At 41.4% G+C, this 72,089-nt stretch overlaps 2 protein-coding genes and 1 pseudogene across 4 annotated transcripts; all 3 read left to right on the plus strand.

Moving 5' to 3' along the window:
* Positions 1 to 23,965: 23,965 nt before the first annotated feature.
* On the plus strand, positions 23,966 to 24,789 carry LOC112399201 (ribonuclease P protein subunit p30 pseudogene; annotated as a pseudogene).
* A 5,748-nt stretch (positions 24,790 to 30,537) lies between these two features.
* LOC112397950 (keratin, type I cytoskeletal 12-like) lies at positions 30,538 to 58,504 on the plus strand. Of its 3 annotated transcripts, XM_024742302.1 has the most exons (9): positions 30,901 to 31,089; positions 31,479 to 31,561; positions 32,511 to 32,667; positions 33,620 to 33,781; positions 33,883 to 34,008; positions 34,149 to 34,369; positions 35,118 to 35,144; positions 49,640 to 49,662; positions 58,362 to 58,504. In XM_024742302.1, exons 1-9 carry the CDS (start codon positions 30,916 to 30,918, stop codon positions 58,502 to 58,504), a joined length of 1,116 nt encoding a protein of 371 aa, XP_024598070.1. In that variant the 5' UTR covers positions 30,901 to 30,915. The 3 variants fall into 3 exon arrangements, with proteins under 3 accessions (XP_024598055.1, XP_024598070.1, XP_024598064.1); XM_024742287.1 differs by lacking the exons at positions 35,118 to 35,144; positions 49,640 to 49,662; positions 58,362 to 58,504 and adding exons at positions 35,026 to 35,096; positions 35,527 to 35,829 and having other exon boundaries at positions 30,538 to 31,089; XM_024742296.1 differs by lacking the exons at positions 35,118 to 35,144; positions 49,640 to 49,662 and adding an exon at positions 57,752 to 57,808 and having other exon boundaries at positions 58,360 to 58,504.
* Positions 58,505 to 62,598: 4,094 nt separating this feature from the next.
* Positions 62,599 to 69,321, plus strand: LOC112399209 (keratin, type I cytoskeletal 26-like). The gene is made up of 4 exons (XM_024744236.1): positions 62,599 to 63,063; positions 63,500 to 63,582; positions 63,991 to 64,177; positions 69,265 to 69,321. The coding sequence occupies exons 1-4, from the start codon at positions 62,623 to 62,625 to the stop codon at positions 69,319 to 69,321; spliced, it is 768 nt and encodes a 255-aa protein (XP_024600004.1). The 5' UTR covers positions 62,599 to 62,622.
* Positions 69,322 to 72,089: the final 2,768 nt, after the last annotated feature.

Raw genomic sequence — 72,089 nt, forward strand, 5'->3', positions numbered from 1 at the left:
TGGAGCTCTTTCTGCTGTTCAGTGTTGCCTGGAGGAAACACTATAAAGTGCTCACATCATTGCTAGATTAGTTGCACGATAAAGAAGACAGATATTTTGTGCAAACCTTCATTCCAGAACAACGTAAATGGTGATAGTTAACATTGAGTGCTTATTGTGTGCCAAACGCTGTGCTAAGTGCTTTAGAACTCCATCTTACAGATGAAGCACTTGAGGCTTCTAAAAGCTTCTAGAAGCTTTCTAGTAAGTGGTAGACAAGAGACCCAATTCAAATCTGTCTGACATCCACCTAAGCCCAAGGACTAAGCTATGTTGGGTGTGTGAAGAGATTAGCTGATAGTTACTTCCTTTATCAATAGCTAAACTAGTGAAATCAACAAATCACCAGTTAAGTCTATTCTATCCCAGGATGGCAGATTTTGAAGTAAACATTCTTTGTTTCCTCTTTAGCTGCGCTCTATCCTTCTTATTACGCATGGCTAAGAATCAAACCATAGTCTATATGGTATACTGACAAGAACACTGGATTGGGTGTTTGGGCTCCAGAGTTTAAATCACGGTCTATTGCATCTCGGCTCTGAGTCCAAATCCCCGCACCTCTTTAAGTGAGGAGTGGTATACTGAGTACAAAGGTGGAAGGAGGTCATGGACTTGAAAGCACTCTGTAAAGTGAAATGTACAGGTTAGTCATTGAATACAGAAGCCAGTTAATGAGAGGATCAGAGAGAATCGAACTTTTGAAAGCTTAAGCACAGGTTGCATTGCACTCTCTCAGAGGAGAGCACTAGGATCCTCTGTGATCCTTTGAATTGTCCCCTTCCTCCATCAGGAAGCCAACTCCCTGCAGAGACAGCTTGGAGACCGCCTCAACGAGGGGGGTTGACGTGAGAGGAGGAACCATAGGGACTGGAATGTGATGGAGAGTCTTGGGGTGAGTGATGAAAGGAATATTGTCTATGGGGAAATGTGGGGAGACATGAGGGGAAGGGACGTGGGCCCACCTAGGTGGTCTGCCCCCTTTCTCCTCCTGGATGCACGTTTGAACCTCTTGTCTCTTATAGGCACCTGCATGAGCTCCCTTTTGAGGTTAGTTTTATGTGGGTGGCTCTGAGAAGGAGGCACTCACAGGATGGATTATCAAGAGGCTCAAGGGAGGGCCTTGAGCAGAAGCAAAGCTGGAAACACCCAGGACCTATACTCGGGTAAGAAGATGCAGGACATCCGCCCTGTGGGAATTGCTGTTCACTCTGGGAAGTCCTATAGCTGCTAAAACCCAGAAGTCTGGCTCCCTTGTCCTGGAGGGGGTGTTACCAGAATTCCTCTCAGGAGACTTCTTTTTTCATCCAGGTCCTTCACTATTTCTAGAAGCCCATATTGTGTGGTTTTGTGTATCAAGGTGGGATCCACTCTGAGGTCCTTGAATGCAAAACACTCTTGATGTTGAAAGAGGCTCAACCCCGACCTCTTCCTCAGGCCCCCATTCATTCCTCATCTGTCCGTTTCGAGGGCTGACCCCATGGCCATGCCTGGTGGGTGAGAGGGCCTTGATTACCCGACTCATGGAAGAGGAGACTGCCCACAGACCGGGTGGTCTGGCTCCAGAGCGCCCATTGCCAGCTGCACCTCCAGCCCGTGGGTCTCGTGTCTCTGAGGGCCCAGCTGCTGATGTGGGTATTTGTACTTCCTTCTCAAATGTCCTCATCCGTGACCACATCTGGGCTTGTTCTATGTGCCAGACAGGGATACATAAGTATCACTATTTCCATTAAAATAAAGCTTCATTGATGGATAATCGACATAAGATAAACTGCACATATTTAAAGCATGCAGTTTGGGAAGTTTTGACAAATGTGTACCCTGGAGAACTATCACCACACATATCCACCATTCCCCCAGATTTCCTCGGGCTGCTTTATAATCCTCCCCCTGCCACACTGGCCCCTTCTCCATTTTACAGAAGGGCAAACTGAGTTTTCTGGGCGTCTGGAGCAAGAATACACACCGCCTGGCTCTTGCCTTTTTCCTACATATTGTGGCTCATAAGGCCAGCGAGGTGGCCAATGGCAGTAGTGTGGGGCTTCCAATGCTTGATAGGAGAGGAGTCGACATCTATTTACTACTTGTGGAAAGCAGTCAGCCTTGAGAGCAGGCTGTGGACATGGCAGGCATGCCGCCGCTGCTCGAAGGGACCGCCCCTACTTGTTCCCCTCCTTGTTCCGTTCCATGGGAGATAAACCACCAGAGCCCAGGGATCAGAAAGAATGTAAACTGAGACAAGCAAAGCTGTCTCCCCCCTGCACGCGCAGGTTACTTTTGATGATTCTGGGCTTATGGGTTTCCTCCCAGGGAAGTTAACCTTGAAGCCGAGACAGTCTCTAGATGATGTAAACCATCGTCTGGCAACCTTCCCTTTTCTAGTCTATATAATCTGCAACTGTAGCACAATAAAATTTGCCCTGCCAACCATCAGTTGTCTTGGTCCTTCTGACCCCATTCGTCGGTGCTACTTCTGACCCTGGGTGGTGAGATCCTCTTTCTCCGGCTGGTCCGTGGCAACTACTTACTGTGTTCTTTAAACCAAGGAGGGCAGTTTAAACTATGGCCATTCCGTAGATGGGGACCCGAGAGTAGATGCTTTAAGGAAACTTGGTCAAAACCTGCAGGTCAGTGGTGGAAGCAGGTTCTCCCCGTCCCCACCCCCCACCCCCAAATCTAGCTCTTCTCCCCTGTCCCAGCTTGGATTCGGTGTGGACGGCTTCACCTCCATCCATCCAACGGCGCTTTGACATTCTCTCTCCATTCATGCGGGAGCTGATACCATGGCTTTTCCTAGACGGACACTCACCTGTTCCACTGTACCAGGCCTCCCAGGTATGTGCATTTAAAGTCCCCCTGGAACCTGAGTCTTCCTTTCCTTGCAACAGAATGCCAGATAACACCTTGGAGGTGGTGGAGAGATTCTGGAGTTTGGAGATGGATAAAGTGGGGAAGAAGCTTCTTCCAGGCCAGGTATGTGCCTGTGGTCAGCCCAGAAGGTCATTTTCCTCTAGAATCCTTGGTGTAGCTGGAGGAGAGGCAGCAGGGTCGCTTCTTCTCCCTGTTCTGCCTTCTATTCCCTTTATCTTAAAACACACCAAAGGGGATGCTGTGGGACAGGCAACTTTTAAAAAAGCAACAGGATTCCTTTTCCAAATAAAAACGTAAAAGGAACAGAGTATATAAAAGGGCAATGGTTTACTAGTATATCTTTAATTTTAAGACATACTTACATTACTTAGAAATTCAACCAATGAGACCAATAAGATCGTTTGGATTCATTTGTTTGCTCAATGAATCTTTGTTAAGCACTTACTCTGGGCCTGTTCTTGTTCTCAGCACCAGGGGTGTCTCAATGGAGTAGACAGGCAAGATCGGGCTCACCCAGAGTTCACAGAGCAGTGGAAGAGACAGGCAGTAAATAAGAGGGACTGAGTAAATCAATACAGCAGGAAGAGGATTTTAAACAGTGGTAAGCACTGAGAAGAGAGGAAAGTATGGTGGTTGATAGGGGTCTGGGCAATAGTCTTTACCATGGTCAGGTCTGGTCTTTCCAGGAGGTGGCATTTGATCTGAGACTGGAAAATGAGGAGAAACAGACCAGAGGGAAGGAGCATTCCAGACAGAGGGAACAGCACATCAAGGGAGGGAGCGAGCTTGGTGTCTTTGAAGGAGGAAGGAAGGCCAGTGATGGAGTGACAAGCCAGGGTGGAGTCATAGCACCCGGGGCTGGCAGTGGTCTCCCTGCTCTGGGGAGCATCTGATTGTTTTTTTTTTCAGTACGCAGGCCTCTCACTGTTGTGGCCTCTCCCGTTGCGGAGCACAGGTTCCGGACGCGCAGGCTCAGCGGCCACGGCTCACGGGCCCAGCTGCTCCGCGGCATGTGGGATCCTCCCGGACTGGGGCATGAACCTGCGTCCCCTGCATCGGCAGGCGGACTCTCAACCACTGCGCCACCAGGGAAGCCCGAGAAGTTTTTATGATAGTTGCTAATACTAAAATGAGCCTTTATCACTTTTATAGGACAATGGAAGAATCCAAGTCGAGTGTGAAAGGTAAAAAAAATTCTTGCATTGTTTGAATCTACTTTTTTAAAAGAAATCAGCACATTTATCCATTCTGCAGTACTCATAACCCCTCGTGTACTCCTGAATGTTCTGTGTTCAACTTTCATTTTCTTCCCAAATTGCCAGGAATATTGAATTAACAAATTACATAAGACAGAACAAAGTGAGCTCTCAACATTGTCCTAAAGGATATATATAAAAGCTCTTTGCAAGCAGTAAAGTAGATAAAAATGATCATTAATATTACTATATCTCTATCAAGTTATGGGATCTGTTGACCAAACCCCTAGAAAATTAAGAGGAAATGATTTCACATAATTCCCCAAACTATATTCTCTTGAACACCAGTGTCCCATGAGATTTTAATTGTGTATTATAGAAGATGTGTCCTATGGCCCGATATGGCTGGGAATACTGTATACTGTTATCCTCTTTGTGAAAAATCAGGCTGTATTTCAGTATTAAAGATGGAACAAATACTGCTGCAGGGAAGAAAAGGAAAAAGAAAGAGAAAGAAACCACAGCAAAAATTTTACTTTGTTTAACCCAGTGTTCCCAAATACCTTTGATCTGGGAACCCTATTTTCTCAGATTACCTTGAACATCTCACAGAAAAGTTCTAAGAAACCACATTTTGGGACAGGTGGTTTATGATAAAAATGTTTATGATAAAAATGTTCTAAGGCATTAGAGGTTCAGGGACTCAGAGTCCAAGCAACTATCACAGAACAGCTGGTCTCATTGCCATCCCTCTGACTGCGCACAGCAGCAAAAACCCAACACAGCCAAAAATAAATAAATAAAATAAATTAAAAAAAAAAATGTTCTAAGGCATTAGAGGTTCAGGGACTCAGAGTCCAAGCAACTATCACAGAACAGCTGGTCTCATTGTCATCCCTCTGCAAGATCCCAACAGATGGTCCTTCAGCCTCTCTTTGGCCATGTCCAGGGATGGGGAACCCATTACTGGAGGGGGTGGTCCAATCTACTATTGGAGAGGTTTGACTTTAACAAAGTTCTCCCTGGATCTCTATTAATGGTTTCAAGTCTTCCCTTTGGTCTAGAATCGGTTTATTGATGTATCAACAAAGCACTTATTCAAATAAATCATATCTTTGAAAACTGAGACCATGATAAACATTCCTGGCTTCTCACCCATCCTTCATGAGGCATGCTTTCTAGATCTTAAAGTGAGGTCCCCAGAATGGCATTTAGTGCTCTATAAGCTCATAGGATCTGTGGTGCAAGTGTTCAAAGCCCACATAAGCAGAAAGGCCCCCTCCAGCACTTGTGGTCAGAGACTAGATTCTGTATCAGGAACACCTAGGATGAAGGTCTTGACTGCTAGAAGGTGACACTGTTCAGACACCGTCATTTCCTGGAGGGTAGGAGGAAAAATCTTCCTGGTAAGATCCCTTTTCACTCCAGCAGAGCCCACCATATGGCTTAGTGATCATTCTGGAAGGCACAGAGAGCCTTTGGGTACTGAGAACAGGGAACTGAAAAGGTGTACAGTTCAGATGGTGGGGAGAGCGTGGCAGTGACCTGTTTGTTCCTCTTTTCTTTTTTCATCTGCAGCTCCAAAGATCAAGGTCATCATACAGGAGAGCATCAATGGAAGAATAATTCTTTCTCAAGTGAATGAGATCTAAAAGTACGCGTGAGGCCAATAAAAGTTTCTGCCTATTGTAAAAACTATTTTCCCCCAATGGAAAGTCCTTGCCCAGACACAAATGGGTGAATTCTAAGAGGTACCCTTGGAGTTATCAAACTTAGAATCTTTTTTTTTCTCTGTAACAATCTCACCAGATGTTCCAAAATGATCTTAATATACGGCTGCACTTTTTCAATCAGAGCATGAGCTTAAAGCTCTACTTTCCTAATACAATCGTCAGATTCCCATTATTTTGCATCTGTTTTGTAGCCAATAAAACTCCACATCAGCTGAATCATGTCTTTTATTTTACATCGTAAGGCAAGACAAGACCTCAAGGTCTCATCTTGACGGATTCTCAGAGCATTCATGGTCCACAAAAGGGCCAGAGGGAAGTTAATGCTTTGAATGTGTTTGCAGCAACCAAACACTGGGTGGAATTGTCACCTGCAGCCATGCAACCTAGGGACAAGATGTGGCTCGTAAAGTTCTCCAGATCTCCAGACTTCTGCCTGCAGGAAAGGTGGGGTGGAGATAGAGAAAGGGACACCCAGAAAGGCCTCACTGAGAATACGAGATGCCCAAGAGCTATTCTATCTCACAGATAGAAAGATAAATAAATAAATAAACATAAATAACCTTCAGGGCCTAAAAGAAAGTTAAAGCTAGAAAAGGAAATTCAGGAAAAAAAAAAAAAAAGATCCTCCTTACAGATAGATACTAAGACCCTAAAAGGGGGAGCAACTCATCTAAGATCTGAATTGCAAGCATTAGGATCCATCGTATTATGTTGAGGTATAGTAGGGACTAAAACACAGAGACTATGCACCTCTGTCCTCTGAAGAAGATGCCTTTTTCTCAGATTGTAGCCATGTAAGCCGTTGTTCCAAGGCTGGTACAGAGGAGTAATGCTGGAGGAAAGGAAGACAGAAATCCGCATATTCACTAAGACATCATCAGAATGTTGTACATGGAATGATAGGATATTAACAATTTAATGGCCCATAGGCACAGGCTAGTCAAACTCTCCCACTTTACAAATAAACTGAGGCCCAGAACAATAAAGGCATTGACCCAAACAGTCACTGGATTATCACATCTGGGTCTAGATATGGGACTCTTGACTCCATTTCCAGTTGTTAACCTAAAAGTGGTGTCATTTAGTTCCATGGTCATCTAACACATTGGCAATGCCTCAGATATTTTTTGCCTCTATGTTTGAATACTCTCTTGGAAAGGATTGCTTCCAAGATATTTTTTGGCAATGCCCTGAATATTTTTTGTCTCTGTGTTTGAATACTCTCTTGGAAAGGATTGCTTTTGATATTTTCTGAACTGGCCATGTGTTAAAACTGGATTAGTCTTCCCTTTAAGGGAATAATCGGTGTTTCTGATTCTCAGTGCATAAAGAATACAAAACCAACCCCTAACAATCTGAAATTAGGCAAAAGGAACCCATGTTAATCACATCATTGCAAAAATGTATTACTGGTTTAAATGAAATACATTAATTCTATATTAACATATGCAAATAAGAGGCTCCTTAGAGAAAATATCTCTAAGCCAAGTGACTAAAATATCAGAAACACCTAAGTAAATTTTTCCTTAATGACATATCAGAGTGTTTTAGTATTTCCCAAATGCACATTTTATATTTCTCTAATAGTTGATTAGGCATCATGCATAAGTTCAAATCAAAAAATAGTAGCATTAGAAGAAAACATAGCAAGCAACTGATTGAATCCACTTGTTTAAGAGATGAGGGAGGTAAAGTCCAGAAAGGTTAGCCAAGCTCTCCTAGGACTCAGATCTCATTCCTGCCTACATATAGCACCTCTGACATATGGAAACATCAGAACTGAAGAAAGCATCACATAATTTTAAAAATTCATAGCAAATGCATGAATTATTGAAAAGCCAAAATAATTTAAGGTATTAGCTCTTATGCTGGAAACTATTTGTCAAAATGCCAATAACTGCAAGAAAAAAGTAAGCCCAAGATAGGTATTAGAGGTTGAATTTTTTTGATTTCTTTACAGATAGTCTTAAATAAATTATTTAACAGAGACTACTTGTAGCATGGAGTTTTTTTAAGCTTACATTGTGTTATATGATATACCATACCATTTCTCTGGGAAAAAAATAACATAATTCCAAAATTACCTTTTATGGACAATAAGCAACCTTGTACTATAGTTACATATACCCCTATCTAGTCTTTCACCCTAGAAAATGGATACTAAATAATGGTATTATTTTCTGAGTATTCAGTAGATATTGGTGGCCCCAATGAAACCATACCCTCTAGGACTCATGCCTTTCTGTAGTTTCTCCCATATTTACTTTGTCCTGGGCCATGTGACTTGATTTGGTCAATGGAACGTCAGCAAGCATGACAAAGCTTACCCTACTGGACTGCTCCCTCTAGGAAGCCAGCTACCACGGAAGAAGTCCATTTACCCTGAGACTACCAGGCTGTGAGTAAGTCTAAGCTAGCCTCCTGAGAGGACAAATGAAGGAAAACTGAGGAACCAAACGAACAGCCATAACTGAAGCTCCAGACGTATAACTCAGATCAAGCCTTTCCAGCTAGTTCCCAGCCATTCAGGCCAACCAAGCTGAAGGCCCAGATATCGTGGAGCGGAGATAAGCCATTCCATTACTCTAAGTCTGAAATTCTGGCCCACGGAATTATGAACAGATAAAATGGCTGTTGCCACTTACCCCAGTAAGTGTTGGGATACTTTGTCGTGCAGTGGTGGATAAGCAAAGCAAAGTATTGATATTTAAAATAGAAGAGTCTGTTATTTGCTCAGTGACGATAGCTGATTTAAAGCTAGTCCATTAGCATTCCACTCAACTTTCCACCAAGATTTTTAGTCATTTTAACATTGAAATGGATCTTTGCAAAAGTGCTGGTCCAATAACCATAGGTGAAGCACCAAAGCTTCCAAGAAAAAAAGCCAAGGTCTTCCCTCCTCAGAGATGGCAGAGAGTAAAGCCATTGCTCATGTATGTTCACAGCTCTCCTCTGTGTCTCTTCACAAATGGGGACCAAGTATAAGTCCAGCCCAGAGAAGAGGGTATCCCCTGCTCTTCACTACATGTTGGGATGCCCAAGTAAATTCTTCTCCTTCTTACCTTTAGGGTTTCTATTCTTTTTGACTCTCTGTTTACATTCCTCATTCCAGGGACATTAACAACTTCTCTATAAACACTTATGCTTACAATAAGTATCGAACAGATCAAGAGTTTCACTGAAAGGTGATCTGTTTTCAGTGTAGGTAAGCAACGTCCTCCTTCACCAAGAAACTATAAGGCCTGTACAGACTAAGATGATCATGATTTTCAGGCAGTTATAATGTTTAAGTCTTTAAGTCATCAAGACCCTTGAATATTGTCCATTCATTCTAGGCATGTTTTTTCACAACACTGTACATTGAATACTATACTCTCATACGGCCTTTAATCAATAAATACTTGTAAGATTTTTGGTAGATAGATAGATAGATAGACAGATAGATAGATATAGACAGACACATATATACCTTGAAGTGTTTTGTTGGTTATTTGTGTACCATAACAATATTGGTTCTCTGACTTACTAGACGCCTGAGATCATTCCCGTGTGTGACTCATTCCCCATCTCCTTTATTCTATTACAACAGCTACACGTCACCATATTTCTGAAGAGGATTAGAGGGTTTCTAAAATATATTTGCAGTGAGGTCAGGCATAAAGGAAAAGAAGAAAATGCCTCTGACATACTTCATGATCTGATGACCTAACCATACTTAGGAGTTTTCCTAAAGAATTTTGTGTGTTTGTATTTGCGTGTGTGTGTATGTATGTGTTAGTCATACCAGTACACGGATCGTCCTACTCACCAAAACTTCTCTTTGAAATTTAAATTAGGAGCCATCTAAAAAATTGAGTCATCTAATAAAAACTACTAACTGGTAAAGTACGTATACACAACACTCAGGTATGTAACATACATACACGCATATACTCAAAGAAATTTTAACGATAACAACTCTTCCTGACTGAGCTTTGCACCCATAATCTCATTTTACACTTATCACAACCCAGCAAGGTATTATTATCTTTATTTTAGAGTTGAGGAAACTGGGGCTCAAATGGAGTGAATTAATTGGTCATATAGCTAAAAATGATGGAACCATCATTCGTACCCAGTGTTCTTTCTACGGTGTCACACAAAGTCAAAAATGCTTGCTAAAGAGTTATGTAAAACCGAAACACAGGCAACATGTTTTGATGAACTCTTGCTGATGGTTTTTGTCTAAGGTGAGAGTCCAGGGATGAGAAATCTGAATGGGCACGGTAATAAAGTAATATACAGGAGTCAGAAATATATACCCAGGACTAGGGAGGGACAAAGTTTTATGACCATTACCCACACCTTGAAGCATCCAATCCTCTGTGCACAGAGGTGTTCTCTTAACTCGCCTAAAACTCTACCACTCAACACCAGAGAGGAGCTTAGCAAGTTCCAAAACCAGAGGACCTCACCCCTTAGTCTGACCTTATTGTCACCTCCTACTTTCGATCAAAAGTATCTCTCCCCGTACTTTCCAAAAACAAGAAAAGAAAGATGAAGAGAAGATGGGCCATAGTTACACAGAATGTGTTCAAGAGTCATCGGTTGGAAATATTTTATCCAGAATCTCATTGCAAGAACATATCGTGAAGATTTCCATTTATCGTTTCCAACACTTTAGGAAGCAGTAGTTTGGGGGTCAACATCTAATCCAAAGTTATGTATATACACACACACATATATAACATATATATATATATAAAACATACATATATAACAATGATGTATATAATATATATATATCAGTGCTTCTCAAACCTTAATGTTCATACATATAACATGGGGATCTTGTTACAAATGCAGATTCTGGGTTTCCAGTGGACCTGGGTTGAAAGCCCAAGATTCTGCATTTTTAACAAGCTCCCAGATGATGCTGAGTTTGCTGATTTATGGACCACACCTTAAGATGCAAGATTATAGACGTATACAATCCATTCGATATAGCCCCTAGACTGAAAGTCTTACCTATAAGCCGTCTCAATAGATTTAACTTAGATTGAACTGGGTGAAAAATACAGCAGGAAAAATGACACCATTAGAACCCCATTAGCACTGTCTTTCACAAAGCGGGTGAAGCTTGCGGGAGCACTGACTAAGTGAGGCCCTGAAAAAAGGTGTTTCTTGGTTCTGGTTAAGAGCGGAAAACAGAATAAAGTCTGGAAACTAAGGAGATCAATCACTTTGTCCCGAATTATTCCTGGCCTCCTTGCATTAGCACAAGACCTGAAAAGTTCACCACTAACCAGACTCATTGGAGAGGATGCAAAATGCCTCGTCCAACATTGACTACTGCATTAGCGAACACAGCACGAAAAGTATGCCACTACTTACGTATGAATATCCACTTAAACAATTCTTCCTAAATTATCTTCAAGGACCATTTCTTTATTCAGACAACTAAACAATGTCTGAAGTTTTAAGGAAAACAACAATAACTGTGAAATTATGCCCTGTTCCACACTAAACTAACCCAGCTTGGCCTGGTTGCTTTTATTGTTACTGATATTATCTCTGTTTTCAAGAAATTCACATATGAGTCGGAATTAAGGACCAATCAAGAAGTATTGATGATGCGCCTAGTATATGTCTACTATGGAGTCAGTCACTATGAGGAAGATAAAACAAGGAAGTTCATGAAGTCAGAACTTCAGAGAAGGAAATTAAAATATACAAAACAGGGCTTCCCTGGTGGCGCAGTGGTGGAGAGTCCGCCTGCCGATGCAGGGGACACGGGTTCATGCCCCGGTCCGGGAAGATCTCACATGCCGCGGAGCGGCTGGGGCCGTGAGCCATGGCCGCTGGGCCTGTGCGTCCGGAGCCTGTGCTCCGCAACGGGAGAGGCCGCAGCAGTGAGAGGCCCGCGTACCACAAACAAACAAACAAAATACGAAACAGTCTCTGCCCCACTGCAATTCCTGGCACCCATAATCATGGTAGGTAGTCATGATAATTATTACCTTTGCTGGTGTCATGATAAGGAAATTAATTTGAGCTGAGAGACAAAAAAGAAGGCATGTCTCTTCAGTAAAGGTCTTTCCACCCTCTTGAAATTTTCTCCTACACTCAACAAAAATTTCATAAAGCCATCCCTGACCCTTCTGCCCAGTTCCACCAAGTCAAGTCCTATAGCTGGCCTCACAGCCTTCCCAAGCATCCAGGCATTACCACTTGGACTTCCCCCATGAAGCCCCAGCCTGTTTTTCCAGAGGGTGGCAGTCATTACCTGAATGGCAGGTTTGCAATGCAAGCTGCCTTAATGTGGGGCTTTGTAGACATCACGCCTGGGTTGTCATTAGTGTCCTCCGAAAATTATAATCAGCTGGCAAACCAAATAAGGGCTTTCCAAGAAAACATTAATCCAAGTGTTTGGGGAAGCCATGGAAAATCTAAATTTATTTAACTTTTGGTTCTCAGAGGAAGGTCTAACATACACACAAAGACAAGAGTCACTTAAAAGTTTATGAACAACATTTGCTACAGTGCTAAGAGTTGGGAGAGGTAACGCACCTATGGATGGGCAGCTCTGGGGAAGGAGACAGCATCTTTAATCTTTCCTGCATATACAAGGGGCTGGACCACTGGTAAGAGACCTTTTTGTAGGGACATGAGTGATTCCATTTCTCACCCTGTCCCTTCTTCTTACCTCGACAATGCTAGGTGGTTGGAAGGTTCTGGAAGAGGCCTCTCTACAGGAGACAAGGCATCACCTATCTTCCTCCTCTGCCCCCACCTCTCATGTGGATGCCCCCGAGGCCAATATGGCCCAAGGGAGGATGTGATAGCACTCAAGTCTCCTCTCTTGCACTCCAGCCACACTGTCCCTGGGCCAACCAGAGGTCAGAGTGACCAGGACCAGGTTCTGTGTCAGACCACACTAGTGCTGCCTTCAAATAGCAGGTGTCCAGAGTCGGTTCCCTCCCCCATCACAGGAAGCAGAAGGAAGAAAAAAGCCCAGCTGTGACAAGTTCAGGTCCACTAACTATTTGTACAGCAGGCACAGGGTTAAAACCACAGCCTGAGCCCCTTCTAGGGGCCCAGACACTGGGAAGCTGGTGAGAGGGACACACAGACACCTGAAGTGGGGGAACAGTGGAGTCTGGGGCTGGGAGTTCAAGGCTTTGATACAGAAATACACTCTTCCAGGATCTTCCTGGTAGTGCTTGGAATCAGATCTGCCTCACTTCCCCCCCACCAGGAATGTGTAAGGGGGAGAATTCAGAGCCTTCTCCCATAACCCTTTAGAAATAAAACTTTCTATGCGGTCTCTGCTACGCTTAAAGGATCCAAATGATGTCTGGAAGGCACCCCTGTGCTTGTTTGAGTCCCAGAGCAGGGGAGGCTTGGGGCTCGCAGATATTTGCTTCCTGCTCTCCCCAGCACCAGCTTTGTTTTGGTGCCTCCAAGTAACCTCTGACATTTACATATTTACATAAAGTCATCTCAATATAAAAGCACCTCCAGAGGTTCTCCTTCTCTTGGTCACTTCTCGTTTCCTGTCCTCTGTGGTCAGCTCCAGCTAAATGTTTCTTTGAGGGCACGGACAGGAGCATGTAACCTTCTGTTTATCAGAAGCGGAGTGGGAGAGGGGAAGTTAGGAGGAACCAGAGAGGAATTAAAGCTGCAGGCGGCAACTGTGTTACCTCGATCTCCCCTAAACCCACTCAGGCTTGTAAGAGACAAAATCCATTTACAGAACAAGTACAAAAATGGGTTTGAGGCCAGGCAGCAGAAAAAAAAGTTCCAGTTCCCGCCTCTACAATTATCCATGCTCTAAGTGCTGGTTCCCTTTGCAAGACAACTTGTCAGAAAGTATTTCCGTACTGGCATCTATGTCTTCAAGGCATCCAAGTAGCTTGTGTATCTTTTAACAGATCAAAAGACGAAAGAAAAATGTTCTTGGATCAACACCCAGGAAAATCTTAAACCAGATTTTCCTGGGATATTTCAGGCCAGTCAGTGCCTGTCGCTTTATACTGTGGCATCTTTCTTTTAACATATGGATTAAATGTGATGAATGAAAAGATTAAAAGGTCACAATTCCAGCAGCACTGGTTTGACTTCTATCATCCTCTCAGCTCTTTGGGGCCACTGTTCTGCTTACAGGGAAAACAGAAAGCCTGAGCTTTGCAAGCAGAGGGCAATGACGCTTGTCAGGAATGTCGTAAGGGGGACCAGGCTTCGATTCCAAATAGGAATGGAACAAGACAGACATTCCAATTTGACTATTTTCTTGTTAACTATAAAAGAGTTTGAGTTTATAAGACACATAAAATAACAAATATGTAAGTAAGATATTAACTGGCTTTTTAATATTTTAGATGTCTACAGGTTGGTCAAATTATAAATAAAGTTTCATTAGAACACAACCACGCCCACTCGCTTACACGCTGTCTGCAGCTTTGGGCAACAGCTACAAGAGAACTGAGTAGTTACAGCAGTCTCTCTGGCCCACAAATCCTAAAATAATTACCATTTAGCCTTTGCAAAAAAAAAAAAAAAGTGCCAACCCCATCTATAGGTATTACAGCAGGGGAAAATGAGTTGAAATTACAGCAGGAAAGGTCTGGCCCATCTATGCCAACATCTCTGCCAGGAAAAGGGACAGACTATTAAAACTTTCCTACAGCTGAGAGGGCCTTTGACTCTTTGGCACACAACCAAACACAAACGCGGCTAATTTAAAGAACACCTGGATAGTTTAGGCTGGTGAAATAATCTAAAAGACGGAAAAGAATCTGCTTTTCCTGTGGGTCATTCACGCTTATGGCAAAAAAATAAAAATAAGATAAAGGATATATTTTGCTTTTTACTTTTGAAATTGTCTAGTTTGCCAAATGCTTTTCGAGATGACTGGCCAACTGTTGCTCACCGAGAAGTAATGCTGCTCTTTGCAAAGTGCCAATTGAACCGAGTAGGAAGGGTGGTAATGGTGACTCACAAACGGGTTTCCCTAGATGCGCTGGAGTGCTTGCTTTAGCCGTGATGAAATAGGAAGGGCAAGTGCTCCCCCTGCTGCCCAGAGAGGCAATTTAGGCCTGAACTCAATATTCTTTTTCCTCATCAGGGCTCTCGGGTTGAACTGAAATCAATATTCACACAGCCTCTTGAGGGAGTAAAAGAATACCAAACCTTCACAGTTCACGCCCAAGGCGCGGTAGCAACTTGAAATCTCAGTAATTTGTATGACTGGTACGGTAGCAAAGAAGGACCACCAAAATGGAATCACCAGGTTTTCACTTCTCTCCCGTAAGACTCCCTTCCCACTAAAAATAAAAATTAAACTGCAGCCTTCTACAACAGCTCATTGACACAAATTACCTTAACAATGAGCAAAAGAACTTATATCCTCATTTGAAATAGAATACTGACCAAGGGTTTTGTTCAAAATAGGTCGAACCAAGGACTTCCCTGGTGGTCCAGTGGTTAAGACTCCGCGCCCCCAATGCAGGGGGCCCGGGTTCCATCCTTGGTCAGGGAACTAGATCCCACGTGCGGCAATTAAAAGACACCACATGCCCGCAACTAAACATCCCGCATGCTGCAAAGACCGGTCGCAGCCTAATTAATTAATTAAACAACAAGCAAAATAGGTCGAACCCTATGAAATTGCCGATATTCCAGCTGTTTGACCCACAAACAGCCTGAATATAATGACTTCATTGACAATTGACAAAGATACACAGGACAGCCTGACGGTGTGGAGCTGGCAGGCTTCCCTTCTTGACGGGAGGCTGGGGATGCAGGACATAAACCTTCTGGCCTCACAATTTTCCCCAGGGCAGCCTCTGAATTCCTCTGACCAATGAAAGTGGAGGCTAGAATTTTAAAGTACTTTTGCTCATTTAGGCAACTCTGCTTCACGTGATACATAAACACTTTTTAATTAGGTTTTTTTTTTTTTCTTTTTAATGCAAACATCCTAATAAAGGAGCTTCAGGGAAAAGGAGAGTTTTGACATCATGATCTCACATTGCCTCATTCTTTGTTTGCTAAGAGGTGAAGTAAAACCCCTATCGACTGTCACTGACTGCAGGGGGGGCCATGCTATGGAGACCAGGGGTGGTTGAGGTTTGCAGAGATGCAGACAAGTGCCACAGACCAAGTGTTACGAGGGCAGGGACTTCTGATTTGAAGTGGGAGAATCTGGGAAGCTAAAGCATTTTAAAAATTTGAATACTAAGCAAATTAACATGTAGACTTGTTAAGCCACCTGAGTTTTGCAATAAAATCAGTGTGAATATGGATTTCATGACCACAATGTCCTAGATAATAAGTACTCCTGTGGGCTCCTTTTTCAGGAGTGTCAGTTACAAGAGTCACAAAAACCGCAAGAGTTATAGGAAGGCTTTGAAGTAAACTAACAATGAACGTAGAAGGGTAGGACAGCAACGCTGTCACACAACAGTCTTAGAACTTAGCAGGACCTTGAAGGCAAATTCCAAGTAGACTTATTTGAACGATCAAGTTAGGAGAAAGCAGGGGTGCCCGTACCCTAAGCCGGTCCAATGCTTTGATACATTCCTTAACGTGTCCATGATGGCTTAAGGCAATGATCCCCAGGTTAAAAACACAAAGAACCATGGCTTCTGATTACTTGGATTTGAAGAAACTGTGGCCAAATGCCATCCTCCAGGACAGGAACACTGAACACAGTAAAAGCCTGAATATATCCTTAGTCTATAACATCAAGCCCCCAGGGGATTCCAAGGTGCATCTGAAGGAAGGGAACCACTGGGTCAAAGGGTTTCTCTTGAGTCTAATTATAATTCAATACAAGCTTGGGGATTTTTAACTACAAAAAGAGAAAAAATCATTGTAAGAGCAAAGCAGAAAGCCAATCATCCAGCAGAGTGAGCGAGAGGTAAATAAATATGGTACCTCTTTCAAAGCCATAAAATGGGATCTTAAGACTTAAGAGCCCAAATGATTCATTTTATCTGCAATGATATTATTTCCTGAAAGATAAAGAAACTTGGTCACAGTAACACGGAGAATAAAACCCTGCGAATCTTGACTCCTCGTCCTGTGTTCTTTCCCAGGACGAAGCTGACGTGAAATGATTCTTTCATGCTCATTTACCTACAGAAACATGCCATCAAATTCCTTGTGTAGCGAAAGGAACATAGTAAAATACATTTTAATTGTCGGTAGACACCATAAAAACAGGAAGGATTTTTAAGAAAAATACAAAGAAATTTCTTCCTCTTTAAAACAGATAAATTGGACCCCTCATACTCATTCATGCACTTATTAACCATCAACCGTGTACTTGCTGTGTTAGACACTGTATCCAGACCTCACCTAAGATCCCTCCATAGCCCTGTACTGAAGTCTGGGATATTTTAGCCCCTTCTTAAGATAGCCCATTTCGTGGGACCCAATACTGGGTATTATTGTGCTGTGTTTCCTTATGTGGCTGTCAGTGTTCCACACTTGTGGTTGTAGGTGTACCCTTGTATTTACAGCAGATATGAAGGAGATAATATTTCCAGATGGGCTTTCCAGAGTCACTGCACTTTATAGGCTTACTCATTCAACACATTTGTTGGCTAAGTCCTCAAACTTCAAGGTTCAGAAATTTGACTTTATCAGTCTGGTTGATAGGAGTTAAGGGAATGGAGTCATATAAACCTCATTAACACGAGATCCTGTAACCAAGCAGGACCCTACGGGGCCTTCCTGGGACAGATTCCCCCATGTCTTCCACCTGCCTCTTGTTTGTAGAAAAACGTTAGACTCCTAGGCCTTTCCCAAGTTCCAGAGAATAAACTTAACCAGAGAGTGAGAAAAAACAGAAACAAAGGAAAGCAAGCAAGACAAAATAATACATTAGCCATTAAAGTCAAGGACCTTTAGTTCCTCCTCAGGGGCTATAGACAATATTCTGAGCCATATCCTTGATCTGTTTTGCAGACACTGAAACCCTCACCGGGTGGAAGAAGTTAACTCCATGTTGACCACAAAAAACAGATCCCAGACCGGTTGGAACCAGAAGGTTGATGATGTTGATTCCTGTGTACCTCACCACCAACCAGTCAGAAGAATGGCCATGAGCTGGTCACTCACCCCACAACCCTCTCCCTCACCCTGTCTTTAAAAAGCTTTCCCTGAAAGCCATCAGGGAATTCGGGTCTTTTGAGCACTAGCTGCCTAGACTCCTTGCTTGGCGTCTGCACTTTCCTTCACCACAACCCAGTGTCAAAAGATTGGCTTTACTGCCCATGGGCAAACGGACCCAAGTTTAGTTCAGTAACAATTCCTGTGCATTTTCTACTTTTTCTTTTTTTTTAAAGAATTTTATTTATTTATTTTATACAGCAGGTTCTTTTTACTTATCCATTTATACTATTAGTGTATATATAGCAATCCCAATCTCCCAATTCATCACACACACCCCCCACCCAGCCATGCTCCCCGCTTGGTGTCCATATGTTTGCTCTCTACATCTGTGTCTCTATTTCTGCCCTGCAAACCGGTTCATCTGTACCATTTTTCTAGGTTCCACATATATGCGTTAATATACGATATTTGTTGTTCTCTTTCTGACTTACTTCACTCTGTATGACAGTCTCTAGATCCATCCACGTCTCTACACATGACCCAATTTTGTTCTTTGTAATATTCCATTGTATATATGTACCACATCTTCTTTATCCATTCGAAGAGTCTGATTCCTCCAGCTCCATTTTATTCCCTCAAGACCACTTTGGATATTCGGGTTCTTTTGTGTCTCCATACAAATTTTAAGATTTTCTGTTCTAGTTCTGTAAAAAATGCCATTCGTAATTTGATAGGGATTGCATTGAATTTGTAGATTGCTTTGGGTAGTATAGTCATTTTCACAATTTCGATTCTTCCAAGCCGTGGCTAGGACTTCCAAAACTATGTTGAATAATAGTGGTGAGAGTGGACATCCTTGTCTTTTTCCTGATCTTAGAGGAAATGCTTTCAGTTTTTCATCGAGAATGATGTTTGCTGTGGGTTTGTCATATATGGCCTTTATTACGTTGAGGTAGGTTCCCTCTATGCCCACTTTCTGGAGACTTTTTATCATAAATAGGTGTTGAATTTTGTCAAAAGCTTTTTCTGCATCTATTGAGACTATCATATTGTTTTTATTCTTCAATTTGTTAATATGGTGTATCACATTGATTGATTTGCATATATTGAAGAATCCTTTCATTCCTGGGATAAATCCCACTTGATCGTGATGCATGATCCTTTCAATGTGTTGTTAGATTCTGTTGCTAATATTTTGTTGAGGATTTTTGCATCTATATTCATCAGTGATATTGGTCTGTAATTTTCATTTTTTATAGTACATTTGTCTGGTTTTGGTATCAGGGTGATGGTGGCCTCATAGAATGAGCTTGGGAGTGGTCCTTCCTCTGCAGTTTTTGGGAAGAGTTTGAGAAGGATCGGTGTTAGCTCTTCTCTAAATGTTTGATAGAATTCACCTGTGAAGCCATCTGGTCCTGGACTTTTGAGTTTTGGAAGATTTTAAATCACAGTTTCAATTTCATTACTTGTGATTGGTCTGTTCATATTTTCTATTTCTTCCTGGTTCAGGAAGTTGGAAAGTTATACCTTTCTAAGAATTTGTCCATGTCTTCCCGGTTGTCACTTTATTGTCATAGAGTTGCTTGTAGTAGTCTCTGATGATGCTTTGTATTTCTGAGGTGTCTGTTGTAACTTCTCCTTTTTCACTTCTAATTTTATTGATTTGAGTCCTCTCCCTCTTCTTCTCGATGAGTCTGGCTAATGGTTTATCAACTTTGTTTATATTCTCAAAGAACCAGCTTTTAGTTTTATTGATCTTTGCTATTGTTTTCTTTGTTTCTATTTCATTTATTTCTGCTCTGATCTTCATGATTTCTTTCCTTCTACTAACTTTGGGTTTTGTTTGTTCTTCTTTCTCTATTTCCTTTAGGTGTAAGGTTAGACTATTTATTTGAGATTTTTCTTGTTTCTTGAGGTAGGCTTGTATTGCTATAAATTTCCCTCCTAAAACTGCTTTTGCTGCATCCCATAGGTTTTGGATCATCGTGTTTTTGTTGTCATTTGTCTCTGGGTATTTTTTGATTTCCTCTTTGATTTCTTCAGTGATCTCTTTGTTATTTAGTAACATATTCTTTAGCCTCCATGTGTTTGTGTTTTTTACATTTTTTCCCCTGTAATTGATATCTAGTCTCATAACATTGTGGTCAGAAAAGATGCTTGATATGATTTCAATTTTCTTAAATTTACTGAGGCTTGATTTGTGACCCAAGATGTGATCTATCCTGGAGAATGTGCACACTAGAGAAGAAGGTGTAATCTGCTGTTTTTGGATGGAATGTCCTATAAATATCAATTAAATCTATCTGCTCTGTTGTGTCATTTAAAGCTTGTGTTTCCTTATTAATTTCCTGTTTGGATGATCTGTCCATTGGTGTAAGTGAGGTGTCATAAAGTCCCCCACTATTATTGTGTTACTGTCTATTTCCTCTTTTATAGCTGTTAGCTGTTGCCTTATATATTGAGGTGCTTCTATGTTGGGTGCATATATATTTATAATTGTTATATCTTCTTCTTGGATTGATCCCTTGACCATTATGTAGTGTCCTTCCTTGTCTCTTGTAACATTCTTTATTTTAAAGTTTACTTTATCTGATATGAGTATTGCTACTCCAGCTTTCTTTTGATTTCCATTTGCATGGAAAATCTTTTTCCATTCCCTCACTTTCAGTCTGTATGTGTCCCTAGGTCTGAAGTGGGTCTCTTTTAGACAGCATATACATGGGTCTTGTTTTTGTATCCATTCAGCGAGGCTGTGTCTTTTGGTTGGAGCATTTAATCCATTCATGTTTAAGGTAATTATTGATATGTATGTCCCTACTACCATTTTCTTAATTGTTATGGGTTTGTTTTTGCACATCCTTTTCTTCTCTTGTGTTTCCCACTGAGAGAAGTTCTTTTAGCATTTGTTGTAGAGCTGGTTTGGTGGTGCTGAATTCTCTTAGCTTTTGCTTGTCTACAAAGCTTTTGATTTCTCCATCGAATCTGAACTTATTCATTTTCAGTGGAAGTGGTGTTGGTGTTGGTGCTTTCCCATTATCCGTTGCACCTTTGTCTCACGATCAATGTGCCAACAAACTAAACTGGATATCAGAAAATTGTTTGGTGATCATGGAATAAAGGCAAAGGCTGTGAATAGCCTCGAAAGGCATTTTTCTAGGGAGTGTGAAAGTTGCTCCAGTACCAAGTACCACTCTGTTGTGATGAGAATACCATCTCTCCCAGATGGCATCTGTTGCACAATATACTGTTGTGTGTTCCATGCCCCACCTATTTTCCACTTTCGCCAGATGCTTCCATGTACATCCACCTGCAAGCCCTAAGCTAGCCTCTCTGCCTAGGCTGTGAATCCCCGAGGGGAGAAGAGGCTTACTCATATTTGTACCTGGATGACACTAAGTCTCGTAATTTCTAGTGACCAGAGGGGCAGATGGAAGGATAGGTGAACTGGGTGGATGCATAAATGAAAAGAAATTCCAGTTGCTCAGGCTCTGCCTGGGTTTCCAGAGTCTAAGCTCCTGACCCCATTTGGGAGATGTTAAGGGTCTCACTCTGAATCATTACTAATTTGTTCTTTAGCTTTTATTTAATTTCTTTGCATTCAAAACTGGGTGTGTCTGTTACCACTGATACTACTTTCCTCCTCTCAAATAATGATTATAAAGAAAAATATACATTTGAAAAGGTAGTATATTATCTATTCTGTTAATTTAAAGTCAGTATTTATCAAGGGGGAGATGGTTGGGGGAGGGATGGAGTGGGAGGTTGGGGTTAGCAGATATAAGCTATTATATACAGAATGGATAAACAACAAGGTCCTACTGTATAGCACAGGGAACTATATTCAATGTCCTATGATAAACCATAATGGAAAAGAATATTTAAAAAAATAATGTATAACTGAATCGCTTTGCTGTACAGCAGAAATTAACACAACATTGTAAATCAAATATAATTCAATAAAAAAAAAGAATTGGGAAAAAATAAAATCAGTATTTATAATGTGTAGTCTATAAATCTCTTTTTAACTATATAGGGGATCACTCTACAAAGTTCAATGGCTTCCCATATTACACAGAGTAAAAGCCAGAGTCTTTGCAAGACAAAGCCGTCTGCACTGCATCGCCATTTACCTCTGACCTCCTTTCCTACCGCTCTCCCTTCCATCCTTCAGCACCAGCTCTGGGTCACCCGCTGCTCCACCCACTCTCACACCTCTGGACCTTTGCCCTTGGAAGGTCCCTCACCCCATTCAACTATCACTTCCAGTGAAGCCAGTCCTAATTACTTTATACACAAATGCACCGTCCCCAACACCAACCCTAAATCCAGGCCCCTTCATTTGTCTCCATAGCATGGACCATCCTCTGACATGCTCTCTTCACCTCTGGCCCCCTCCTCTGAATTTAATTTCCATGAGGGTAGAAACTTAGGGGTTTACTTTTTCTGTTTTTTTTGGGGGGGTGCTTACTGCTGTATCCCCAGTGCCTACAACAAGGTCTGGCACACACTTAAAGTATTTATAAATATTGTGAATAAATGAATGAATGAATGAGTGAGTGAATGAATGTGTAGAACATCAAATATCCTACAAGACTCATACTAAACAATAGCAGTCCCTGGTCTCCCCACTCCTGAATCTTCCTCTCCAAAATCATTTAACTATTTCTGGTATTAACCTGTACATTTCTAAAGAACATGCTTGTACTGCTGTTTCTTGATTATGCAACTTAAGATATTAGAGACCCAAATTCCTATTGTGGAAGATGATACAGGATTCTTATACAACCCGAGACCCCCAGTCCCCACTTCTTCACCTTCCTAGTAGAATTATATCACATTGCCTTATAATTTACTTATATGGCTCTTGTCTATATCCCTCTAGATGCAATGATACAATTGGATGTATCAATACAATTGATTGATACAATACAATCCCTCTAGATACAATTCTAGCTAGAATGAGGCTCCATAAACAGAAGTTTGTGTCTGTTTTGCTCGCTGAAGTATCCTTATGACCTAGAACAATGTCACACTTGTAGTAGGCACTGAATAAATATTTGTGGAATAAATGAATTCATTCTCAGCTTTACAGTATGTGACTTGCCCACAAGTCACTCATTACTGCATTCTCAGGATGCACTGGCTGTCCCCCACGTCCCTTCAGGTTGCCTGGCTGGTTGGACACTGCACTGGCATGTGGCCACCACCAGATAACATCTAATAACTCCCTTTCATCCAGTTGTACTTGGGAATCTCTCCTCTATATCCTGAACTTTTCATTAACACTTACACTGACTGATTTATAATTACTGACATTAATCAGCTTCTCCAACTAGGCTACAGCCTCCTTGGCATCATGGAGTGTCTTGGTCATCTCTGAGCCCCGTTGTCTTTCACAGCATCAGACCTATTGTAATAGATTCTCAAGAAGTTCTGAATGAAGGACACACAGTCCTGCTTGCCACTTTGAAGCAAGAGAGAAACAACTTCCTGTCCCAGGGGAGCCCTTATGACAAGACACTCTCACTATTTACAGAAATAAAGTGAGGATCAACTGATTTTCCTCTCACTGTACACTTCCCAGGGCTAACTAATGCCAGGTCATTTCATTCACTTCATTTTTCAACCATTTCGCTTCTTTCTATTCCTTTTTCTTGCTCAAGTCTCCATCAAAAATAAAAATAAAATTTGGGCTTCCCTGGTGGTGCAGTGGTTAAGAATCCACCTGCCAATGCAGGGGACACAGGTTCAAGCCCTGGTCCGGGAAGATCCCACATGCCGCGGAGCAACTAAGTCCGTGTGCCGCAGCTACTGAGCCTGCACTCTAGAACCCGCGAGCCACAACTAGAGAAAGCCCACACGCAGCAACAAGGACCCAATGCAGCCATAAATAAATAAATAAATAAAAGTTAAAAAATAAAAATAAATTTCAACTAAGAGTTAAATCAGTCAGAGTACCATGGCTTCTTTCAAAGTTAGAAATGTTGTCTTTACGAAGTGTCTGATTCAACGTTAAGCTCTGTAGGCATGGCGGCATTTGTGGATTTGGACCTGTGGGAGGGTTCCGACCTGAAGGCGCTCACCTGGGCTATTCAGTTGTTGCCATCAATCGTGTTGTTGAATTTAAGGAAAAGAAACAGGAAATTGAAAAACCAGTAGCTGCTTCTGAACTCTTTACAACTTTGCCAATTGTACAGGGAAAATCAAAACCAATTAAGATTTTAACTAGACTGACAATTATTGTTTCAGATCCATCTCACTGCAATGTTTTGAGAGCAACTTCTTCAAGAGTCCGGCTGTATGATATCGTTGCAGTTTTCTGAAGACAGAAAAACCTTTTCATACTGCTTGTACACATTTAGATGTGGATCTAGTCTGCATAACCGTAACAGAGAAGCTACCATTTTATTTCAAAAGACCCCCTATTAAAGTGGCAATTGAGTGAGGTGTGGGCTTTGAACTTGTCTATAGCCCCCCTGTCAAAGACTCCACAATGAGAAGGTACACAGTTTCCAACGCCCTCAATTTGATGCAGGTCTGCAAAGGAAAGAATGTAATTATACCTAGTGCTGCTGAAAGGCCTTTAGAAATAAGAGGCCCATACGATGTGGCAAACTTACAGTTGCTGTTTGGGCTGTTGGAAAGTGACACCAAGACTGCAGCGTCCACCAACTGCCAAGCGGTGCTTCTGCATGGAGGGAGAAACTAGAAAAACTGCTTTTGGAATTATTTTCACGGTGAAGAAATCTCGGACATCAGAAGTAGGTGATGAAAAAAATAATAATAAATAAATAAAAGAAGTAGATGATGATTCTCTTCCAGCCTGCAAGAAAGCCAAGTGTGAGGACTGAAACGAGTCCCCCTTCTCTGTCAACATTCCCTTCTGCCATCTGAGAATCCATCAGCCACAACAGAACTGGAACCTCCTTACGATTCACTATTTTCACTTGGAGCTAGATATCAGTAGTCTGTAAAAGCAGTCTTATATTTAAGCCGTTAAAATAATAAAACCTGAGAGATCAAGATGGCGAAGTAGAAGGACGTGCTCTCACTCCCTCTTGCGAGAGCACCGGAATCACAACTAACTGCCGAGTAGTCATCGACAGGAAGACACTGGAACTCACCAAGGAGGACACCCCACATCCAGAGACAGAGGAGAAGCCACAGTGAGACGGCAGGAGGGGCGCAATCACAGTAAAATCAAATCTCATAACTGCTGGGTGGGTGACTCACAGACTGGAGAACGCTTATACCACAGAAGTCCACCCGCTGGAGTGAAGGTGGCCCCACATCAGGCTTCCCAACCCAGGGGTACAGCAATGGGAAGAGGAATTCCTAGAGAACCAGACTTTGAAGGCTAGCGGGATTTGATTGCAGGACTTCGACAGGACTGGGGGAAACAGAGACTCCACTCTTGGAGGGCACACACAAAGTAGTGTGTGCGTCGGGACCCAGCGGAAGGAGCAGTGACCCCATAGGACTGAACCAGGCCTACCTGCTGGTGTTGGAGGGTCTCCCACAGAGGCAGGGGGTGGCTGTGGCTCACCAAGAGGACAAGGACACTGGCAGCAGAAGTTCTGGGAAGGACTCCTTGGCGTGAGCCCTCCCAGAGTCTGCCATTAGCCCCACCAAAGACCCCGGGTAGGCTCCAGTGTTGAGTCGCCTCAGGTCAAACAACCAACAGGGAGGGAACCCAGCCCCAACCGTCAGCAGACAAGTGGATTAAAGTTTTACTGAGCTCTGCCCACCAGAGCAACAGCCAGATCTACCCACCACCAGTCCCTCCCATCAGGAAACTTGCACAAGCCTCTTAGATAGCCACATCCACCAGAGGGCAGACAGCAGAAGCAAGAACTACAATCCTGCAGCCTGTGGAACAAAAACCACATTGACAGAAAGATAGACAAGATGAAAAGGCAGAGGGCTATGTACCAGATGAAGGAACAAGACAAAACCCCAGAAAAACAACTAAAGTGGAGATAGGCAACCTTCCAGAAAAAGAATTCAGAATAATGATAGTGAAGATGATCCAGGACCTTGGAAAAAGAATGGAGGCATAGATAGAGAAGATGCAAATGTTTAACGAAGACCTAGAAGAATTAAATAACAAACAAACAGAGATGAACAACACAATAACTGAAATGAAAACTACACTAGAAGGAATCAATAGCAGAATAACTGAGGCAGAAGAACAGATAAGTGACCTGGAAGACAGAATGGTGGAATTCACTGCTGTGGAACAGAATAAAGAAAAAAGAAGGAAAAGTAATGAAGACAGCCTAAGAGACCTCTGGGACAACATTAAACACAACAACATTTGCATTATAGGGGTCCCAGAAGGAGAAGAGACAGAGAAAGGACCCGAGAAAATGTTTGAAGAGATTATAGTCGAAAACATCCCTATCATGGGAAAGTCCAGGAAGCACAGAGAGTCCCATACAGGATAAACCCAAGGAGAAACACGCCGAGACACATAGTAATCAAATTGGCAAAAATTAAAGACAAAAATTATTGAAAGCAACGAAGGGAAAATGACAAATAATATACAAGGGAACTCCCATAAGGTTAACAGCTGATTTCTCAGCAGAAACTCTATGAGCCAGAAGAGGGTGGCACAATATACTTAAAGAGATGAAAGGGAAGAACCTACAGCCAAGATTACTCTACCCGGGAAGGATCTCATTCAGTTTCGACGGAGAAATCAAAAGCTTTGCAGACAAGCAAAAGCTAAGAGAATTCAACACCAACAAAACCAGCTCTACAACAAATGCTAAAGGAACTTCTCTAAGTGGGAAACACAAGAGAAGAAAAGGATGTACAAAAAAAACCCCATAACAATTAGAAAAATGGTAATAGGAACATACGTATCAATAATTACCTTAAATGGGAATGGATTAAATGCTCCAACCGAAAGACACAGGCTCACTGAATGGATACAAAAACAAGACTCATATATATGCTGTCTAAAAGAGACCCAGTTCAGGGCTTCTCTGGTGGCGCAGTGGTTGAGAGTCCGCCTGCTGATGCAGGGGACACGGGTTCGTGCCCCGTTCCGGGAAGATCCCACATGCCGCGGAGTGGCTGGGCCCGTGAGCCATGGCCGCTGAGCCTGTGTGTCCGGAGCCTGTGATCCGCAACGGGAGAGGCCACAACAGTGAGAGGCCCGCGTACAGCAAAAAAAAAAAAAAGAGAGGCCCCAAAAGAGAGAGGCCCGCGTACAGAAAAAAAAAAAAAAAAAGCACGGCATAAAAGTCAGTAACTCAATATTCTTTCATTCAGTCACAGGATCTTAAAATGTTATTCAAAGCAAAAAAGAAAGATATCGTCTACCAAGCAATCAGTAAACTGCACAGAATGGAAGGTTTTTTTGCCGCACCTGGCAGCTTGCAGGATCTTAGTTCCCCACCAGGGATTGAACCCAGCCCCAGCAGTGAAAGCACCTAGTCCTAATCACTGGACCGCCAGGGAATTCCAGTGAAAGGTCTGTCTTTAAGAGACAGAACTCAGGAGGAAAATCCTGCAAACAAAGACCGGGAAACTAACCAATCTGACATGAGAAGATGAGCACATGTTTTACTTAATAAAAATCTAGAGATTTACAAATGCCATATAAATAATAATCCGCATTTTGAATATTCTCTAAACTCTACAGAAATGGAAGATGTAATTCTTTTGAACAGTCACCCAAGTTGTAGTCGTATTCCTCTGTGCCTCTACTTACGTAACCATTTTGCCAACAAGCCCATCTTATACATTCCCACCTTCCTGTATTTTTACAGCTGTCAAAGGAATTCACTTTCACTTCTAAAAACTCTAAAATAGAGGCTTAATTATTTAGCTTAGCCTTCCCTCCCCCCACAAAAAGAAGCCACTGAAGAAGGAATATTTCTCTTTTCAACTTCTGAAGTTGCTCCCCATTCATAATTGGATTCAGAATAAATCTCGGTCAAAGCATACCAGTAAATTAGAGCAAAGTCATTTTCAAATGAAATGAATTTTAAATGACACATTCGAATACATTAAGGATTAAGTCCTTTCAAGTGAAATAACTCTAAGTGTGCAAGAATGAAGTTTGGATTCACTCTGTCTCAGGGGGCTGCTACTTGTGAGTGACTAATAATTTACACCCATAATGTCAAGTTGCTGGGTGGGAAGCGCAAGTTTAACCAGTACTTCATAAGATCTCCGGAGATGTGGTTACATGTCAAAAAGTATAACTAGGGCTTCCCTGGTGGCGCAGTGGTTGAGAGTCCGCCTGCCGATGCAGGGGACACGGGTTCGTGCCCTGGTCCGGGAGGATCCCACATGCCGCGGAGCGGCTGGGCCCGTGAGCCATGGCCGCTGAGCCTGCGCGTCCAGAGCCTCTGCTCCGCAGCGGGAGAGGCCACAGCAGTGAGAGGCCCGTGTACCGCAAAAAAAAAAAAAAATGTATAACTAAAAACACATTTGCCTGTAGGTTCCCAAGATTTCATTTGTGATGCCATTTCTGATAAACCATGAAGAGTAGATCACTGGGTCTCAGGCTGTACACTGAGAAATGAAATTCAAAGAGAAAGCTTTTTTGAAAAGGAAAGAGCTAAAATTCCTGGTTGATGCGCAGGGCAGAAACCCAGTCTGATGATTTGGGGGTCAGAGCGACCCTCTGTCCTTTTTGTTTTCACTGTGTTGTGTATAGAAGGCACTGCAGACCCAGATCCTGTCTTGGCCATCTCCTGGCTGTGTGGCCTTGAATAAGTCACTTAACATCCTCACCCTCCGATTGCTCTTCTGTAAAATGGGATAAACTTTAAGAAGTTGCCACAAAGGTTAAAAATAATGTCTGTAGTTCAACTGCCCAATGTCTAGAACATATTAAGTACACAATAACTACTAATGATTCAAACAAGGACAAGATCAGAAAAAAACGCTTGTAACGCCGGTGATAGTTTAAAGGAATCCTTGGTAAAAATCTCCGTATAATGCTGGGGCCCCTGGCATTTCCACTTAACAAGTTTCCATTCTCTCAAGAAATGGAACAAATGGATGGATCATGGCCCCTCTCTTCAAGCTGAGTCTGCATTGGACTGCTGCTTCCTCTCTATATCTATTGTGAATGAGAATATGTAAATTCTGCAAATTTCTTGCTTAAAAACCCCTTTATTTAGACATCCCACTTGCTTGCTCTTTGTGAAGTGTATAAGTTAGGAGAAAATATGTCCCTTGGCCTATCTCCGTTCTATGAAAAGGTAAAAGGAAGTTGTAGTTGGATTTCACTCTGAGTTCATCATTCCTGTTCCTAGGAAAGTGATAAAAAAAAAAAAAAAGGGTCACAAGATCCTCCCATTTGCCAGAACTGATACTCTAGAGGTCTGACATGGGCTTCAAGTGCAACCTCTCTGCCTTTGCCCCCAAATCACCAGTGGGCACAGCTGGCTCCAGCTGTTCACAGGACTATTCACAGAATGGAAGAACCTCACCTTCAGGGAGGCTGGAGTCAGAGCAGATAATATCTGGATATTTGGGGGTTAAGGGGTTGAGGATACGAGCACTGATACAATTTCCATAAACAAAAAGATCAATTGTTTTTTGATACACTAGCAAAGTTGGCGGTAGAGTAATGAACTACCAGGCAAGGCTCCTGATTTCATGGAGTTTACTAGGAAGGTCAAACTTCATGTAAAGGAAGACCTGCTGGAAATACTATCATATTCTACTCAAAAATAGCATTTTTCAATATTTAAGAGGTCTTTTTCTGAATCAGAAAAAGAGAAACCAGGCTTCCCTGGTGGCGCAGTGGTTGGGAGTCCACCTGCCGATGCAGGGGACACGGGTTCGTGCCCCGGTCCGGAAGGATCTCTCATGCCGTGGAGCGGCTGGGCCCGTGAGCCATGGCCGCTGAGCCTGCGTGTCCGGAGCCTGTGCTCTGCAACGGGAGAGGCCACAACAGTGAGAGGCCCGCGTACCGCAAAAAAAAAAAAAAGAAAAAAGAAAAAAAAAGAAAAAGAGAAACCATGCAACAACCTAATGACAAGACTTTCAAATCTTTGAAAATTTAAATTCCAGTATCAATCTGGAAAATGTGTTTGTTCCCCACCTTCCACCAGTGCGTTTCACAACAGTTTCTGAAACGATATTCTGCCAGAAGATACACTACATCATGATCAGATGGTTTATATTGAGTTTTATAAAGGAAACAGGTAGGAAATATGAGTGAACTTTAGGAAGCTTAAGACTTAGGAAGAAATATTCATTACTTTATCCATTCAGCAGTCACTCTTTGTTTTCCTTCTGTGCATAAGACGCTGGGCAGTGCCGAGAATACAAGCAATGGAATAATTTGGAGACGAAAAATTCCTTATGACAACCTATGTGTACTCCACCCAGATTTCTTCTTTCTGTCACAAATATGGAATGGGAACAATTATTCAATCAGTTCTATACCAATGAATCGTCAGTGTGCATTAACCATTTTCTTGTTGAGCTGGCCAAAAAAGGTTGGGGGGAGGGGAGACATATCTTGAATGGAGAGAGTGAACTTTTCAACGGCAACACCCATTCGGTGACCTATAAAAGGTTAGCCTTCCTGTCTTGCTGACACCGCACCATCCCTGGCTGTGGGTCTCTCGAGAAGCACCATGTCACTCTCCGCGCACACCTCTGGGATGCCCCAGTGGCTGTCCTCCCAAAGTGGGACACTGGGCAGAGCCAGGGGCATTTCTGCCTCAAGCATTGGAAGCAGCTACGGGGGAAGTGCCTTCGGCTTTGGAGGCAGCTATGGGGGAGGCTTTTCAGCTGCTTCCATGTTTGCTTCTAGTTCTGGCTTTGGTGGTGGCTCTGGAAGCTCCTTTGCGGGAGGACTGGGCGCTGGTTATGGAGGAGCCAGGGGAGGTGGCTTTGGGAGCCTGGGGATTGGGTTTGGGGGAAGCCCAGGAGGGGGCTCGCTAGGGATTCTCTCTGGCAACGATGGAGGCCTTCTTTCTGGATCAGAAAAGGAAACTATGCAAAATCTTAATGACAGATTGGCTTCCTACCTGGATAAGGTTCGAGCTCTAGAAGAGGCTAACGCTGACCTAGAAAACAAAATTCGAGAATGGTACGAAATACGAGGATCTGGAGACCCACCGAATGATTATAGTAAATATCATCTGTTGATTGAAGACCTCAGGAATAAGGTAACAAAATGGCTTTTTAGAGGGCCTTTGGGAATTATTTTTTACTTTTCTCTTTTGCTATTTCAATATTTTACAGTCATAAATCACCTAAAACTTAGATATCTTTCCAGTCAACTGTATTTGGAATAATTTCTCATCTTAAGATATTTAGTTTCATTTTATCATTTACCATAAAGTGATTGTTTTTTACACTACCGTTTCTGGGGGAAATGTATGTTTCTTAATTTTTAAATAATATTCTCTATACATACTTTCTTTTAAAAGTTAACTGCCTTAAACCCTTAATAAAATAGCATTACAACATCACCTAAAATTTTCCTGTCAAAGATATATTTGCAAAACACTATCTTGTATGACCTCACTTTGTGTGTCTTCCCCTGTTTGGCCAGATCATTTCTGACAGCACCGCAAACGCACAGCTGCTCTTGCAGATCGACAATGCGAGACTGGCTGCCGAAGACTTCAGAATGAAGTGAGTAGAATAAAAGAAAGACTAATGATGACTGACATGCCCCAGGATCTCTTCTTTTTCTCTATTTTCCTGCCTTCACTGATGGCAAATATTTCCAACCTTCTGCAGTTCACATGCTCCATACATTTAATGTTTTGGTAAATTCACATTGGGCATTCTATCAGAAAGTAACGAGATTCAAACACAATTCACATTACACGTCCTTAGTTATAAAGTACTTAAACCCAAGGCTATGGATTTTCATATTCGACATTTGTTATTGACTCATGTTGCGACATGATAATTCCACCAGCGTCCTAAACCTCAGTCTTCCATGCATCAAAATGAATTAATAATGTTTTTGCCTGGGCGTTAAATGAAGTGACCTTTTTCCCGATGACACATACAACTAAAATATTAACCAGGCATTTATTTTTATATTGCCTCCTCCTTTCCCATACACCACCCTCAGACATAAGGAGAGAATACTAATGTCCTTTTTGCTCTGCAGAATTTCCTCACAGGATGTTGCAGTGGTGATGATCCTGAACCTTAGTACGAGTCACTAAAGAAGTATCACTGTTTTAAATTAAACCATGAATAAAGGTTAAGCAAGATGACTAATTATTATCTAATTTTCAACCGCTTTTAGGATTCCATCAGAAACTCCACCTAGAGAGGGGCTGCTACTTACTGTTCATAGCCAAGGCAGCCAGCCAGAGGGGAAGAGGTAGCCTGGGATGCGGTGCTACTGCTGGTAGAAAAGTATCACTTCCTAATTTTTTCACTTCTCTCCCACTGAGTAGCAACCTGTCATTTAAAAAAAGGAACAGAAAAAGTTAGAAAAGCAAAAACAGTCTCATGCATTACAATGCTGCTAAATTTATATGCAAAACAGCCCTGAAGATCGCAGGGGGCTTATTCAAATGGGTGTGTTGATTCCCTGGACTGCTTTGCACTTGGTTTTCAGATACGAAAATGAGCTGGCCCTGTGCCAGAACGTGGAGGCCGACATCAACGGCTTGCGCAAGGTGCTGGACGAGATGACCCTGGCCAGAGCCGACCTGGAGACGCAGATCGAGACCCTGAATGAGGAGCTGGCCTACCGGAAGAAGAATCACGAAGAGGTGAGCCAGAAAACACAGTTCTCTAAGCTGCTTTTTTCCACCAGACTCAAAAATTACAATTTCAAATTTATAAACCTGGAGTTAGAAGAGATATGCATGATACACTATCTCCCTGTTAAGATGACCATTTGTTTTGAAGTTGTGGTGGTGGTTTCTGTTAAAGTTTAACACGTGAGAGGCACTTTTTGTCATTTTCATCATTTGGTAAGGACAATCAGAATTTTAATTGTCCTGATTTAGTGATTTCTTAAAATATAGTATTTTTATTCATTACCTAGGGAAAAAAGGTTAAAAGGCTGACTTTGCGCTATCTAGTGAAAAACATTCTGGAAGGATTGAAGAATTAATCTTTTTCTCATAGAAAATAAAAGGAGATACTTATCAAGAAAAAGATATAGTATTTTTAAAGTTCAAAAATAAAAGTCTACCAATAATACAGACTGTTATATATGTTAGAGAAACGAATTATACCCAGTGTAATACACACATGGAACTCTGATACACCACAATGTATATAAGTAATCACGCATGACCCTGGCACTAGACTCCTGAAGAGCTTTCCACCGTAAAGCAATGACTATGGTACAGACAGTGGGCAAGCCCAGGGACCGTCTGCAGCCCTCCGTTTGGCAGCTGTAGTTGAAAACCCCGGGTACCTTTCCACCAGGCCTTCCCTTCTTGTAAAGGTTGTGGAGCCCCAAGAAGCGGGGCCAACTCATCATCCATCAGGCATGGTAGGCACAGCACCCGGGACCCGTGGTGAGTTTAGGGGCCCGTGAAAGTGTCTTAAGTTCTTTCAAAAACAGAATAAAAATACGAATTTTAGGTTAAAAATGTTTGAATATATTATATTGACAGGTTTGTCTTTATACCAACTATGTTTTGTGGAGGAAGAGGCCCACGAAAGTGACAATGGGCCCCTGCGCCCCTCTCTCTCACTCGCTGTCCCCAGGAGCTCCAAAGCTTCCGGGCCGGCGGCCCAGGCCAGGTCAGCGTGGAAATGGACGCTGCCCCCGGAGTGGACCTCACGAGCCTCCTTAACGACATGCGGGGGCAGTATGAAGCCATAGCCCAGCAGAATCGGGAGGATGCGGAAGCCTGGTTCGTTGAAAAGGTACCACTAACAAAGACAAAAGGCGTTGATACACTTGCATTAAAGACCGGGGAGAGGCGCAGGGCTGGCTCACGTCCCCTCCCCCCTCTTTGCTGTGGCAGAGCGCCGAGCTCAGGAAGGAGATCAGCAGCAACACCGAGGAGCTTCAGTCCAGCAAGAGCGTGGTCACCGACCTGCGGCGCGTGCTTCAAACCCTGGAGATCGAGCTCCAGTCCCAGCTCGCCACGGTACGGCGCGCGCCAAAAGCCGCGGCTTCCTTTCGCCTTGCAAAGGAAATGTTGCATCCAAATTAGTAAGGCCATTGGCTGCCTTCCGCATTTCGGTCCCCTCCATTGTTACGTCTGTGCCATTTCCCTCCCCCGTGCAGAAGAAATCCCTGGACGACTCGCTGGCCGAAACCGAGGGCGACTACTGCAGCCAGCTGTCCCAGGTGCAGCAGCTCATCGGCAACGTGGAGGAGCAGCTGCGGCAAGTGCGCTGCGACGCCGAGCACCAGAGCGCCGACTACCAGCTGTTGCTGAACATCAAGGCCCATCTGGAGCTGGAGATCGAGACCTACCGCCGCCTGCTGGACGGAGAAGCCCAAGGGTGAATAGATAACCGAGGCTGAAAATAACCTCAATGGCTGACGGCCCGTGGACACTGATGCAGTTTGGGGGCAATAGAAGTGGGAAGGGTTCTTTAGCTGACAGAAAATAGCACATCTAGTAAAGACATGCCTTAGATTTGTTAAATGCTCTACATTTTGCAAAGTGTTGTCACCCGTTATCTTCCCTGATAAAAGTTAATAAAACGCTGGGATGAACAATGGCGTCGCAGACAGAGGCATCCTGCCGATGAGTATTAGAAAAATCCACCGTCCGAGTCCTGATGTTAATGCCCCGATGCTGAGAATGACATCAAACCACAGCCACGCAATCACCTCAGACCTACTGTAGCGAACTTTCCGAAAGTAATAACAGCCTGGACTAGTGGGAAGAATTCAGGACTGGAAATCAGGAAACCGGGTCTTCCATTAGTTGCCAGTTTGCTTCACTTTAAGAGCCCATTTTAGGCAGGGTTTGAAAGCAAAGGCACACTGCACTAGCTGATTGCTCTCAGGGTGCATCATTCAATCTTTCTTAATCAAGAAATGTATAATACTTTCTCCAGTTGGCCATTTTTTAAGCTCAAATAGCAAATTCCTTATTCCCTCTCCTTCCAGAAAGCATCAGGTGATATCAGCTCCCTTGTTTCCTTTACAGTGACTGTTTGGATGAAAGTTCCTCTGTGACAGCCTCCAACTCTCAAGCCCCGTCAACCGATTCCTCCAAAGGTATGCAGATTCCCTAAGAAGCACTTGCAATAAGTCAGAATCACATCTGTTAATGACTAAAACTGTAAGATCTCATTGAATATTGCGGCGTTATTACTAATTTAAACTTAAAGTATATTTGTATTCAGAGCAAAGAAAAAATATTTATGCGTTCCTGCAGAAAAATGAGTAGGCTGTTCTGTGGTAAAACTTTTGGCAAGCTCAGGAAGGAAAAAAAAAATCTACAAAGTATTATGAGAATCATAAACACTTTTTAAATTTTATTAAATAAAATGCATTTCGTTTAGAATGCAAAAGTCACCTTTGAAAGTTTAAATTTGATGGACTGTATCAGTCAATACCTAACTTAGAAGCTTAAGTTAAACAACCAATTTTAGATGAGTATTTGAAACACTAACTTTTGCCCTCTTTGTTCCATTTTTATCTTTAGACCCTACCAGAGCCCGAAAAATCAAGACAACTGTGCAGGAAGTGGTGAATGGTGAGGTGGTCTCCTTGCAAGTTCAGGAAATCGAAGAAATAATATAAAATCTCACAAGATCTGCCCCATGATTGTTTCCTTAGGAACAAGAAATTTACAAGTAGAAATTATTCCTTTTAGAGTAAGATGATACATTAGTTCAATCTCGATTTCTGTTTGTTTGATTTTCTTTGGATTCCCTATTCACTTTGAGCCTTTTTTGGCCTTCTGAAACAAAATTTAATTACAAATAATTGTGGAAATGTTGGTCTTTATAACAAATCAAAATTGCCTCACATCTTTCTGGACCTAGAGTAGTCTTAATAAACTTTCTTCTAGTGACCTGGAACATATTTTTAATCACCGGACTTTGATCAAGTAGCATGTTTTTAAAAAGTTAATCTTAATAAAAGATGAATGGTAATAATGTGAAGTGTGTACCTCCTTGACTCCAACAATAGTGTCAAGGGCGTAGAGAGAGGTTTGTGAAATACTCGTTATTAGTATTAGATAAACACTGAGAGGACTTCCCTGGTGGCGCAGTGGTTGGGAGTCCGCCTGCCGATGCAGGGGACACGGGTTCGTGCCCCGGTCCGGGAAGATCCCACATGCCACGGAGTGGCTGCGCCCGTGAGCCATGGCCGCTGAGCCTGCGCGTCCGGAGCCCGTGCTCCGCAACGGGAGAGGCCACAACAGTGAGAGGCCCGCGTACCGCCAAAAAAAAAAAAAAAAAAAAAAAAAAAAAAAAAAAAAAAAAAAGATAAACACTGAGATAAAGATGTTGAAGTGGGAGATTAAGTTAAGAAGATTCTTTTAGAAGTTCTTTCCTTTTTACATCAGCCCATCAAGGTTACAAAAAAAAATTGTATTGTGCACTACACGGGATAACATTTGTCCTGTTCTTTTTCTAGCACTTTCTTTCATTCAATCAAGAAACACTAATGAACTCCCATAGTGTGCCCAACTCAAGCCTCGAAGGTGAATAAAGATATGGTCCTTGCCTGGAGGAGTTCCCAATTGAGGGCAGAGATAGACATCTACTGGGAACAGTGATACAGTGAGATAGGGCGGATGGAAGTTCAAAGGACGCTTGGAGGAAGAAAAATTTGTGAGGAGGCAAGCAAATGCTTCATACAGAAACCAACCAGGCAGAGAAGGGAGAAAGGGAACAGAGGAAGCACATAAGAAAGGACACAGGGGCGTAAACAAACGCTGCTTTGATGGCCTTCCTCCTATTGGGCACCAGCAAGGCCCAGGGTGGGGTTTCTATTGGGGTGGGGTAGACCCACAAGTCAATAACAGATATCATGTTCTGGGTTGGGGCAGAAGGTGGCCAAAGTCTAAGCCTGAGTAGACTGTGGTTCAATCTGGGTTGCCAAATTCAAAACCCTAAAAGGAGAACGAAAGCAAGATTTAACAATTAAGAGCCTGATCTCTGAAGCCAGACTGGGTTCAAATTCTGACCCTAATACTTAAGAGCAAGTAACTCAACCTCTTGCCTGCTTCTGTTTCCTGATCTTTAAAGTGGGGTGAGTTTGTGAAGATTAAGTGAGGTAACATACATAAAACAGTAGGAACGGTCCCCGGCACTTAGAAGTACTCGATATTTGTGTCCTATTATTATTTACTGTGTGTAACCAAAATGTTATGGAGAAACCAGAGGAACTGATGAGCAAGGAGCGTCAAAGGAGCAGAAAGGAGAGGAGAGGGTCAGGCAAACCTGGAGGCATTCCAGCACTGGGTGCAAAAGCCCACAGAAGATTATGATGTCATTTTCAGCTGACTCGCTTCCGTATGCAGCTTTCTGAAGTCACACTTCTTTTTAAATTTGCTAGTGATCTCAGATGCTCCATTCATCTTACTTTATTACGCACGGCAATTCAGCTCTCTGTCTAGACCTCACCTTCCAGAACTGACGCTAGGAGAACCTTACCTTTCAGACCTAAAGAGATTATCAAGGTCTTTTCCTGCACAAGCTCCACAGCCCCCAAGTAATAAATGATGCCACTTCCTGGTACTCAAAAGTGGCTGCAAATAGTTACTGCTTTAAACTGCATCCGTTTTCCTTACAACTACATCTGAATTGTGTGAAACTCCAAGGAGAAAGGGATTTTGCACATGTATAAAGTCGGTGGTCATCTCTTAGCTATTATCCTAGTTTCTCAGCCTTCCCTTCTTTTGGGAATATTTTCTCTACTGGGCTCCCAAAGGCATCACCTCACTGGAAGCTTTTTCTCGGACTCTTCTTTGTGACTTCTAAATGTTCACTTAATCCTATTGTCTTCTCTCTCTACACACGCTCCCTAGGCGGCCTCATCTAATCCCATGGCTTTAAAGTAACCATCTATGGATGGATGTTACCTAGACTCATTGTGGTGACCATTTCCCAATGTATACAAATATTAAATCATTACGTTGTATACCCAACACTATTAATATAATGGTATATGTCAATTATACCTCAATGAAATAAATAGATAAAGTAACCACTCCTTGTGGTAACCTCCAAGATGGTCCAAGGAGCCTCACCTCCTGGTACTCATGTCCCTGAGCATTGTTCCCTTCCACAAGGAGTAAAGCAGACCTACTGAAGGAGTGACAGTGTGTGAATTCCAAGGTTAGGTCACAAAAGCATTTCTGTCTGGCTTGGCCTCTTGGATTTTGCTCATTCTGGGGGAAATTGGCTGCCCTTAAGTTATACTGTGGGAGAAAAATGTATTTTAAAAAAATCAGTGATTTCACAAAATTTCCCACTGAAGAACCAATAGCTAGCATCTCCTGGAATAGCCAGCAAGTTAAAACTCACAATCCTAGGGCTTCCCTGGTGGCGCGGTGGTTGCGAGTCCGCCTGCCCATGCAGGGAACACGGGTTCGTGCCGCGGTCCGGGAAGATCCCACATGCCACGGAGTGGCTAGGCCCGTGAGCCATGGCCGCTGAGCCTGCTATCTGATAAAATCTTAGAATATTCTACAGTCTTCAGTTGGCAAAGGAAGCATTAGATTTCTTATTGTTTAAGTTCTCTTTACCCTACTCTCACTGCCAAGAAATGCAGTTAGCATAGAATCCTTATCATGAAAGTCTAGGCCTCATTCACTACACCACAAGCCCTAATTCAACACAGATGTAAAAGGTCCTTTCGGACTCAGCAATTAATGAATTGCAGAAATGAGAGGTCTGTCTTAAAGGAAAATAACTCATAAGAAAAAACCCAGGTACAGGATCAGAAAACAAAGACAAGCATATCATTATGATTATTTTAAAATCTAAAATTTTATTAACTTAAATTTTAACATTTATCTGCATCTACTGTGCGGGTAGGCTAGAGAAAGTTCTGGAAAATATTGTATATACTAAATTGTTAGAGTGGTTATCTCTTGGAAATTCATCAAGGTGTTTGAAGAATATTTTTTCTTTTGTACATTTTTTAAATGCTTAACAAACAGTATATGCAACTCTGACAATTAGAGGGAAAATGAATTTTAGTTATCCAGAACAAATGGATTTGCAAGTAGGTCACAGTAAAAAGGGAACCGTCTAAAAAACGATCACGCATTGCCAAAGCAGTCAAATCTTCAGGCTTTGTAAGAGTGCCACCTACTGGAATCTCAGGATATGAACCTTAAAAAAAGTTAACCCTGCTTTTGAAGCCACTTGAGATACGCTGGATACTACAAAATGGGTTTGGGATTTGTTTGTTTGTTTGTTTGTTTTAAGAAAGAGAGAAAGAAAAGAGAAGAAAAAAGCAAACCTGTTTAAAAGTATCAACTTAATAAATTAACACTTTCTTATTTAAATAAGTGGTATTAGTTTCCAGAAAGTCCACCAGTAAAGAGGCAAGTTCTATAAGGCATAAAGTAAAAAAGAAAGCTAGTAGTTATTTACAGTGTAGAGAACCAGACAGCCAGTCTGAACTACCTAGTCTTTTAAAAATATACTCAAACATCGAATGAAAAAAATGTATTCATATACCTAAGTAAATGGCTTTTTAATGGGGTAGTAAATGTTTCTTAAATCTTGGTACTGGATCTAAGATTAAAATGTCATTGTTTAATATTAGTATCATAAACTCAATATCAAACTAAAAACCATTAGTTTCCTAATTAAGTGTATCCTCTCCATCACTACAACTTTTTAATAAAAGCTATGGCTGCAACATTCAGCAACATATTTATAAAAGGATTTTTTTATGACCAGAATTCACAGTTGAAAAATAATCACCTGGTGAATGGATAAATTATGGTACATCCATATGATAGAATACAACCTACCCATAAATAAGGATGTACACAAAAACAACATGGATGAATTTCAAGACCATTATGCTGAACAAAAGAAGCTAGACACAAAAGAATATATAGTATATGATTCCATTTATAGGAAACTCTTGGGGGAAAAAAAATCTAAACCACAGTGACATGAAACAGATCAGTGGGGACTTCCCTGGTGGTCCAGTGGTTAAGAATCCGCCTTCTAATGAAGGGGACTGGGGTTCGATCCCTGGTGAGGAAGCTAAGATCCCACATGCCGGGGAGCAACTAAGCCTGCGAGCTCTGGAGCCCCTGTGCCATAACTAGAGAGAAGCCCGCCCACGCGCTCTGAAGCCAATGCACCACAGCTTGAGAGAAGCCTGCAGGTCGCAATGAAAGATCTCGCATGCCACAACAAAGATCCACGTGCCACAACTAAGACCTGACCAGCCAAATTAAAAAATAAATTAAAAAAATAAAAAACAGATCAGTGGTGGTGGTCCAGTGGTAAAGGCTCCACACTTCCAATGCAGGGGGGAAGGTTTTGATCCCTGGTCCGGGAACTAAGATCTGCATGTCGCGTGGCCAAAAAAAAAAAGAAAAAGAAAAAGAAAAACAGATCAGTGGTTGCCTGGTCTGAAATGGTTGGTGAAGTGGGGGTTAACCGGTTAACTAGGAAGTGTCACAAGAAAACATTTAAGATTAATGGAAATGTTCTGTATCTTGATTATGGTGATGGTATATCCATTAGTCAAAATTCTTCAAACTGTACAATTAAAACGAGTACCTTTTATTGCATGTAAATCATATTTCAAAGTTGATTTTTAAATAACAATAGTAATTTAATAGTCTGTCTTCATGACAATGCTGTGTTGAAAGCATGAAGAGGCCATGTAGGATAATCAATCATGTGCTAGGGCAGGTTTGCACCTGCTCTTAAGTGCTGATTGATAAATATTCAGGAATTTGGGCTTCCCTGGTGGCGCAGTAGTTGAGAGTCCACCTGCCGATGCAGGGGACACGGGTTCGTGCCCCGGTCTGGGAAGATCCCACATGCCGCGGAGCGGCGGGGCCCGTGAGCCATGGCCGCTGAGCCTGTGCGTCCGGAGCCTGTGCTCCTCAACGGGAGAGGCCACAACAGTGAGAGGCCCGCGTACCGCAAAAAAAAAAAAAAAAAAAATTCAGGAATTTCCCAAGCTGGCTATTAAATCATTGGTAACTTGAAACTGGCCATGATGGGAATATCTACACTATGGGACTTGGGCTCTACTTATGTATTCCCCTAGAGAGCTGGTTTAAACCAGCACACGACGGAGCACAGTAGTTAAAAACACAGACGCTGAGGCTGATGCCTGGGTTCGGGTTCCAGCTCTGCCATTTTCCACTGGTTTTATTTACCCCTCTGTTCTTCAGTTCTTTGGTCTGTAAAAACCAAGGCAATAATAGTACCATGATTTTTACGAGGATTCAGTGAGTTAATTCACATTTCACAGAATAAGCACTAACTCAATGGTAGCTGTTATTATTATAGAGAGAAAAAACAAAGTTTCTCTACAACTAAAGAAATTAATTTGCAGATTTCCTCTCAGACCCCTAGACTTATTTATTCTTTTCCTTCTCTTCATGCAAACTCCCAAACAATTTCAATTTCAAAAAAGAAATGTACAATTTTCTTTTCCCCCTGAAATATGTCTCCTTAGCTGACTGCTAAGAGGTCAAATCTTCTCACAGGACATATTGGTGTAAAAATATTTATCCTCCCTACATCGCAAGCTGTTGCGAGCCTCAAAAAGACCAATTTCTGTGAAAGAGCTTTGTAAGCTGAAATCATGTCAGAACTTTAAGATACTAATGTTAACGCCACTGCTCAGATTGAAGGGGAGGGTTCTACAAGTAAACAGATGGCATCGAAAACAGGTTGAGGCAAATCTTAGGACTTCTGGGGATTATCATTCACAATCTTCAGGGTTTTTTTTTTTTTTTTTTTTTTGCTTTAACATGCGTGTTATAACTGTTAGCAAAATCCTGAGTAAGTGCAATGCTTTACACACATGCATTAGGTTGGAAAATTCAGAGTAAATATTTAAACTCTATAGAATGCAAACACAGGGCCACCAGGTCTTTTAGAAACCATTCTTGCACTCTGGTCTTCCTTCAAATTAAATTAACTGTGGATTTTTAGTTGCTAAAACATGCCATTGTTTATGTTTCACTATGCATATATTCTTAAAGAAATGCATTTTTTTTTCAAAATCATGAAAGCAGACTTGTAAATAAAACAGTCCATGCAGAGGCAATGGGGTCTAACAGATAGAAACCAGATGGTATTTCAGGCCTCATTCAGTGAGTTAGTATTTTACTCAAAACAAGTTACTGAACTTGAGATGATTTACCTTCACAAAAAGACAATAACAATATCACATATAATCATGTTAGCCCAGCATGTGGAAATTCTCATGAAAAATACCATAAACACAGGGTATTGTGAACTTGGCTGGTCAGAATATATTCATTTTAGTTATCAGCTTGGAACCCATTTCCTAAAACTATATATACATGAAGTTTCTGCTGAGGAAAGTGTATCCATTTTGAAATATTTCATTTATTTGAAAATATCCTGGGATTTTTAAAAATCACTTAAGCCTGCAGTTTCACGCTTCAAATGAACATAGCTGCAAATACAACTTTTTTTAACCAGTTGGAGTGTAATTTTAATTGTTTTAAACAACGTCCAGTTTGTATACTTATGGATACATGTGGGGCATCCCATATTCACTTATCTGTGTATTCATTAATTCAACAAATATTTACTTAGCACCATTTATAGATAAGTCTTTACATAGTCCAGTGAAAATGACCACAGTTTTTATGAATTAAGGTAATGCATGATAAGGTTTCATACATTATTTTTCTTTGTTGCATTGGTGCAAATGGAATAAAGTCATCATCATTTCTAATTGGCAAAAGTGATATTGCTCCACACGTGGTATATGCTGATTATTTAACAGGTGTGAGAGGCTTAGTCAATTCCTTCTAGAAGATATGACACTTCCTCATTCATTTTCATGGGTTTGATAAGGTTTTTTTTTTTAAGATTTTTTTGATGTGGACCATTTTTTTAATTGAATTTGTTACCATATTGCTTCTGTTTTATGTTTTGTTTTTTTGGCCCCAAGGCATGTGGGATCTTAGCTCCCCAACCAGAGATCAAACCCGCACCCCCTGCATTGGGAGGCGAAGTCTTAACCACTGGACCTCCAGGGAAGTCCCTGGGTTTGATAAGTTTTAAAAGGAGCAATCCATACTCTTAAATATTTTGAGGGCATATTTTTAAAGTATGATCATCTTAAATATTTAGTTACATTTTATATTACATATTTCATTAAGTAAAAGTAACTCCAAGGTGCTTTAAGATGTTTTCACTAAACACTCATTTTAAACAGCCTTATGTGCTGGTTCTGAATGACAGAGCAATTTTGATGTCAAACTTCCCTCTCTTACCTGATAAGTGACTGAATAGGCTGATAAAAAATAAGATAAATTTTCATCATTATTTTTAAAAAAAACAAACACATACAATCAGCATCTAATCAAAAGATAATCCTGGAGCAAAAACTGCAGAATTAGGTCCAGAATTTTATGTAATACAGAATTCACTGGACAGTGGTGTTAGAGATAAAGCAAAACAATGACATTTAGTTTTCCTGTCTCAGGAGGCAGAGGCTGAGGGTAAGGAAAAGTCCTCCAAGGGGTGATGTGAGGGTGGGAGAGTTTGACTCAATTCCCCACTGAAGCCTTCAGTGGAATCTCTCCCTCTCCTACATGACTTGGCAGATGTTTTTACAGCTTGTAGAGATGGAGAGCGCAAGGAGACCCGCATGTTAACCAGTGGGAAGATGAGAATCGTTCTAGGGGAAGGTAGGTCTCAGCAGGGAGGAGAACCCAGTGAACATTTCCTCATTATTGGCATTATCTGTCATCTCCAGGATGTACAGCAAACAGAGGAGATGATTTCTGAGGAGTTAAAGGACAATATAATATTGTAATTCCCACGATACCAAGCTAAAGCAGCAGGTTACACAATGATTTGTTGATCAGCTGCATTTTCCAACATATTGGCACCCTGAAAACTTAATCATATAAAACTACATCCCAAAAATGTGTAATGTGCATTATAAAACACTTGCTATATGCACATATATCCAGACATCTTATATCGTCATGATAACTTATCTCCGTTTAGGATGTTTTGGGTCATTTTAAGTTATCTTTGATTTGGTGAGAAAAATCACCAAATAAGAAAGGACTATTTCAACAGACTTATGCATCTCAAACTGAACTTTAGCTAAACAATCCAAGTAAAGTTATTCCACCATCAGTGCTGGTCTAAAAATCCTTCAATTGTAGCTTTTCAACTAGGTCAGGCTCCATGTCTCCTAGATCCATCCATTTATTTATTCATTCATTCAACAAGTAAATATAGGGCATAGAAAACAGGTTGAGGAAAGCCTCAGGGCTCTTGGGGATTATCATTCATAGTCTTAGGGGGTTTTTTCCTTTGACAAGCATAGTATAACTTATAGTAAAATCCTGAGTAAATGCAATGCTTTACACCCATGCAATAGATTGCAAAATTCAGAGTAAATATATAAAGCTTACAAAATGCAAACACACGGCCATCAATGCACAGAGGCTCAGCAGTTGCCATCACATAGGAGACATTAAGAGGATGCTCTGAATATATTTAATTTGAATCTATTACTTTTGGTTATTTTTTCAAATGTATGAGTCACATGGAAATGAATCTCACTGAATTCTCCTTAAATATTAACAAAGGAATTATGCTGTCAGGGACTAAAACCCCATTAAGAAGTTGTTTGCATTTGACTGAGAAATTCATTGGATTCTATTAATATTTTCAGAAAACTTTTAAGATACTTGACCCTCAATGGAGACATGAATGTTTTATCTAAAATACATAACTCCTTTTTTAAAATAAAATAAACCAGCCCACACAACTCTGTGGATATACTAAAAACTACTGAATTGTACACTTTAAATGGGTGAGTTTTATGGTATGTGAATTATATCTCAATAAAGTTATTAAAGTTTAAAAAATATATATGCAACTCCTGACTTGGCAATTTCGCAAGACGTACTGATACAAATCGTATTGCTCAGTACACTGTTGCTGATGACTCAGTAAAAAGTGATCTTCAGTTTCAATAAGCAGTCATTTAATACATGACTTTTTCTTAAGCAAATTAACCTGAGGACTTTTTCCCATCTATGTAAAGAGTACTAGGAGTTGTTTTCACAAAATAGAGTAACTTGATTCCTGCGAAGTCTTTATAAGGAAAAAAATGTGTCCGTTAATGTTTATTTGTAGAAGCAAATGTTCATTTGTAGAAACAACCTCAGAATCCTCGTATTCATCGTTAGAGTATGGTTTGTGCACAGGCAATCAACTAACTATGGATACAAAGCAGTTCTCTTGAACCAACTGATAGAAGACTGGCTTTCCGTGAAAAAAAAAATTAAGTCTAAAATCTTAATACTCCTGGCAATCTAGACCAAAATAGAACTTGTTCCTCCTTATTTAACCAAGGTGTTCTATCTAAAATAGTCTTTTCTTTCAATCGAACTAATATTTATTGGGCATTACGGAAACAACAGTGAGCAAACATACACATATATGCAAATAAACTTACCTTGAGGTATAAAGAGACGTACCTATGAGAGAAAGTGCAGATGAGGGACCAGAGAAGGTTGGAAAAGGGAGAGAATACACAGGGCTGGGGCATGAGGACCAGGGCCACTCTTTTGGCGGAAGAAGCATTTGAGCAGAGCCTAGATGAGTGCATAAAATCTCCATGTGTGGTGTTAAGTGGAAGTGGGTAGGCAGAAACAGGAGCAAAGAGCAACTCCCCTGGGATGCTTCCCTACAAGACTAAGAGGGCTTCTTCTGAGAACCCTATGTTCTTTGACCATGGTGGTCCGAACTTTATTTTTAGATGAGTTGATGTGCCTCATTCCTCTTCAAAGGCTGGACCATGTATTTTTGGCCAACCAGAAATAAATTCCCAGCACTAATGCAGGGTCTGGCAGAATGTAGGTGTGCCAAATACATGTTGGTTGAAGTGCTGCTTGGAAACATCACGCTCAGTTTACACATTGTCAAAATGATTGAAAAACTCGTGGGAAAGTATTAGATAAGATCCAGTTAAAACTATTAATCAGGGCTGCCCTGGTGGCACAGCGGTTGACAGTCCGCCTGCCGATGCAGGGGACGCGGGTTCGTGCCCCGGTCCGGGAAGATCCCACATGCCGCGGAGCGGCTAGGCCCGTGAGCCATGGCCGCTGAGCCTGCGCGTCCGGAGCCTGTGCTCCGCGACGGGAGAGGCCACGACAGTGAGAGGCCCGCGTACCGCAAAAAAAAAAAAACACACAACTATTAAACAAGCCCATCATTTGGCACAGTTTAAAATAAAAGCATATGTTGATTGAATATTTCATTGGCACCAGTTATGCTGTCCTATCAGTATGGTCCTAGTTCATGTGTCTCTCGAAATTCTCTAAGCTGGAAGTAATAATATAGTGTATTTTAATCACTATATAACAGCAAGTGAGGACACAGGAAAACAGAAAAAAGCGATACTGCAAAGTGCCCACTGATCGATCTTTATCAGGAAGAATGTCCTCAGCACCTAACAATACAGAAGAAAAAAGCATCTACTGTCAGGGGAAGTTGCTTAGAGGGAAATAAAGATCCAACGTGAGTTATTCGATTTTGCAATAGCTCATGTTGTAATATACAAATGTAATTTTAATTGAAGGAGGAAGATAATTACAGCTTAGGAGCCAACTCGTTAATCAACACCACAAGCAAAACTAGCTGAGGGACAAGCCTTTGGTCCCACACCCAAGACAAGAGGGTGAACCCAAAAAGTGACTAAAACAAGTTTCTACTGAAGTATGTTCAAGGCACCTGAGCCATTCTGAAAGCAAGCCCTGAAACCAAGAGAAGGGGAGAATTTTGTTACTAATGATTAGTTATTAAGTTTAAATAATTTCTATCGAATTAATAGGAAAACAAGAAATTCCGCACTGCATTGTATCTCCAGAAGTAATATTATGCTGGAGGGTGATGCAGTGGAAAAGAACACAGTTAGCGTGCATTGCTTAAATGAGTAAATATATATCTATATTCCTTGAACTAATACTAGAGACAGAAAAAAAAGAGGCCAGATAAATCCTGCAAATTTGGAAGTGATCCAAGTTATGGCAACCTAGGTGATAACAGAAGTGTCATCTCGGGAACAACTGAATAAACTGGTGACCCTTTTGCTTAGAGAATAAAAGATTTAGAAGGACCAAGTATCCCTCTTCAAATATCTAAAAGACTCCAAAGCTAAGTTCCATGTGGCAAAATGCAAGCTATATTGTGTGGCAGATTTCAGTTCAATATAAAGACAAACTTTTTAGTAATTAGAGCAGCTCAGAAACTCAAAAGATGAACCATCCTTTAGGTCCTTTCCAGCTGACTTCTGTAATTTTGATGGCCAGAATCCCTAACAACCCATCTAAACTAGACAGGGCAGAGTTTTACCTCACAAGGATCCAGTCTAGGCCACCGGTCGTGACTTCCTGCATTAATGTCATTAAGAAAAGTCCTAGAGTCAGTCTAGGCTTAGCAGCATAGAGCGTCACTACCACGAATACAGGACAGAAGAGTGGTAGCAAGCATGCTTTGTGCTTGTCATCTCTAATCTACACGTTTCCTAAAACTATTTTATCATCAGTTCTTGAGCCTATACAAGCTCTATATTCTTTACCAGCTAACTGTTGAAAGTAATGCTTACTGACAGTATTCCTAATGGAGGATATGGGAATACATGAGGCAGACAGAAGGCTACCCACAAGACTGATTATCAAGAGGGTTTTTTTAAAATATAGATAAGAATGACTTTGAAAAACTTTCTACAGCCTAGAATCGGTCCCTCTCAGCCTTTCATGTCCAGAAACTTGACTTTACCAGTATACCTAAAGGTGACCTGGCACTTGACGACAGACTGACAACGATTGTATTCATACAATACTAATGTATAGATTAGAATTCCAGTTTATTAGTTAACACTAAGGGACATTTCTTTCCAGATGTTCAAGATAAACATCAGAAAGGTGTTCTTTCCTGATCACTCGCTTTCCTGCTAAAGGCTTACTTTGTAGGATGAGTTAGGGATCATAAAGTTGCTGCATAAGCACAGATCCAAGCAGAGGTTTGAGGAACACTTCCCCCAGATCTTACTGAGGCTAGGTGAAACATCTTTGCCCCACACTAGGCAATTCCTCTCTAGTGGCTGGATTGTCCACATGCCGAAATTTATCTCATCCCATTCCACAGTTGCTCTTTGCCACTAAAACTTCCAAGTCTAGCCACAGTTTCTGAATCCCAGAACTCACATTGCAAATGCCTATGGAATATCTATACCTGGGTGTTGACAGGTGCTTCATCCCTAATCTTTGTTATCCTGGACTCATTATCTTTCCTACAAAACCTGCTCCTCCTTGGCTTTCCCATATTAGTTAGTGGCACTCCCCACAGTCCAAAACTGGAAACCTCTTGTCATTTAAGGTTTCCTCCCTCTCATTCATCAACCTGTAACTAGTCAATAGTCAAATGCCACCATTTCTATATCTTCTAACTTTCCCTTCTTACCACCCCACTGCAACTTTCTTGAAGTTGTCATTGTTTCTTACACTCCCCACAGACCCTTGCAAATTCTCCTTTCTCATCTCCCTGCCTCCAGTTTCCCTCCAGTCCATACAGTACACTGCCAATAATGTTATCTTTCTAAAAATTAAGAGTATGTTCATTCGCTGGTTAGCAACCTTCAATGGTCCACCCCCTGACTATGGGACCAAGTCCAAATTCCTTAGAATGACATTAAAAATCCTTCCCCATCTGCCCCCAACCTATTTTTCCAGGCTTATCTCTTGGCACTCACTCATACAAATTTTATGCCCTAGCCAAACCAAACTTTTCACAGTTGTTCAAATATGTCATGCATGTTTACACCTCCTTTACATATGCTGGTCCCTCTGCCTAGAAAAATTTTTTCCCCACTCATTTTTTTAAGACACCATTCAAATGAATTTCCCTAAGTCCTCCAGAGGCTGGTTTCTCTTTTTGGGGTGCTTCATATAAATCTGTATTATTAAACTTTTCATCCTATTTTGCAATTATTTTTGTATTACCCCCTACCCTCTGCCCCCAAGATATGGCTTCCTTTAGAGCAAAGACCACATCTTACCTACCTTTGCATCTTCAGGACCCATGTAAAATTTCTGGTATATAAACCGTGGTCAACGCACAAAAGTGGGGAAATCGGAGCCAGGGCACTTCCCCTTCCTTCCAGGTGAGGAAGAAAGACCTACAGACAAAAACAAACAAAAAACCTTGTTACCCTCTTTCCTGATTCAGCTGATCTAATAGTCAAATTGTATTTATTGAAAGAATACAGAAAAGTCTTTTCTCCAAAATTTTCATCATCACACTGCCTGAAATTTCACTTAGATAAAAGGTACATTTTTAATGTAAATAGTTTTGGTGACTACTTCTCCACCTCTACCCACCTTTGTTGGTAAGTAACACCTTAGACTAACCAGATAGTTATCTTCTTAACACCTGTTCCCACAAAAGCTGAAAAGTTTCAGAAGGGAAGGAGAAGTTAGGGAAATGGAACCTATCAGGGGAGGACAAACTCAACTGGGATGCAGCTCTAGGGTACTGGGGAGCAACTTCAGAGCACAGGGTTACTAAGGGAGGTGGGAGAGGAAGAGGGCAGCAAAACAAAGGTCCAGATTCAATGATGGAAACTTCAGTAGGTTCTGCTTCTTCTATTCCTCCTCAGAGATGGGGAAACACCCTCTCTCACACTCAGCAAAAGCAGCCCCACTGCTGCACGCATGCTTGGCTCTTCAGGGGAAGAACTCATCTGCCACTGTTACTTAACTCATCTGCTGTTGTTACTTAACTCCTGCTGACTCTTGTAACCTAACTATTGTTCTCACCTACTGCCCTCATTACCCTGCCTTTCATTTAGTGAAAAGGCCAGGGACAGAGAGCTGAGCTGGTTTCTGTAGTCCCAAGACATAGGGTGTCATGGAGGATTAGATCTCCTCTTATTCTATTACCTGATCACAGCTGAGATTTTCTTTCTTCCTACCTTAACTGCAGCAGTGAGCAGGCTTTCTGAGAGGAAGATTGGAAGAAAGAAGCCCAGAAAGCTTCCATAGAGTGAATACAACATGTATCCAGAAACCTGTGTCAATACACCTTAAAGAAACCAAAGCCAAGGGCTGTTCATGAGGATGCCCCACTCATATTAAATGTGTGACTTTTGTTGTGGTTTCGGAAAACTAGCCGTACAGAGCACCCAAGTTCTTCCAGACCTGTTCTCCTGGCCTCTTTTGATTCTAGAAGCCATTGATATTCTTCTAGTAAATTCCTTTGTTTAAGGCAAACAGTCTGTTATGACTGCCATGACTGCCACTGTGAAGGCTACCTGGAGCATCCTGGAACAGTTGCTCAATTCCATCTCCACTCTCCCACCCATTATACATACATCCACTTTTACCTCCACACTGGTAAGCACCTGCTTACACCTAGCACGATGCTAAGTATCAAGAAAGAAACATGAATAATATGGGGTCTCTACCTTCAAAGAGCTTACACCTTGATAAGTATTTATTAACCGTGGCATTGCAATTATTCATTTTCCTATTAACTTCCTGGAGGACAAAAAGTTTATACAAGTCCTACCATACTGCAGAGTCTGAGCAGGGAACAGCTTACACACTGGAACTAGGGGAAATCTAAAAGGGTTTAATAAAAGGACTATTTGCAAAAGTGTGGGCATGATGTAGGGAAACCACCGGGAGTAGCTTATGACCCCCACGTGCAGAGGGATGAAGGGAGGTGAGTTAGAAAGGGAAAGTTATATAAAGAGGGCCACCTTGAGAGGAGCTGTGCATTTTATGAAAGGCCACAGCCAACATGTAGGAGATGCCAGGGGAATAAACACCCCAAACTCATCCTCTTACCTCCCTCCAGTTTCCTGATTAGGTCCCCTCTGGGCAAAGATAATGAAGGACAGAGGGCAGCTACCCTCCTGGAGCAGAGAGCAGGATGGAGAAAGTTGGAAAGTGGATCTGGAGGTCAAATAGCTTTGTAGGGTCAGCACTCAATACTCACTTGCTGAGATTGGTTCAAGATGGCGGAGTAGAAGGATGTGCACTCACGCCCTCTTGCAAGAGCACCAGAATCACAACTAACTGCTGAACAACCCTTGACAGAAAGACACTGGAACTCACCAAAAAAGATATCCCACAACCAAAGACAAAGGAGAATCCAAAATGAGACGGTCGTAGGGACATAATCACAATAAAATCAAATCCCATAACTGCTGGTGAGTGACTCACAAACTGGAGAACACTTATACCACAGACGTTCAGCCAGTAGAGTGAAGATTCTGAGCCCCATGTCAGGTTTCCCAACCTGGGAATTGGGCAACAGGAGGAGGAATTCCTAGAGAATCAGACTTTGAAGGCTAGTGGGATTTGATTGCAGGACTTCGACAGGACTGGGGGAAACAGAGACTCCACTCTTGGAGGGCACACACAAGGCAGTGTGTGCACTGGGATCCAGGGGAAGGAGCAATGACCCCATAGGAGACTGAACCAGACCTACCTGCTGGTGTTGGAGGGTCTCCTGCAGAGGCGGGGAGGGGGGGTGCTGTGGCTCACTGTTGGGATGGGGACACTGGCAGTGGAAGTTCTGGGAAGTTCTCCTTGGAGTGAGCCCTCCTGGAGTCCGCAGTTGACCCCACCGAACAGCCAGGTAGGCTGCAGTGCTGGGTCGCCTCAGGCCAAACAACCAATAGGGAGGGAACCCAGTTCCACCCATCAGCAGACAAGCAGATTAGAGTTTTACTGAGCTTTGCCTACCAGAGCAACACCCAGCTCTACCTACCACCAGTCCCTCTCATCAGGAAGCTTGCGCAAGCCTCTTAGATAGCCTCATCCACCAGAAGGCAGACAGCAGAAGCAAAAAGAACTATAATCCTGCAGCCTGTGGAAGGAAAACCATATTCACAGAAAGATAGACAAAATGAAAAGGCAGAGGACTATGTACCAGATGAAGGAACAAGGTAAAATCCCAGAAAAACAACTAAATGAAGTGGAGATAGGCAACCTTTCAGAAAAAGAATTCAGAATAATGATAGTACAGATGATCCAGGACCTCAGAAAAAGAATGGAGGCAAAGATCAAGATGCAAGAAATGCTTAACAAAGACCTAGAAGAATTAAACAACAAACACCTAGAAGAATTAGAGAACAAACAAACAGAGATGAACAATACAATAACTGAAAAGAAAAATATGCTAGAAGAATCAATAGCAGAATGACTGAAGCAGAAGAACGGATAAGTGACCTGGAAGACAGAATGGTGGAATTCACTGCTGCAGAACAGAATAAGGAAAAAAGAATGAAAAGAAATGAAGACAGCCTAAGAGACCTCTGGGACCACATTAAATGCACCAACATTTGCATTAAAGGGGTTCCAGAGAGAGAAAGGACCCAAGAAAATATTTAAAAAGCATCCTAAGAGACAACTACAAGCAACTCTATGCCAATAAAATGGACAACCTGGAAGAAATGGACAAATTCTTAGAAAAGCACAACCTTCCAAGACTGAACCAGGAAGAAATAGAAAATATGAACAGACCAATCACAAGGAATGAAATTGAAACTGTGATTAAAAATCTTCCAAGAAACAAAATTCCAGGGCCAGATGGCTTCACAGGTGAATTGTATCAAATATTTAGAGAAGAGCTAAAACCTATCCTTCTCAAACTCTTCCAAAGAATTACGGAGGAAGGAACACGCCCCAACTCATTCTATGAGGCCACCATCACCCTGATACCAAAACCAGACAAAGATACTACAAAAAAAGAAAATTAAAGACCACTATCACTGATGAATATAGATGCAAAAATCCTCAACAAAATACTAGCAAACAGAATCCAACAACACATTAAAAGGATCATATAAAATGATCATGTAGGATTTATCCCAGGGATGCAAGGATTCTTCAATATATGCAAATCAATCAATGTGATACACCATATTAACAAATTGAAGAATAAAAACCATACAATCATCTCAATAGATGCAGAAAAAGCTTTTGACAAAATTCAACACGCATTTATGATAAAAAGTCTCTAGGAAATGGGCATAGAGGGAACCTACCTCAAAATAATAAAAGCCATATATGACAAACCCACAGCAAACATCATTCTCAATGGTGAAAAACTGAAAGCATTGCCTCTAAGATCAGGACAAGACAAGGATGTCCACTCTCGCCACTATTATTCAACATAATATTGGAAGCCCTAGCCACAGTAATCAGAGAAGAAAAAGAGATAAAAGGAATAAAAACTGGAAAAGAAGAAGTAAAACTGCCACCGTTTGCCGATGACATGATACTATACATAGATAATCCTAAAGATGCCACCAAAAAACTACTAGAACTAATCAGTGAATTTGGTAAATTAGCAGGATACAAAATTAATGCACAGAAATCAGATGGCCGAGAAGCACATGAAAAGCTGCTCAACATCACTAATTATGGGAGGAATGCAAATCAAAACTACCATGAGGTATCACCTCACACCAGTTAGAATGGGCCTCATCAGAAAATCTACAAACAACAAATGCTGGAGAGGGTGTGGAGAAAAGGGAACCCTCTTGCACTGTTGGTGGGAATATAAATTGATACAGTCACTATGGAGAACAGTATAGAGGTTCCTTAAAAAACTAAAAATAGAATAACCACGTGACCCAGCAATCCCACTACTGGGCATATACCCAGAGAAAACCATAATTCAAAAAGACACATGCACCCCAATGTTCACTGCAGCACTATTTACAATAGCCAGGTCATGGAAGCAACCTAGATGCCCAGCGACAGACGAATGGATAAAGAAGATGTGGTACATATATACAATGGAATATTACTCAGCCATAAAAGGGAACGAAATTGGGTCATTTGTAGAGACGTGGACGGATCTAGACTGTCATACAGAGTCACGTAAGTCAGAAAGAGAAAAACAAATATCGTATATTAAGGCATACATGTGGAACCTAGAAAAATGTTACAGATGAACCTGTTTGCAGGGCAGAAATAGAGACACAGATGTAGAGAACAAACGTATGGACACCAAGGTGGGGAAAGGGTGGAGGGGTGGTGGTGGTGGGATGAATTGGGAGATTGGGATTGACATATATACACTCATATGTATAAAATAGATAACTAATGAGGACCTGCTGTATAAAAAATAAATAGAATAAAATTCAAAAACAATACCCATTTGCTGAATTAGATTATTATTACTATATGTCTGCAGACAATTTCTAGTTTCTCTTTTCTCATTTTATTGGTTCTCAAATTGCTATATTAGTGTTTTCATTGAGAGTTTTCGTGACACGTGCAAGTTTAATTCTCTTCTTCCTCTCTGCTACAGAAACAGATACATGCTAAAGACAACACTCCTGAATCTAAGTTCCCAACAATCAGTGTCTACTCTTGAAACCCTGATGAAAGCTGAGACTATTCTGTCTTTCCATGCATTTTCACCCCCTCCATCCTGCGTACCTAAATGTAACAAAAGCATGGGCTCTCGGGGCCATGGAAAGCCGACATAGAAAAGGCAGAACAATCCCCATGCTATGGGGATGGGGTGCAGTGGACTGAAGTGGAGATCCTAGCACAAGGAAACAGGGTAGTGTAGAGCTTCCACTTAGGTCATTTGGGAATCTTAAGTAGATTGGGAGATAAGACAGGAAAAAGAAGTGGCAGAGAGAGAGTCTGAAGACGAGGAAACTTCCTGAAATTCAGAGCAGGCTCCAGGGACAGAAGTCTGAGAACTGGGCATGGAAGCAGGAAGAGATCTGTGTTTGGAATAAGCAATAAGAAAGTTCATGCCTTCTCTTCAGCCCACTCCCCCACGTGCATTCAAAAAGAATGCTTAGCCTGAGAAGTTGCCCTTTTAAGTGGGCAACTGTGATTTCAACAGACTTCTGCCCAAAATAACCTCTCTTCTCCTCACCAATAACTGAAATTCCTATTACAAGGAACCATCTCTTATTTCACAACTGAAGAAAAAGTTCAAAATGCAAATGCTAGGGTGCCCGGAACAACACACAGTGAATAAGGTTGTATTTCTGTTCATGTAAATGAACAGTATCATATCTTTTCTTTAGACAGCAAAAAAAAAAAAAAGTTAAAACACAAGATAGCTCATGGCTTCAGATGAAAGGCAGAGAGAGATTTCGACGTAGAGAAGAAAAGAGCAATGAAAGAAGAGAGTAGAAATGTCAATGACAAACTTTAACAACTCCCCAATTTCGTCCAAGGGCAACTCTGGACAGTTTGGGATATGCGTGAATATCTAGAATCAATGCATGCTCAGATGTCGAGCTTAGAAGGAACTTTGATCAAGAAGCATGCATGACAATTGTCAAAAATCAAGGGCCCATAATCGTCCCGTTAGAGTCCTTGGGACACACTTAGCATCCGATAAATATTTCTTGAGTGAATGTGTGGTATAATTAGGTATAATAGAGTTTCAGAGACCACTATGAGCTAAAGCAGGGGAGTAAGAGGGAAAACAAAGAGAGTGAACGAGCATTTGTTGAGTGCCTACTATGTGCCAGGCACTATTACTTGTTTCTTATTCATTTTCCCAATATCTTTTGGAAGTTTCACAGATAAGGAAACTGAGACTCAGAGAAGATGACTAATACTTATCCAAGCTGGAAAACAGTAAGCCAGGACTCAAACACATCTGCTTAACTGCAAGTATATGCACTTCTCCACATGGACTCCCTGGAAAGGGACTAGTAGTTGGCTTGAAAAGCTACATAGAAGAAGGCGGGGGTGGGGCAGGCGGAGTCAAGATGGGGGGCTAGGAGGATGCGGAATTCGCGTCTCTGCACAACTAGGGCACCTACGAGGCACCAGTGGGGGACCACGAACACCTAAGGGGACAGGGGGCACCCCCAGTGACCAGTAGGACGTGAGGCGTGGGGGGGGGGCCGTAAGGGGGGAGGAGAAGTGGAGGCGGGATGGGACCGGTGCCCCGGAGGCCGGCTGGGGGAGGGGAAGGAATCCCACTCCCAAAGGGGGAAATTGGGGGACCATTGGGAGGGCAGTGGATCAAAAGGGAGCTTGACCAGGTTTCCCCCACCCACGTGGGCGCCCAGAAGCCTGCTGAGATCCCAGGCCTGATCCTGTGCTCACCTAGGCCTCCTCCAGCCGTGCAGGTCCTGAGGGAGTGGGAGGGGGGGAAGGGGGAGCAAAAGTAAAGGCCGGACCTACAGGACCGGCACTCCTGAGGGGGGGCTGGGGGAGGCGGGGAGTTCCTACACCCAGCGGGACCCACCCACGGTTAGGGGTCCTGCGGGGACAGGGGAGACCCTGGGGGAGACCCTTGGGGGGGCGGTGGGCACAGAGGAAAGGAAAGGAACACAGCCAGTGCTTTCCCTGTCCACTTAGGCACTGTTGGGCTCCCAGGCCTAATCCTCTGCCCTCAGAGCCTCCCTCCTACCGTGCAGAGCCCAAGCCCCGCCCCTACACCCCTACTCAGGGCCCCACCCCTACACTCGGGGACCCCCTCGGAGACCCCCTCCAACCGCACTGGGCCTAAACCCCACCCACACCCCCTCACCCAGAGCCTTACCTCCAAACTCCTGTAAGAAATACATTTGTGCTTTTCATTAAAGAAGGATGTTTGCATTGTTTGAGTTTTACTTTTCTACCTGACCTTAAGATAACTATATATACTGAAAGGACCCACGCTGAATCTCAAGGCTCATTCTGGCCTGACTCACCAGTTTGACGCTGTGTATCCTTGAACAGTCCTTTTCTTCAGTTTCCTCATCTTTAAATAAGAGGAAGGAAACCTCTCTTCCTAATTCCCAGATTCATTGTAAGGTTCAAATAAGATAATATACAAGAAATCCCTTTGGAAGTTGTAAATCTTGATAGAAATGTAAGGAAATTTTGTCTTTATATTCATTGTGCTCTGGACTTTGAAGAGATAAATGTTGAGGTTTCTTCTTTTTTTTTTTTTGCGGTATACGGGCCTCTCACCGCTGCGGCCTCTCCCATTGCGGAGCACAGGCTCCGGACGCGCAGGCTCCGCGGTCATGGCCCACGGGCCCAGCTGTTCCGCGGCATGTGGGAGGTTTCTTCTTAACAGGGGTGTAATAATTTCCAGCTGAGGGCCTGTGCGATGGAGGCCGAAGTCACCCCCAAGAAACACCCATTTGCAGGTGAGCGCTGCCCCCTGGTGGAAATAGAAAGGTGGGGCAGGTGCGGTTAACCACGTGGGATCGCCCGGGGTGACGCCTCCTGGAAAGGAGAAACCACTTAAACTTACGCGTTTAAAAAAAAAAAATCTTCTTTCCTTTTTTGTCACACAGTGTTCCTTTGGAAATATTTTCTTTACATATGCAGAATGTAGACCTGTTACACCAATTACCTGTCTAATTATTGTTATTTACGGTTAATGATCAAGAATTGAAGAGAGTCAGGTTTTTAAATGTATTTTAATATCCTAATTCTTTGATATTTCAATTTTAATAATTCAATAACTTGATTAAAAGATAATTTTACAATCCATACAGCATTTTAAAATTGTTGGGCTTCCCTGGTGGCACAGTGGTTGAGAGTCCGCCTGCCGATGCAGGGGACACGGGTTCGTGCCCCGGTCCGGGAAGATCCCACATGCCGCTGGATGGCTGGGCCCGTGAGCCATGGCCGCTGAGCCTGCGCGTCCGGAGCCTGTGCTCCGCAACGGGAGAGGCCACAGCAGTGAGAGGCACGCGTACCACAAAAAAAAAAAAAAAGGCTATAGAGGACCAGGAAATCAGGTAAACAAAAGCTGTGTTGAGCATTCAATGTTTATTTCTATATGTTTCAAGTGATGAGTTATTTCCTCTTTATGAATTTGATAAATTCTAACAATTCATATGTGTCATTTTACTTTTTTCTTTTTTTAATTGAAGTATAGTTGATTTCCAATGTTGTGTTAATTTCTGCTGTACAGCAGTGATTCCGTTATACACATATATACATTCTTTTTTTATATTCTTTTCCATTATGGTTTATCATAGGATATTGTATATAGTTCTCTGTGCTATACAATAGGACCTTGTTGTTTATCCATTCTGTATATAACAGCTGACATCTGCTAACCCCAACCTCCCAGTCCATCCCTTCCCCAACCCCCTCCCCCTTGGCGACCATGAGTCTGTTCTCCAAGTCCATGATTCTGTTTCTGTTTCATAGGTAGATTCATTTGTGTCATCTTTTAGATTCCACATATAAGTGATATCATATAGTATTTGTCTTTCTTTTTCTGACTTACTTCACTTAGTATGATAAACTCTAGTTGCATCCATATTGCTGCAGTATACATGTCATTTTAGATTCATCTAAAGCCACCATGGTTAAAACAATTGTTGAAGAAATAGATCCTCGTGGCAAAGTTCTCTCATCTAGAGTTCATGCTATGGGAAAGAAGTCCACCAAAGTCAACAATGTGAAGAGTGAACAAAGGGTGCCTTCCTGAGCCCAAAAAGGATGCCCCTAAATCAAAATATCAAATTGAAACTAGGTTCCTAAATAAGAGCTTTCTTATTTTTCTGCTTTTCTTCCAATGAACTAAAACAAATTATTTTTAGAATAGTAACATCTCTTTGGCTTTCTCTATGGTGGTATTTCAATAAAAGTTCTTCCTGTTGCAGGTCATCCTCACTGGTTCTGGTCAATCTTTGCATTTTAAATATACCCCCCAACAGAAGCTGAATTTGTTTTTAATTTCTTCTCTTTAATGCAATGGTCTTCACAAATTAGGAGTAAGTTTAACAGGCAAAAACTAGTTGGTGTCTTTTTCACACCTTTGTCAAATTTTAAACCTTCCTTCCTTCCTTCCTTCCTTCAATAAATACTTGTTGAGCATACAATGCACACCAACGATAAAAGAGTTAATAAAATCCAATCACTGAGTGCAACATACTGATAGAAGTGGAAATAAGGAATTGAAGAATCAGAAATAAATGAAATAGAGACTAGAATGACAATAGAAAAGGTCAACAAAACTAAGAGTTGGTTTTTTGAAAAGATAAAATTGACAAATCTTTAACTAGACTAACCAAGAAAAAAGAGAGAGGACTCAAATAAATAAAGCTATAAGTGAAAAAGGAGACATTACAATGGATGCCTGAAATACAAAGGGTCATAAGAAAATACTAGAACATTTAATATGCCAACAAACTGGATAATCTACAAGAAACAAATAAATTCCTAGAAACATACAACTAACCTAGACTGAATCATGAAACAATAGAAAATCTGAATAGACCAATAATGAATGAGGCGATTGAATTGGTAATTATAATCTCAGCAAAGAAAAGCCCAGGACCAGGTGGTTGGACCCCTATCGTACACTATACACAAAAATCAACTCAACATGGATTAAAGACCTCAACATTAAGACCTGAAACTATAAAACTCAAAGAAAACAGGGGAAAGCTTCTTGACATTGGTCTTGGCAATGGTTTCTCAGATTTGGCACCAAAAGCAGCAGGCAATGAAGCTAAACATATATCCAGGACTTTTTAACCTAACTTCCAGGAAAAAAAATCAAAATAATGAAAAATGAGCACTTACTACATGCTAGGCTCTGTTCTAAGCATCTTTTAATTCTCACAACAATGCTGTGAGGTAGGTACTATTATCATCTTCTTTTTACAGATAAGAACACTGAGGCAGAGAGTGGTTGAGTAATATGCCCAAGGTCACACAGCTACTAACTGGAGTTGCTGGAATCCGAATCCAGGCAGTCTGGCTCAGATTCTGTGCGCTTAACCACAACATAATACTATGCTGGTGAGAACATCACGCTTCCACCTTCCAGCAAAAAAAAAGGAATTTAAAAAAAAACTATTAAATACATTCTAACTCCAATCAGTCTGAAATTAAGCAGTCATCAGAGTCTCCTTCCCAAACAAACCAGGGAAGCCAGTTTGTGAGAGGTATTAGCACACCAGAACCCGATTCTCAGAAAAAACTAAGAATCCAGTGACAAAGCAAACCTCATTCATGTTCAAGAAATACACTTTTCTAAACTTGGCTAACAGAAATGTGGAATGTGAATTTTGAACAACAGCAAAAGACATCAAAGCTCATTGGAAACTAAACGTTAATAAATTTATCAGGGGAAAAATTAGCATCCAATCATTAGAATAAGATAATGTAAGGAAAAACTTTATCCTAAGATAACCAGACATTAACACTGCATAACAAAGTCTGCAAGTCAGTTATTTCTGAGTACCTACAATGTGCATGTTATATAATGAACGTTCTAATACCCAACAGATTCTCAAGAGATGATAACGGTATGCAGCTGACTACATGTTTCTTATCATGAATAAAATAACCACTGTCGGGGAAGAAATATACAGACAGAAATGGCCTAGAGAATTTGTTAACTCTATCCCCACTTCCAAAAAGGACCAAAGCACGCCAAATTTTTGTAGTAATTGTTTGGAGGAAATCTATGATGAAAAAAATTCAAGAGATTTACCCTTATGAGTAAATAAATAACAATGTTTCATTGACATTAGTATCATACATTCCAGTCCTGCTTTGATATAGAAATGCTTTGTAATCCGCGTTGCCTCTTAACTTCACAGACAACTCATCTTCAGAATGGTTTTAATAATATATGCTTACCTTATTACACAAAAGATTATCAGTTAATTAGTATTTATAAAAGATCTAGAGATAAGTAGATTATGTCAATAATACTTTGCAGTCACATGATACCTCTTATCCAAGAAACTCAAGACTTACCAACTATTACACTGACAACATACTCTGTTTTTCTTGTTTTATTAGTGGGAAACATGGGCAAAAAGATTAAAATTTTGACCAAGTCACTTACAAAACTCAGTAGCAATCTCTGAATAGAACCTGAATCGCTTATCACATATTGTTCTGAACAGGTACCAATGGTCCGAATTACAGTTTTACGTTAATTATCTTTAAATATTTTTGATCAAAAAATATGGATTTTTATGGGTTCCGGTACACCAAATATTCCGTATCATTTAGAGACAATAATGTTGGAGGTTTTTCAAAGTATTTACTATCTACTACACTGAGAAATCTTATTCAGAAAAACTACTGTTTCGGGGATTCGCTGGTGGCGCAGTGGTTAAGAATCCACCTGCTAATGCAGGGGACACGGGTTCGAGCCCTGGTCCAGGAAGATCCCACATGCCACGGAGCAACTAAGCTCGCGTGCCACAACTACTGAAGCCTGCGGGCCTAGAGCCTGTGCTCTGCAACAGAAGAAGCCACTGCAATGAGAAGCCCACACGCCACAACAAAGAGTAGCCCCCCCTCTCGCTGCAACTAGAGAAAGACCGCCTACAGCAACGAAGACCCAACGCAGCCAAAAATCAATTAATTAATTAATTTAATTTAATAAAGAAAAACTACTGCTTCAAAATTATCTGAACCCGTAACCTGTTAACCAATCAACTTGTACCATTGTAAGTGATGGAGAACTGACCGGGTCTGACATGTCCACTTTATTATAATAATTTAGATAGTTAACATTTACAAAATGTTTGTGCCCTTCAGACTGTGTTATAGTCATTAATTATTGGAACCGCTCAACATTTATTTGAGACTATTCAACATTATTTTCATTTGCCCAACAGGGAAAAGAAGCACAACCAGATGGGATAACTTCCCATGGGCATCAAAGCAAAAGAAGGAAGAGTCTGCTTACCAATGACAACTAATCTTCATTCTAGAGTTTGATAATTATTGGTTTTCTAGGTAGTGATGAAAATACCCCTCTTTTTCATATATTTTACTCCCTCCTCACCAATATGAAGCTCACTTCTCAAAATAATTCATAATGTTTTAAATACATACATTTAAACTAAAAGACATTAAACAATATCTTTGAGGTAGAAAAATGAACAATTTAGAGACTCAGAAGTTAGTTGAATCGACATTCTGTTCCTGGACTAAACCAAGGAATCTCAATACAAATAATTTTCTGTCACTGCCACACACTCATTAATTTTAGTTAAATTGATTAGCAAAATTCTGCAGGACTTTTATTATTTGTTTTCTATTTTAAAAATCAATTAGAGAACTCCCACTACCAAAGGATCACTATATATTGAGAGTATCCAATTTTAATAAGAAAGAAAACACTCAATAATGCATGAAGATGGAATAAAGATACTCCATAAGTATTTTCAGGACAAAAGCAGTAGAAATTGTCCATTTGAATTATGAATGCTTTGCTATATAAGAGGGAAAAAAACCCTACAATCTATTCCAGAGGTCAAAAAGATGTACATTTACTCATAAATAATTTTGACGTTTGAAACTATGATTTGGTATTACTCCACCAGACATATTTTTCATACAGAAAGATATCCTTGGGGCAGCTTTCCACCTACAGACTGGACACTATTAAAAATCACCCAATTATGAAAAACAACAGTTAGCATGCGGGTAATATTTTATGACAGATTGGCATAGTTAAGGCTGAAATAACCTATTGAATCCTATAAAAGGCCAATGGAGCTAACTTTCCATGGATGTTGTATTTTGGCTTTGCTCCTCTCTGAGAAAGGGTCGTTTGGCTGTGCTGTCACCATGTCTTTTCGACTTTCTAGTGGATCCAGGAGGCTCTGCTCGCAAGCTGGCACTGGTCAGCTGTCTGGTGGAAGAACAGGCTTTGGGGCTGGAAATGCGTGCAGTGGGCCAGGAGCAGGAAGCAGCCATTCTTGTCCCCTTGGGAGCATTTCTTCTGGAGGAGGTTTCTCTCATGGTGGTGGAGGGTTGGGAAGTGGCATCTGTGCTGGTTTTCTTGAAAATGAGCCTGGCCTCCTCTCTGGGAATGAAAAGGTGACCATGCAGAACCTCAGTGACCGCCTGGCATCCTACCTGGGCCATGTGTGTGCCCTGGAGGAGGCCGACGCCGACCTCGAGCAGGAGATCAAGGGCTGGTATCAGATACACGGGCCTGGTTCTGGCCAGGGACTTGCTCATGACTATAGTAGATATTTCTCAGTCATTGAAGATCTTAAAAGGTGGGTAAGAAAGATGGATACTTTTACTACAGACTTTGGGTGTGCATAACGTAGAAAAAGACATAATAGAAAATGCGCTTAGCAACTTTATGTGGCGTCGAATTTGCTCACTCTACATCCCCAGTGCTTAGCACACTGGCTGGCAATAAAAATTTGTAGAATTAATTAATGAAAAAGAAATTGTTTCCAAATAGATATAATTGCTTTGTTGATCTTATATTTAGCTCATACTTTTTGATCAAGAGTAATAAAATTGTCTGTGATTGGAAAATCCTACACTTTGGCTCTTAAGCTCTGCAGAAAATCCAGATTTCTTTAATGTAGGAAAAAATGATACTAAAATAGATGCTTGATGGGTTAAGAAGATAAGAATCACACTGAAATCTGGAGTCTCCCTTGACTTTGGGGACTTAACATTTCACACCATCTACCCTGTTTAGATTATTCCTGTGACCACCTGTAATGCCAGCATTGTTCTACAAAATGACAATGCCGAACTGACCACTGATGACTTCAGGCTGAAGTAGGTAGACATAAAGTAATGAATTATAATAAATGTAAAACTACTATGGAGTAAAGAACACAGCTTTTGCTTTAAAAACCAACGTGTTTTTATAAAGTCAGACTAGATCACTACATTAAATTAAATTAAATATGCCTTGAAAAAAAGGTATCATAAATTTTAAACAGTATTTTTCTTCAACGGTTAAGTACACTGGATGCCAAAACTCAGCTCTGAAGAAACAACTCCTCCAAAATAGTATTCATAAATCAGTAGGTATTCCGAAGTGTTTCATCGCTTTGCTGTCCCCCGTAAGCTCCAGGAGTGTGTACTGAACATCGATATCTTCCAGTATATGAAATGTCTGGAAAAGTTGTGCTTTCGACCTGCCGACTATTGCAATTCTCAAGCACTTTAACAACCTCACAGGTATGAAAATGAGCTTACTCTGTGCCAGAGCATTGAGACTGACATCAACGGTCTTCACAGAGATATGGGTGAGCTGACCCTTTGTACGAGCAACCTGAAGATGCAGGGCGAAGCGCTCAAGGAGGAATTGACATACTTCCAAAAAAGTCACGAGGAGGTAAGGAACCCTGCAGAGTGCCTCCCTATGGTATCTGATTTCCTTCCTCAAGTCCGTTGTGTGGATCTCAATCAAAAGTCTACCTTGAGGGCTTCCCTGGTGGCGCAGTGGTTGATAATCTGCCTGCTAATGCAGGGGACACGGGTTCGAGCCCTGGTCTGGGAGGATCCCACATGCCGCGGAGCAACTAGGCCCGTGAGCCACAACCACTGAGCCTGCGCGTCTGGAGCCTGTGCTCCGCAACAAGAGGGGCCGCGATAGTGAGAGGCCCGCGCACCGCGACAAAGAGTGGCCCCCACTCTCTGCAACTAGAGAAAGCCCTCGCACAGAAACGAAGACCCAAGACAGCCAAAAATAAATAAATAAATACATAAATAAAATTTCCTGACCGTCGCTCATAAGCATTTACTTACACTCTAATACTTAGGCCGAAGGGTCGAAAACCACAGAAGTGTTGTAGAAATGCAAGCATGAATAGCAGAAGAGATTAGACAAGAAAATGATTTCTTATTTAAAGAGGCAAAAAGTCTTGAATCTGATGAGTCATTAGAACAAACTTGAAAAACGACACGATGCCAATTAGGGGTAGTGGTGTAGGTGTAAGTATAGGTTTCCATGGTGATAAACACTCCTACAGTTAAGGCAGTGTCATGATGTAATGACTGGGATCTACAACAGCAGGCTTTTCCCAGGTGAAAAGCATACCATCTGGAACCTCAGTTATCAGAATACAGCTGCTGATTCGAAAATCAAAATCCATAGAGATTTGGTCCAGCCAGAGATTACAGCGAATATTCAGTAATTGAAGAATTAATGAGTCAAGCAAGAAACCTATACTCCTCAACCTCTTTCCTATAGGTAATGGTTTTGTGGGATTTTTAAAATAAAACCTAATGCATCGCAACATATACATAATCTCGCCTTCTATTTTTTCGGTAACTGCTGCTAGTGATCAAAGTTTGGGAGCTATTTTTAAATGGTCAGCGACATAGTGGTTATTGATCACCTCAACTTGTCATTAAAAACAAAAGCAGTCTTCTGTTCAAAAGGGGGTTGAATCCCAAGAGTTGTTTATAAACTTTTCTATGTAACAAACATATTTCACACTTACCATATGTCACGTATTATTCATGGTCCTTTACGAATATAATTTGTTGAATCCTTATGACAACTCTATGAAGTAGGAACTAATGTCTTCATTTTACAGATGAAGAAACACCAAGGCACACAGATGTTCAGTAATTTTCTCAACATCACACTGCTGATAAGTAGCGATAATAACTGGGGAGGTGGAAGTGCAAAAATGTGGCTCCAGGATTCTTTAGGCTCCATGCCATGCTGACCTTTGGGAACTTGAATATATTTTCTTAGAAACAATGTTATAAATAGCTATAAAATTCCACACTAGCTTATGTTAACCACATGTAGCTGACCTGAAATTCTGCAGATCTGTTGATGTACTATCCCTGGTTCCCAGAACAGTATCAATCAGAGTAAGTGCTCCATAAATGTTTGTTGAATTTAATATAGAAAGGACATACCACAAATGACATTGGCACTCTAGAATGACTTGGAGCGCCCGACAGCAGGAACGTAGGTGTTCTCCTCTCCAGCATTGCCCACGTTGGCCCCGACAGCTTTATGGTGGAAAGGAATTTGGACTAATGGGCCTTATGGAGGTGGCCAAGTCTTTGGCAGCAGGTGACAGATGGGGTCTTGGTTTTAGCAGCAGGGCAGCAGCTCAAAACTTCAGCAGCAACACTAGAGAGAGAATCTGGTTTCTACCGCTGGGTAGAAGGATATAATAGAAGTCTGTGACAGAAGGTGGTGTGAGGTACGTAGTGGGATGGCAAGGTGAGCTGAAAGGACCATGCTACACGGAGACTGGGTCTCTAACTAGGACAGCTGTTTGTAAGCAAGGGAAGATGATAAATAAGCCATCAGCAACCAAGAGTCTACAACTAGGTCAACTATGGAGACAGTAAATAATCTCTATTGTTTCTTAGTAAAAAAGAGAAAAAAAAAGTGAATTATTTTTCTGACACTTTCTCAACATTGTGAAAGTTACATAGGAGAAGACTTGCTGTGATCATATAAAACACAACAAAAATTATTCACAAGTTCTTTGAGATTAGGGACTGTGACTTGTCAGTTTTATTCCCAAGATCTAGCAGAGTATTTTTTGCAAGATGTTTAATTAATAATTGATAAAAATTGACTTATTACTGGTATATAAAATATAAGCTAATAATAGAATAATAAATGATAAAATAAAATAAGATAAATAATAGAATGATAAATTATAGAATTATAAATAGAAATTAGGTAATAGAATAAACAAACAGAATAATTGATAAATAAATATAACAAATTGAATAATAAATCATAGACTAATAAGCAAATACAATCATAAGTGAATAGAGTAATAGGTGAATGGTAAATGAATGAAGCAATAGCATGAACTATTATATTATATTCTGAATATATATATTCAGAATATATATGTTATATATATTCTGATTATATTAATCAGAAACAATGCAATGAATTTGAAATAATCATATTACCTTGTTATACAATATATAATGTGAGCAATTAAGAAAGCAGTTATTAAACTTATCCTTTCCCCAAAATAACTTATTCTGAAGCTATCAAAATTCCCAAATCTCATTTTGAAAATCTTATGGCGCAGCAGGAAGACATGACTCCAGTTTATTCAGACAGACATTTTGCTCCCACTTCCTTTTGGAACACAACATCAAAATCTACAAAGCAATGTGATGGGGAATATTCTTTATCTTATGAATAAATAAGCAAATTAAAATACAGATGGCTTGGAGCTTTATTTAAGCCATACCACTAACTGCTTTTAAATCTTCAATCATCACTCTGGGTCTTAATTTTTTAATTTTAAAAGAAATAAATTGGTCTAAATTATTATGCATTCTTCATCCCTTTCTAAGTGCTAGAGAATTATTCAAAACTTGCCTAAAGTCTTTGGACTAGATAGCAGAAAGTGCATATAATTTAATAGAAAACACTTTAGAAATATTCTTATTTGAACCAATTTTTAACCACTTTCCCAAAGCATTGGTATGAAAATAAGCTTTATCTACAGAACAGAATGGAGGTCAATTGCCCAGTTGATGGTTTGAAAACTTTGACGAGTGCTGATCTATAAATGAATATGAAAACCAAATTGAAGAAAAAGACATCACAAAATAGCATCATGCCTCAATGCCTTTCTACCTCACTTTCAAAACAGTCATTTTCTTCTAGGTTCATTTTAACAAAAAGAATCAGAGAAAACAGAAGTACAGTTTTTTTCTCTGTTTTAACTTAGTTTAAAAACCTTTTAAACCTTAATAGAATATGGTAAAAATCCACCCCAACGCAAGGAGGCATCCAAGCATCTAGCCAGTCAGGCAACTACAGATTTGGGCTGTGCCATTTAAATCCTCTGCCAGCTGCAGTTTGGCGCCACCTGCTGGCAGCTGTCTTCTATGTCTAAAACCAGGAGAGAATTCAGGGACCAGCTGACTTCCAAGAAAGCAGCAGTTCCAGGAATCCGCAGCCTGTTTAGCTGGCCTGACTCATCCTCAACTTCCCCATTCCTGAAACCCCCCTTCCCTAACCACCACCCCCTAGCCCTGCCTGTCCACCAGCCATATAGCCCTTCCTCACCCCAGAAAATTACAAGCTTTAGCCCACCTTCTTGGGGGCTGGATGCAGAATGAGCACCGACACCCAATCACTTTATGTCTACATTTTTCAGCAATGCCACATGGTACCAAGGGTTTCCACGGTACATATATATGGCCGTTCAAGGACTGATGTCCCCAGTATATAAATTCATGAACAGATCTATGGGTACATGATACACATAAGTACTTCACGAAGTATGAATGGCCAACAAACATTAAAAAGTGCCCAATGCCCAGCATCTCTAGTAATCAAAGAAAGGCATCAAAACAGGTCCAGTTTGTTTAATGATAATATTCATTTTAGCAAGGGTGTAGACAAAAGGCACTAATACATTGCTGGATGGAATGTATCAATAAATTAACAAAAACTTCATGAGAACAACTCAGCAACAGGTATCAATAGCCTTTAAGAGAAGAATATACCAGCAACTCCACTTCTAGGAATTTATTCTTAAATAATCAGTTATTTATTATATGTCCATTCCTCCTAGCAGTGTTTATCACAGTGAAAAATTAAGCGTAATAAAATATCCAACGATGAAGAATCAACAGACTGTTAGAAAACACCCATCAAAGTACATCAGAGGAGTCTCATGCAGCCATTAAGAATGTTCAGCTTCATGTATTGACCTGAAAAGATGTCAGTCATCAATTGAGAAATGAAAAGTAGAGTTTCAAGACAATAAATACAGTGTCATCTACTTGTACAAGAAAAATAATTGTATGCAAATTATATACATGCTTATTAAAAATTTGAAACAATATACATATAAATATTAACAGTGACTATTCATGGGTAGTGGAAATACGAGTGATGTTTATTCCAGCTACATGTTTATATACATTTTCTAATTTTTCTGAAATAAATATGTACTACTGGTAAAATTTTTATATCTTCAACGAAAAACCATCTGTATATTTAAATGTTTTTTCAATGTTCCTTTTTTTCATTTTTAAGAAAAAAACTAAAAGAGTAGCCAAGCGGTAAGAAATGTGGTAGAAACTTTTAAGAACAATTAAGAAAGAAGAAGTGCATGGGTAAGAGAAGCTGGTAAATTAGGAATTTGTGAGTGGGGCGAGAAAAGCATTCTAGAAGAAGCAGGGTTTGAACTGTGGTAAAATGTGGATACATGGGAAGAAGAGAACAGGGCATGGTTTGGGTCCTTGGCTCCAGGACTAATCACGTCAAAGGGCTTCTAGAAATACCCAGTCACCTACCGTGAAGAGGTGACGGGTTAGTACATAAACATCATCCATTTGCCCTTTTTAGAAATACTTGTGTCCACTCTGCACCCAGAAGGGCAATGGTAGGCCCTGGACTTGCTGTTGACGCCACTGGGGAAGGATGCTAGGCTTACCAGGTACCCTTCAACCAAGGATTCCCGGACACCTGGTTTCTCTGTCTCCCTCCAGGGCACAGGCATCGAAGAAGAACAGCTGCATGCTGGGAACTGTTTCTCACTCATCTAGTCATCAGAGCTGAATATTGTTCCTTTTCTCCCTTCCTGAAAAGCTCTGGCTTCTGAGCCAGCATTCCCATGGGTTCCCTCCACAAAACAGTAACCATACAGGCTGGCCCCCTGGGCCCTAAGCCCACAGCCAACCCTCCCAAGCCTGGCCCAGATCTACAGCCTCTCTATTCAGACTTGTCCTGTGAGCCCTTCCCATCCGAGACCACAGATCTGCAACGGTTTCTCAACAGCTCTGTTCTCCGGGGGTCAGCCTTGTGCTCCGGGGCCAGTGCAGGTAGACTGTCTACCTGAGCCTTACCCAGTCTCTGTGCCTGGGATGAGCCTTGGTGGGATGGGTCTGATGAGCACGGAGATCACTCATGGGCAAATAACAGTTTGGCTAAGTACTAGAAAGATCTCCAAAGTGTGTTCCATTAACTTGTACATGGAATTCTTTTATAATTATTTTAACCTTTCCTGAACCCATAGTTATGTCTCCTTTCCCATTTCTAATCTTTCTAATTTTTTTTTCTAATCTTATACATTTTGAATCTCTCTCTCTTTTCCTTAACCAGGGTCACAAAGAGGTCATCTATTTTAATGGTCTCTTTAAAGAACCGGTTTTTGAGCGTCTGTATGTATTTGTTACTTTCTATCTCAATGATGTCAGCTCTTATTTTTATTAATTTATTTTTCATCCATTTGATCTTATTGTTCTTTAAAAAATTTGTAGTAAGTTTCTTCATTATTAGTCTCTCTTTAATAATGCAGCCATGTGAGGCTATAAATTTTCCTCTATAATTTCAGCTATAACCCAAAAGTCCAGGTACAAAGTTTTCTTCTTTTCATTACTTTCAAGTTGGTTTGTAACATCAGCTTTGATTTCCTTTGGTCCAAGAGTTATTTAGGAGAATGTATCTGCATTTACAAATTAAGGTTGTTCGGGTTGTCTTTTTATTATTGAATTCTTATTGTGTCAAATAAAAACAATTAAGGAGGACTTTCGTTAGAAAGACTCTTGCAATGGGGAGATTGCTGTGATCTCAGAAATCTGCAAGTGTCTCAAAATCATACAGAAAAAGGGTTTTCTTTTTTTTTTTTTTTGTGGTACGCGGGCCTTTCACCGCTGTGGCCTCTCCCGTTGCGGAGCACAGGCTCCGGACGCGCAGGCTCAGCGGCCATGGCTCACGGGCCCAGCCGCTCTGCGGCATGTGGGATCTTCCCAGACCGGGGCACGAACCTGTGTCCCCTGCATCGGCAGGCGGACTCTCAACCACTGCGCCACCAGGGAAGCCCAAGGGGTTTTCTTTTATAGAGTAAAAGAGGAGGCAGGCAGAGATAAGCAGAATCTTTGGAGAGGAAGCAGGGCAAGCTAGGAGGAATGACCACTGAGGTCTGACAGGAAGAGGGTCTCTCTGTGGTCAGATGATTCCCAGGAGAAGCTGATAAGGGGGCATGTCCCACCTTTTGTGTGTGTGTGTGCTCGCTCAAGCCTGAGGGCAAGCAGATCAAGGTCCTGCGCAAAAGAGAGAAGCCGGACCAAACAAGGTCAAGACAAAGCAGAGAGTAAGAAACGGGCTACTGTGAGTACTTAGTCAATTGTAACTCCGATTGGAAGGTTGCCTTGGAAGAATTCCTCGGCAAGCCCCCCTTCCTCAGTCAGCTATCTTTATCAGGTTTCCTCTCGGAATGGACATGTACAGGCCAGTTAAGGAGGACCTGTAACTGCTAACCTCTAATTTGGCACGATTTCTACCAAATAAGCATCAGTCTACCCAGTTCTTAAGTACAAGTGCTGAACTTCTGCAGCTTACGGGCTAGTAAAGGAAATCCCTCCTGACTGTAATATAAAACACTTCGTAAATCTGACCAGAAAGTGGTGCACTTAGTAACCGAATTGCTACATATTAGAGCTCGAAGGGAACCTGAGAATTATAGAGTCCGATATCATAGTTTTCCAGATCAGGAGACTGTGACCTCATCTAGAGACACCCAAGATGTTGGAATTTGAGAACAATATTTATAAAGTGTCAGAGTCCTGATGGCTGAGGACAGAGGACATGAACAGGTGAAGGTTTCCCCTGAGCCTATGAGATAAAATACCATCCCATTCCTTCCTATAAAATTATTCTTTTACCACTGGGACTCCTTGACCAAAAGTTTGTAGCCTCTCTGTGATCAGAAGGTCAGATCTGAGGGGTCAACCTCAGAGAGACAGAGGGGAGAATGCCCAGAGGATTGACTTAGCAATGGCAGGAGCCACGGGGGGCTGGGTCTTGCCGCTCACATTACCATCTGGGTTATAGATGTCTGTGCGTTCTCTGAATAGAAGCTATCATCTACCTGGTGTGAAGAAAGGTCCAAAAGGACCTCTCAAGCAAAAAAGAAGTCCCTGTGCTTACTTCAATCTGTCTTAACTCTCCAACCCTACAAAGTCACTTGCCCATTCTCTTAACTCTCCATAAACTGGCTAAATGATCTTCAGGAAAATTTAAAAACTGAGCTGCATAAAGGGATTCTAGAGCATTCAAGCGCGACAAGCACAAAGCTAAGTCGTTTTCTCTTAGAACAAACTTTGGCAAAATGGTGCCAAACGGATGCAGGTGGGGAAGAGGAAGGCTTCAAACAGACACGCTTAACAGAAGCTATTAAGGGAAGATTGGAAAAGGTGACAGGGAACGAATTCAGGAAGGGAGAGGAAGGCGTGAAGGAAGAGAAACAGTCACAGCATGGGTGGATTTCTGCTCTATTTTTGTAGGTGTTTGTAACTTCTTTGGTGTCTGACAA

The sequence above is a fragment of the Neophocaena asiaeorientalis genome, unplaced genomic scaffold (assembly GCF_003031525.2).
Source record: "Neophocaena asiaeorientalis asiaeorientalis breed wild unplaced genomic scaffold, Neophocaena_asiaeorientalis_V1.1 scaffold1, whole genome shotgun sequence".
NCBI lineage: Eukaryota > Metazoa > Chordata > Mammalia > Artiodactyla > Phocoenidae > Neophocaena > Neophocaena asiaeorientalis.

Bases quoted from the DNA above. Each gene is read 5' to 3' on its own strand.
- LOC112397950 (XM_024742287.1), top strand. From the start codon at position 30,553: ATGTCACTCTCCGCGCACACCTCTGGGATGCCCCAGTGGCTGTCCTCC. The intron at 31,562-32,510 runs GTGAGTAGAATA...CTTGGTTTTCAG, and splicing joins GCCGAAGACTTCAGAATGAA to ATACGAAAATGAGCTGGCCC. The intron at 34,370-35,025 runs GTGAATAGATAA...TTTCCTTTACAG, and splicing joins CTGGACGGAGAAGCCCAAGG to TGACTGTTTGGATGAAAGTT.
- LOC112399209 (XM_024744236.1), top strand. From the start codon at position 62,623: ATGTCTTTTCGACTTTCTAGTGGATCCAGGAGGCTCTGCTCGCAAGCT. The intron at 63,064-63,499 runs GTAAGAAAGATG...TACCCTGTTTAG, and splicing joins TTGAAGATCTTAAAAGGTGG to ATTATTCCTGTGACCACCTG. The intron at 64,178-69,264 runs GTATCTGATTTC...GTCTCCCTCCAG, and splicing joins CTGCAGAGTGCCTCCCTATG to GGCACAGGCATCGAAGAAGA.